Source organism: Colletotrichum godetiae (assembly GCF_030913485.1).
Source record: "Colletotrichum godetiae strain CBS 193.32 chromosome Unknown BDP55scaffold_83, whole genome shotgun sequence".
Taxonomy (NCBI): domain Eukaryota; kingdom Fungi; phylum Ascomycota; class Sordariomycetes; order Glomerellales; family Glomerellaceae; genus Colletotrichum; species Colletotrichum godetiae.
The window spans coordinates 1-65,235 of NW_026851331.1; the positions used below are offsets into that span (position 1 = coordinate 1).

At 53.7% G+C, this 65,235-nt stretch overlaps 19 protein-coding genes across 19 annotated transcripts; 8 read left to right on the forward strand and 11 right to left on the reverse strand.

Moving 5' to 3' along the window:
* Positions 1–23: 23 nt before the first annotated feature.
* On the reverse strand, positions 24–338 carry BDP55DRAFT_734570 (uncharacterized protein; the record flags this gene model as incomplete). Its single annotated transcript, XM_060580221.1, has 2 exons — positions 24–49; positions 106–338. Coding segments are annotated over 2 exons (259 nt in total), but the record flags the coding sequence as incomplete, so codon positions are not given.
* A 2,574-nt stretch (positions 339–2,912) lies between these two features.
* On the reverse strand, positions 2,913–4,660 carry BDP55DRAFT_734571 (uncharacterized protein; the record flags this gene model as incomplete). Its single annotated transcript, XM_060580222.1, has 5 exons — positions 2,913–3,774; positions 3,830–3,978; positions 4,029–4,124; positions 4,181–4,418; positions 4,476–4,660. 5 exons carry the CDS (start codon positions 4,658–4,660, stop codon positions 2,913–2,915), a joined length of 1,530 nt encoding a protein of 509 aa, XP_060422594.1.
* Positions 4,661–10,430: 5,770 nt separating this feature from the next.
* Positions 10,431–12,531, reverse strand: BDP55DRAFT_638353 (family 2 glycosyltransferase; the record flags this gene model as incomplete). Its single annotated transcript, XM_060573100.1, has 3 exons — positions 10,431–10,658; positions 10,746–12,323; positions 12,379–12,531. The coding sequence occupies 3 exons, from the start codon at positions 12,529–12,531 to the stop codon at positions 10,431–10,433; spliced, it is 1,959 nt and encodes a 652-aa protein (XP_060422595.1).
* Positions 12,532–18,372: 5,841 nt separating this feature from the next.
* On the reverse strand, positions 18,373–19,705 carry BDP55DRAFT_698725 (polysaccharide deacetylase; the record flags this gene model as incomplete). Its single annotated transcript, XM_060577806.1, has 3 exons — positions 18,373–19,316; positions 19,372–19,436; positions 19,497–19,705. 3 exons carry the CDS (start codon positions 19,703–19,705, stop codon positions 18,373–18,375), a joined length of 1,218 nt encoding a protein of 405 aa, XP_060422596.1.
* A 2,565-nt stretch (positions 19,706–22,270) lies between these two features.
* Positions 22,271–22,860, reverse strand: BDP55DRAFT_416324 (uncharacterized protein). Its single transcript, XM_060567410.1, has one exon. It carries the CDS (start codon positions 22,760–22,762, stop codon positions 22,352–22,354), a length of 411 nt encoding a protein of 136 aa, XP_060422597.1. The 5' UTR covers positions 22,763–22,860; the 3' UTR covers positions 22,271–22,351.
* A 396-nt stretch (positions 22,861–23,256) lies between these two features.
* BDP55DRAFT_416511 (uncharacterized protein) lies at positions 23,257–24,250 on the reverse strand. The gene has a single exon (XM_060567411.1). It carries the CDS (start codon positions 23,941–23,943, stop codon positions 23,290–23,292), a length of 654 nt encoding a protein of 217 aa, XP_060422598.1. The 5' UTR covers positions 23,944–24,250; the 3' UTR covers positions 23,257–23,289.
* A 502-nt stretch (positions 24,251–24,752) lies between these two features.
* BDP55DRAFT_566316 (nucleotide sugar dehydrogenase) lies at positions 24,753–26,114 on the forward strand (the record flags this gene model as incomplete). The annotated part of the gene is made up of 1 exon (XM_060570497.1): positions 24,753–26,114. One exon carries the CDS (start codon positions 24,753–24,755, stop codon positions 26,112–26,114), a length of 1,362 nt encoding a protein of 453 aa, XP_060422599.1.
* Positions 26,115–28,827: 2,713 nt separating this feature from the next.
* On the reverse strand, positions 28,828–29,817 carry BDP55DRAFT_721104 (uncharacterized protein; the record flags this gene model as incomplete). The annotated part of the gene is made up of 2 exons (XM_060578501.1): positions 29,809–29,817; positions 28,828–29,548 (listed from the first exon to the last, which is right to left on the reverse strand). A coding segment is annotated over exon 2 (699 nt), but the record flags the coding sequence as incomplete, so codon positions are not given.
* Positions 29,818–30,416: 599 nt separating this feature from the next.
* On the forward strand, positions 30,417–31,449 carry BDP55DRAFT_684233 (uncharacterized protein). Its single transcript, XM_060576392.1, has one exon. The coding sequence runs from the start codon at positions 30,651–30,653 to the stop codon at positions 31,428–31,430; it is 780 nt and encodes a 259-aa protein (XP_060422601.1). The 5' UTR covers positions 30,417–30,650; the 3' UTR covers positions 31,431–31,449.
* A 1,687-nt stretch (positions 31,450–33,136) lies between these two features.
* Positions 33,137–36,175, reverse strand: BDP55DRAFT_416571 (sorting nexin mvp-1). The gene is made up of 5 exons (XM_060567412.1): positions 35,441–36,175; positions 34,394–35,209; positions 34,188–34,327; positions 33,539–34,132; positions 33,137–33,485 (listed from the first exon to the last, which is right to left on the reverse strand). Exons 1-5 carry the CDS (start codon positions 35,931–35,933, stop codon positions 33,276–33,278), a joined length of 2,253 nt encoding a protein of 750 aa, XP_060422602.1. The 5' UTR covers positions 35,934–36,175; the 3' UTR covers positions 33,137–33,275.
* A 1,082-nt stretch (positions 36,176–37,257) lies between these two features.
* Positions 37,258–38,247, forward strand: BDP55DRAFT_566324 (ribosomal protein L15; the record flags this gene model as incomplete). Its single annotated transcript, XM_060570498.1, has 2 exons — positions 37,258–37,583; positions 37,659–38,247. The coding sequence occupies 2 exons, from the start codon at positions 37,258–37,260 to the stop codon at positions 38,245–38,247; spliced, it is 915 nt and encodes a 304-aa protein (XP_060422603.1).
* Positions 38,248–38,923: 676 nt separating this feature from the next.
* On the forward strand, positions 38,924–39,874 carry BDP55DRAFT_566432 (short chain dehydrogenase; the record flags this gene model as incomplete). The annotated part of the gene is made up of 1 exon (XM_060570506.1): positions 38,924–39,874. One exon carries the CDS (start codon positions 38,924–38,926, stop codon positions 39,872–39,874), a length of 951 nt encoding a protein of 316 aa, XP_060422604.1.
* A 627-nt stretch (positions 39,875–40,501) lies between these two features.
* Positions 40,502–40,881, reverse strand: BDP55DRAFT_684240 (uncharacterized protein). The gene has a single exon (XM_060576393.1). It carries the CDS (start codon positions 40,843–40,845, stop codon positions 40,558–40,560), a length of 288 nt encoding a protein of 95 aa, XP_060422605.1. The 5' UTR covers positions 40,846–40,881; the 3' UTR covers positions 40,502–40,557.
* Positions 40,882–42,340: 1,459 nt separating this feature from the next.
* On the forward strand, positions 42,341–44,527 carry BDP55DRAFT_416622 (glycolipid 2-alpha-mannosyltransferase). Its single transcript, XM_060567413.1, has 5 exons — positions 42,341–42,919; positions 42,976–43,374; positions 43,428–43,514; positions 43,567–43,969; positions 44,020–44,527. Exons 1-5 carry the CDS (start codon positions 42,633–42,635, stop codon positions 44,359–44,361), a joined length of 1,518 nt encoding a protein of 505 aa, XP_060422606.1. The 5' UTR covers positions 42,341–42,632; the 3' UTR covers positions 44,362–44,527.
* Positions 44,528–45,966: 1,439 nt separating this feature from the next.
* BDP55DRAFT_698731 (dihydroxy-acid dehydratase) lies at positions 45,967–48,134 on the reverse strand (the record flags this gene model as incomplete). The annotated part of the gene is made up of 4 exons (XM_060577807.1): positions 45,967–47,438; positions 47,499–47,626; positions 47,737–47,834; positions 47,976–48,134. 4 exons carry the CDS (start codon positions 48,132–48,134, stop codon positions 45,967–45,969), a joined length of 1,857 nt encoding a protein of 618 aa, XP_060422607.1.
* An 870-nt stretch (positions 48,135–49,004) lies between these two features.
* BDP55DRAFT_638364 (uncharacterized protein) lies at positions 49,005–49,851 on the forward strand (the record flags this gene model as incomplete). The annotated part of the gene is made up of 5 exons (XM_060573101.1): positions 49,005–49,034; positions 49,056–49,110; positions 49,206–49,350; positions 49,454–49,508; positions 49,633–49,851. 5 exons carry the CDS (start codon positions 49,005–49,007, stop codon positions 49,849–49,851), a joined length of 504 nt encoding a protein of 167 aa, XP_060422608.1.
* Positions 49,852–50,146: 295 nt separating this feature from the next.
* On the forward strand, positions 50,147–51,266 carry BDP55DRAFT_416677 (uncharacterized protein). The gene has a single exon (XM_060567414.1). It carries the CDS (start codon positions 50,442–50,444, stop codon positions 51,012–51,014), a length of 573 nt encoding a protein of 190 aa, XP_060422609.1. The 5' UTR covers positions 50,147–50,441; the 3' UTR covers positions 51,015–51,266.
* A 2,410-nt stretch (positions 51,267–53,676) lies between these two features.
* BDP55DRAFT_416714 (uncharacterized protein) lies at positions 53,677–54,956 on the reverse strand. Its single transcript, XM_060567415.1, has 2 exons — positions 54,622–54,956; positions 53,677–54,545 (listed from the first exon to the last, which is right to left on the reverse strand). The coding sequence occupies exons 1-2, from the start codon at positions 54,760–54,762 to the stop codon at positions 53,694–53,696; spliced, it is 993 nt and encodes a 330-aa protein (XP_060422610.1). The 5' UTR covers positions 54,763–54,956; the 3' UTR covers positions 53,677–53,693.
* A 2,783-nt stretch (positions 54,957–57,739) lies between these two features.
* Positions 57,740–58,496, forward strand: BDP55DRAFT_684254 (uncharacterized protein). Its single transcript, XM_060576394.1, has 4 exons — positions 57,740–57,933; positions 58,028–58,112; positions 58,177–58,371; positions 58,429–58,496. Exons 1-3 carry the CDS (start codon positions 57,905–57,907, stop codon positions 58,324–58,326), a joined length of 264 nt encoding a protein of 87 aa, XP_060422611.1. The 5' UTR covers positions 57,740–57,904; the 3' UTR covers positions 58,327–58,371; positions 58,429–58,496.
* The last annotated feature ends 6,739 nt before the right edge of the window (positions 58,497–65,235 follow it).

The following is a 65,235-nucleotide window of genomic DNA, read 5'->3' on the forward strand; positions in this document are numbered from 1 at the left end:
TTTGACAGGAGAACAGGGTTGACCGGCATTGCAGAAGCTGTCGAGACCGCTATCTTGGGTATTAGTGTCCACATTTTGCAGATAAAGTCATGGACTGAGACTCACCAGAAGAAGTTGGGTGCACCGAAAGAATTAGCAAAGTTTTGGACAGCGTTACTTTGAACCTTGCTGACGTTGAAGGTCGTCCAATCAGCAAGGAAGTTCTCGATGTCGAGCTTCTTCCATGTGTCTTGGTTGAGAGGCTCGGCCTTGCAGTCTGCAGAACCAGTGTCCTGTGGAAGGGGGGTAGCGATAGCGCCAGTGTAGGCCAAGGCCAGAAGGAGTTGATTTGCTCTCATTATGAAGCTTCTTCAAGAAGCACTCGTAATAACAACTAGAGAAGGTATAAATTTCAAGAAAAAGAATGTATTGGGCAAACAAATGAGCCCTGGCAAGCTAGAGGCAACAGAGAGCGTGTATGAATGAGTTTGATGAGAGTGGCGAACTTCTTCGTCTCACCACAGCCGACCCGGAGGTCTAATACATCGCGAAGAGGCATCTTTCCGATATCCGAGAACAAGGTCGAGCTGATCCTGAGCTGAAGAATGATCAGTCATCTTGCAGTCATGCATGAATTGGGTTGTAAGTCGGCGTGGTTCCCCACGAGCTACCCGACTCGTGCCTGGTGGGACCCTTAACCTGGAACTACCCACCGGCTTCTATATCAGTGCGCTTCTTAAGACGTCGAAGCATTAACGACAATGGGTGAAAGGTACGTTTTGAAACAAGGGCTGCCCGCCTTGTTTTCTTGTACACCGCTTAACAGCCTTACGGACTTTTTCTGCATCCCCGGAAAGCGAAGTAGTTTATTTGAGTCTCCTTGTAAGGCCAGTGCGGAGACAGTCTGGCCAAGTCTCCAGCCAGTTCGTTCCAACTTTCATGAACACAGCCCTGCAAGTGGCTTCGAATGGAGTCGTCCAGTCTAAAGATAGGATGGGTTTGGCTTTGATTGAAGGAGGATACTCTCACTCGCCTAGCTCGCTTATAGTCTAAGGGGCTTTGAGTTCTTACGATTGCAGATGTGACGTACTATATGGATTCGGATAAGAATGAACATCACTCAAAGAATTGTCACTGGTGTCCTCTACGGTGACTGGCACTGCAGCTCATCACTATTTCCGTCAATGATGAGACAGAATTGTGACGAGTTTTCCGCTACTTCTTAAAACTGGTGTTGTCTACTGCCTGATGCCTTAGCTAATAGAGACCGTGGGCAGTAGGTTCGGGCAGCATATTTCGAGACTGGCCGCTGACAGATCTGTTACCTCAGCTACGCTCCAGACAGACTTTGGTATCTCTCAGCCATGATCATGATCAGGCATAAACCTCTGGCAAGGACCCATACTTTGTCAACTCAAAGTTCAGGCTATAATCTTTCATCATGCCAAAACCAGACTTCACACGGAGCAAAGAGGGGCATTGTCGAATGCCAAGTGAGCACTCCTGACGGCTGTGCAGGCCCCTCTGACTGCCCAATTCTTAGGCTTAAGGGGCACTGTCAATAGAGATCGGAATAAATTGGCCTTGGCAGGCCAGCCTTTGGTGCACCTGGCGACGTCTAGTCCGTGGTCTCGGTTCACTTGGTCACTTGAAAGTCTTGGGTGCGAGCCGACCTGCCCTATTTTGTCAGCTCTGACAGGCGACTAACTATTGACTTGTGGAAAACAGTTCAGTTTGGATGAAGGGCCTGTTCGCAGCCGGCTGTTTCAACCGCTTGTCAACAGAATGCAAATGTGCCTGCCAAGGTACAGCACCCGCTGCTCGCGTGTTTATCTCCTAGTTAGATCGAAAGAGAGTTGAATAAGAGAATAACCAGCATCTTTTAGTTCCATCGAATGTGGGTGAACGAGTAGCATCCCGCCGGCTCGTGTAGCCGAGAGAGACGCCAAGCACTCACACGGAAGTCGCGGCTATAACATGAAACACGGCCACGATGCCGCAGGGCCTTCGAAGCTTTCTATTTTCTTCGACTACTAAATCAAGTCCAACCTCTGCAAACTATTTAAGTCAAAGGCTCCCTATAACTTCGTCAAGCCGGCGGGATGACCTGTAGGTATTTCTGGATGCTATCTTCTTCGCGGCGCTCCGATACGATCTCCAGACAACCGGGCAACACGGCAGCCCCGAAAGATCCGCGGTGGACCCACCTCGGCCCGGCCTCCATTTTTCGGAGGTTTTTGCTGCGGGCAGCAGAAGTTTGTGGACGGTCCAGACCCCAGGCTCCGAGTCACGATTCGTGCACTGGGCAGATGATCCTCATTCATGATGCTACGCTCGAGAATAGCGAACCTGCCAGCGCTGAGCGGTCAGAGCCCACGAATAGCTTTCGCGGCGACTCAATTGAGAGCGGGAGACAGTTGCGAGGCATGCTATAAGAAGGAGATGGAACCATTTGGCTTGAGGCATGGAACGTATTGAATTCCACGGGAAAGTGGAAGTCCGCGGCGTTACCTCGTAGCATGCTGTATGGTTTCAAGGCCTCAGCTTAGTGGTCATGACTGGGAGAAAAACTGCCTCGAACATGTAAGCCATCGTACTCCCGAGTAGATCATTAACACACAAGTCAGTGCTACCTGCAGGGCTTTTGAGTCAGAAATTGAATGTAGATTTCTTCCAGTTAATTTTCAAAAGATTATGGATACTATCTGCCCATTACGTTTATATCATCAAGCACCCATGATACCTTTTTCGTTTCCACCTAGGCCCGAACGCCAGTAACGACATGAGGAATTCCGCGGGTAGCTCATCGCCCCCATTATGAGATTACACACTAAAGATTCGTTCTCTGGGTCTTAACCAGAGATGACTCAAGAAGTTTAAAGTTCCAAATTGCAGAGAAAAATAAGGGGGCATGCACGCAAACTGAACCAACATCAGTTCGAAGTGCCGCAAGTACCGAACCCAGCCTGACAACCATTACCGCAGTGGTCCGTCGTGGCACCGCACCACCCATACTGAGAACAGCACGTCGCGCCGGGTTCGCTGATGCAAGTGGTGCCGCCCTGCGTGGTACCGCAGCGCCCGTTGGTGCTCAGTGGAGGAGACGCCGCCGTACCGGTGGACGCAGGTGCGGAGCTAGTGCCGGACGGCGTGGGGACGGGAACGTTTGCAGATGACGACGCGGAACTGACGGGGGCAGGGGGACTCGATGCCCCGGAGGTCTGGCAGTTTCCGTAGAGAGGCTGGCATGCGGCGCCGCAATGGTCAGCCGTGTTTCCACACCAGCCGGCGGATGAGCAGCAGGTTGCACCGGGCTCGGTGAAGCACGTCGTGCTCCCGAAGTTGGCTCCGCAGCGGCCGTCTGTGGAAGCAGGGAGAGTGCCGGTTGGGGCGGTAGCGCTTGAGGACGTGGCAGTTCCTGTTCCTGTGGCTACACGAGTAGTGGTGCCACTGGACGGCGGGGCATCACCAACGGAGCGGTACCAGTTCTCCTTGGGATCGTCGAGGCATTCACCGACGGTGACAGACTTGAATCCGTTGCGGAAAAGGGATTCGAGCATGTGGTCTGTCAGGTTATAGACACTCTGGTAGACGGGGTCGTGCTCAATTTGGAGCCACTTGGTGGTGGCGACGTCCTTGCCCTCGACGTTGTCATCCCAAATATCTTTGGAGTCTTGGATGAGGTCGGCGCTGTCATGAAGATAGCCCTCAGTATCAAGGTTGAAGTAGGTGATGTGGTAACCCAAGTCATTGAGATAGCCCTCGCATGTAGCATCACAGGCTGAATAAGGGGGTCTGGGGTGTGTTAGACAAAGACAATCAGACTTCGACATGGTCTCAGTGAGCATACCTCATGTAAGTAGGGAAGTAACCCAGCAGGTCGGCAAAGGCGATCTCATTGTAGACCATCTGGTTACGGAACTTTGCGGCGCTGATGGTGGTGAGCCTCTGATGAGACCAGGTGTGGCTGGCAATCTGGTGGCCCTCGGCAATCATGCGCTGTGGGAGGTCAGTCATTGCTCAAGGCTGCAGGATAGAGGTAGACAAACCCGGATAAGAGCAGGCCAGTTGGTGGTTGGGTCGTTTATCTTGCCCTTGCCCAGGTTGTTACCGGTAATGAAGAAGGTTGCCTTGGCATTGTATGCCTGCATGCAGGTCAGCACAGCTCATTGTTGGTCACGTGTTGAAGACATAGACATACCTTCAGCTTGTTCAGCAGATCCTCGGTATAGATGTAAGGACCATCGTCGAAAGTTAAAGCGATGTCACCATAGTGCTCGCAGTGGTAGATGGCCTGGCCATAAGGGACAGAGCCAAGCCTAGTACGGGGAACATTCGTCGTGTCTGGTCCATCGGGGCGGATATTGGCATCGCACGACGGACCATACTCGATCATGCAGGAGGGAGCCGAGCAGTAAAGGTAGCCCTGACCGCACCATCTATCGTATGGTTAGACCTCTCGGAGACTCAGTTGCCGTACGCACATAACAACTTACCCAGCACTAGAACAGCAGTCGCTCTCGTCGCAGACTTGGTTGTTGTAATCAGGACCGCAGCGGCCGTCAGAAGACTGGCGTTTACTCAACTCTGAGGCTTCGGGTAATGGCCCAACACGGGCAGCGCGGCGCTCAACTGTCCGGCGAGCTGCAGTGAAATCTTGCAAAGCCCGTCTCCCAGCCATGATGTTTGGGACGGGTAATTCATCGCCACTATGGGCCCCGTGGGCCGCAGCCAAGCCTATGCTGGCGGCAAAAGCGAGAGCGGTGAAATGCATACTGATTGAGGGGCAAAATGCCAGTCGACACAGCCAGAGAAGTTGTGTGGTAACGAATGGGCTTCCTCGAAGGTTAAGGCGAAAAGAAAGTAGCGCTTAGCGAATGGAATCGGCAGGGCAGAGTTCAATAAAGAAGAAGCCGGGCCAAATTGGGACGATGTACACGATGCAGCACTGCACTCGACAACTAAATTACACCGTGGTCCGGAAGAATAGCAAAGCGGACTAGACGGCTCGGGGCCGGCCATTATTATATAACACGGAAGCAGATGTGTCTTCGGGTAAGTAGACTAAGCAATAAGCAGCCTGACTATGGGCTGAAAATGCAACCTTGGCCTGGCGTGTGAGTGATCGGCTGCTGCAAGCTGGGCCAGTAGATGGCCGCCCAGCTCAAGGAGAGCAAATTAAACAGGGCAGATCAGACCGGGCAGTCGACAGCTCAGAGACATACTGGCCGGCTGATAATTCGCGCGTGGTGCTGGTATTGTCCAGACAGGCGCGTGTGGGATAGCTAACTAGGCGCAAGGGTGCCTTGCAGCGAGCCACTTCTTGGTTCATGGCACTCTCTACCGGCACACGGGGCTATTTTAGTCACCTGCTTGCTTGTACCGACTAATACGAGCTGGGAGAGGTCTATTCGTGAGGGAAAAGCAACGATGTTGCTGCGCCGAGAGCACATATGGAGACGGTTCAAGTGCAGATGGCTGAATCAGAATCCCGAGCCATGGGCATTCAACCCGACGGCGGCGAGGTGCTTTGCTATTCATCTTTGACATTGAAGGTCTACCAGAGCGCCACTTGGCTGTCCTCGCCTTCTTTTTTCGACCACGCTGGCAACCTGGTGTATGTTCTAACGACTTGGCATCTCGGGTTCATGAGGCTGTATGGAGCGTTGAGAGAGCCCGGCGCTGACAATATTGGAATGATACATGGTGCTATTGCGTGCCTGACTGGCGAAGTGGTGTACAAAGAAGAGTTGTTCGAGGTACAAGACGATGCCGGAGGTCAGCTGGTATGAACGCCGAGGCCGGTCAAGGTCAGCTATTGTGGGGTACTGAACAGCATGTACGAACCGTTGGGGAGCGAAAAGCAAATAAAGGATAGGACACTATGAGAAAACGAGATGTAAAGACTCCATCCTCGCTCTTACGAACACTGCAACGTGCCTTCGCTTGCCCAGCCTTGCCTTGCAGATCGGCCGAGTAACCAACGTTGCGATAGACAATGGCATGATGATTTCTCCATTTGCTGAATCCTTCGTTGGGTCCATCGTCTTATTGCCTGTGCAACTGACGCGTGAATTCGTTAGTTCATGGCTGTTTACTAGAGAAGGCTCCGTCACGAAGTCTGCCGCATGTTCTCATGTAGGTGAGATGGGCAGGATGAACTGTGGATGATGAGATGCAGTCACATTTCTGCAGCTGGTTAGTACCTTACTTGAGAGGTAATGAGGAACAAGTCAGCAACAGAGGACAGACTTCAGAGGGGTGAGGAGAAGCCATACGCGCGACGCGAGGGGGGAGAAAGGGGATGAGCGGATGAGAAGATAAAAGTGGATGAGAGGTGGATGAGAGATGCGGGAGAGAATGAGTGGATGAGTGTGAGAGTGCAGTGAACCGGGGGTGGAAGGCGGGGCAGAAAGAGGAAAAGTGGAACAAGACCGAGGGGGGCGTTCATTTCATCATTAAGAGAAAGTGAATATTCACAGGGGGCCTCATGCAATAATCGAGTGGAACACCCCAATACCCCTTTATGATGTTGAGCCTCGCTAGATGCAGATTACCCCGCGGTGAGCCAAGGTCTACCAAGATGTGCAAAGAAAGGTAAGCAGAAGTCAAAGCAACGTGCTCTCAGCGTCTGCCACGTTCCACAGGCGCCCCTGGCCTGCCGTATTATTGGCTTGGCAAGACTTCGGTGTGCGTCTGGCTACCCTCGGAAAGGGCTGTCATTGTCCGCTGTAGTGTAAGTTGCAACTTGTGAGTCCAAGTTGTGAGCCTGCGGTGACATTTCCCTCCTCTTCAGGACGCCCGGCAGCCCTGACCTTCGGAACCAAAGTGACCCTCGGTACTGGGGCTGGCAGCTATGGTGCTTTGAGAGCATCTCTGCCGGGCGACGGGCGATGACAGCAGCCAGGGGTCTGGTGAGGCAAGCATTCTGGTTTGAGCTCTTGACACCCTCTTCCCGTTCTTGAAGCTTTCTTGTCTTCTCTTGGCTTTGCTTGGCCGTCCGTCCACCATCACCATAAGCGTGGCCTTGGTCGTGACCATTGCCTCCTGTGCGTATCAGGTCTGATCTAGCTCTGATGTGACTCTTACGGTGGCAGGTAAACAAAGACTGGCAAACACCCACGACACCCTAGCCATGATGCTTCCCAAACTTCCCAACTCAGTGCCCTTCATGTCGGTAGAGGATCCGATGCCGGGTTGACAGCAACGCCGGCCGTCATTGAGGCGCTCTTTAGGCAGTTGGTTGCTCCAGTTTCGTGCAGACACGGGTTTGCCCAGACTTTAGAGACAACCAACCATGTTCCTGTTTCACCAACTCTTTTCCCACTTCTCCAGCCTCCGTCTTCCCCGTCACCATCGGGCACAGCAAAGGTCCCACGGTCTCAAGAAGGGAAAGGGAAAGGCCTGACATTTTGTCAAGTTTTCCACGATTCACAAATCCCATCATGTTACCGTTAGCAACGGATAATAATCAGCCTGGCTTCTGGGCTCGGAACCTGCCCGTTGGATTGGGTGTTGGGTAGGATGTTCCCCCCTCCACTTTCTCCCAACTCTCTCAGAAGGATTCCTCGCTTCGCCCAATTCTGCACACACACCACGCACGACGCAATGCTGCATCACGGCACAGCTGAAGCTTCGTGCAGCTCTGGCTCGCAACTCACCGCATCGGGTTGTACTAGCACAAAATTTGGTAAAACAAAAAGGTACCAGGATCGCACATGCTTACGTGAAGGAGGGGAAAAGGTTTGTGTCACCTTGCAAAGTCCGGTTGTTCCCAGCTATTACCTACTGCCGCTCACCCGGCAGTCTTCGGATTCGACCTTGAGGCTGATACCAAGAAGCTGAGGTGGATGCGATGCCACTGACGACGGTGGCATGGAAAGAGGTTGACCTGTTCAAGTGGCAAGTATTCAAGGGTTGTCCCATGCCTTCCCCTCTGCTCTGTCTAGCCCGTATTTTTGAAGCCATTTCGGGCCTTGACAGTTGTGATACGCCAACTACTTTGTCCAAGACATCCCTATGCCTTGCCAGGAACAACCAAGACATCCTACCGGTCATCGGGCGTCTGGTGGTTGGAATACGACGCGATTCAAATGAGATGAGGGGTAAAACGGGTGAGTCTCAGGCTTTTCCGCAGAACAAGTCATTGCCAGAAGCTCGCTGTCCTCTACAAATGAAGTAAGCTCGACTCTTTGTAAGAATTTGACGAAAACCCTCGGGATAATACGCAAATTAATATCTGCGGTTGAGTGGAAAATCTTGAAAATCTTCCCAAGGATTGATGTCAGTTGGTGGGGTCCGGGCACGAGGAAGGTTGGTTGGCCTACGTGCGTATGATGTTTACCCGGCCACTTCGTTCCAGGCTTCACCCAAATGGCCTGAGCCCAGGTTGCACCCTCTTTAATGGGGTCTTCTGTGGACAATAATAATGAGGGGAGTAAGATCGACATTTCGGGTCATTCTACGGGTATTGTGAGAGAGATAGGTTGTGGTCCGGGTCACTTCCCCAGGTGGACTGCCCATGGCCTTGTCAACTTGTGTCTAGGTATGCCTAGCAACCACGCAACCTAGCTTACCTAGGTCCACTGTGATCGGTGTGATGAAAGGGCAAGGTTTAGATGAGCGATTATCTAAGACAACGCCGTTGTCGTTCCATGTCTCGACCCAAATCAACGATCGCTCCCCGCGAAAGAAAAGCGTTGCTGACTCAGAGGCGACAATAGAGAGACTGTCTGAGAGGCGGACGAACACCGCCTCCGGCAACCTTCCGGACACGAGTCACTCTTGATTGATGTCGGGCTCGGATGGCGGAGTACCGCTCGGGCATAGTCCCAGAATTCTAGGGCCGGCGCTTCTAACAAGCTAGAATCGTGGGAACGAAGCCCTAACGATCTTCTATGATCTGCTACTACCTTACATCGGAACACAAATGCCCACGCCCCCCCTTGGCTGCCTAGGAGCATGTGTGCCGGGGATGTTTATGGCTACCTCGATACCAGGCCAAAACACTAGTTGCTGCTAGGTCCCGTACTTAACTCGACCTTGGGCGGCGCAAGCACTACTCCAAGAGGCCCCCACAGCGGCCCGGGCACACGGGGTTTGGTGCTAACAATACGGACATCGCAAGCCCCGGGGTTGGGCCTGAGGAGCACGGTCTAGACAGAATTGTGGTAGGGCAGAGCGACGGAAAGACGGAGGATGGAGGGGGTCATCCCCGTCTGATGTTGATGTCTCACCCCGGAACTCATGAGATGAACTATAGTGGCTTTCAGAGCTCAAGTAGTTCGTCTTATGGAGGTGGTTCCATCGTTGAGAATGTTTGAAATTGTTCAACGGCAGTGAATGTTTGCGGACACTAAACGCTCATTCGCGACGGCAAATGTTGATTCTCTCATAGGTCACCTCAATTACCTACACTCTTGACGCCGTCTAGCAGACATCAACGCCACATTACCCACTGCGGTCAATCTTAAACTCAATTCGCTGTAGTTGACGTGATTCTAGCCTAGATCCCTTAGCGCGCATTGTTGACCAGAATTTTGCCATCTGCCTCTTGACACAAGGCAAGCCACATGGGTCTGCGCTGGCCAAAGTTCGGTTTAGCTCATCATCGGAGAGATACACTATTGAACTCACTCAAGTGTCGATGAGTGGAGATGCACGCGATGAGCAAAGAGTCAAGCCATATTGCAGATATTCAATTGTTATTCTGGATACTCATGGGAAAGGTATCTATGCTTCATAATCCATTTCATGTAGCCACCAGACCTAAACATTACATTAAGAATAAAGAAATAAAAACTTGACCAAACACAATGGTCGCCCAGGAAACCTCCCCGGCGGTGAAAAGTATAGCGAAGCGAGTTGTGAAGAATCGAAACGATCAAGGTCCGGCCAGAGCTCAGCCCCTCATAATCATCATCCCCTCTCTTCTTCCACCCGTGCCATCTGTACAATAGGGTCCCTAGTATGTACGAACTTTCCAGCTCTTTTCGAGGTATGTGATGATGATGGTGGCGGTACCGTGTGTGTGCTGTGCATGTGTGCAAAGATGAAGTGAACCAATTCGCTCGCTTCCCCCAACCTTCAGCCCGCCTCAATCGTGTGTCCTTCTTTCCCCAAAAGAGCGAGATGCTATGTAGATATGATATGCGATATCAACTTTTTTCTCCGGTTTCCTTCCAATCATGTCCCCATGTTCTCACGCTTTCCCATTCGTCTGACTTGGACGAGTCTAATGTTCCCATATTTTTCAGCCTCAAGCAAGATTAAAACGCCACATGAATGATTCAACAGTAAGAAAATTGTGTGAAAGAGAAGAAAAAAGCACAAGTAGTCAGCTGAGAAACGCCCGATTCGGTCTTGGTGTGCGGGATGCCGCGACGCCAGGCAATAGTGACAACCTTAGTGCCAACGCGCATCCAACAACCTGGGTGAGTGAGGCAAGGCTCTTAAAGAGTGCCGCGACCGCCCTCAGCGTCCATCTTCTCGTCGTCGCCTCCCTTGATGACCTCGCGGGTCTTGCCCCATTTGAAGTCATCCGAGTACACGAGGGAGTATCCTAAAATGATCATGTTGAGGAAAGGCGACGTGCACAGATGGAAGAAGTAGCCGACGAAGTACTGCATGCGCTCGAGCCAGTTTCTCGGTAGCCAGAAACCGATGCAGAAGGAGTAAATCTGCGAAACCACTCAGTCAGAATATGTCTCAAAATTGAAGGGTGTCCTTCGGATAAGGTAAGCGAAAGAACTGATGGGGAAACTTACGTATCGGAACAAGAGCAGGGCGAACAGCGACATGAAGACCGGATCTCTCACCAACTCATCACCGCGACGGCAGAGAATGATGATTAAAGCAATGACGGCAGCCATGATGAAGGGAGTGATGAACCAGGTCATGACGGCAATGATGGACTGAAGACGCTCGATAGGGATGATACCAGGGCGGAAGATCATGACAAACTCGTTGGAGATTGAACCGAGAGCCCAACGCTTGCGCTGGGACAGGAAGACCTTCCAGTCTTGCGGCACAATGGTGAAAGCCTTGGCGCGCAGGGCCTGGGCAGTTTGACGATGAGGGAAGAGCGAGAAGATGATGCTGGCGTGGATTGAGTCCTCGGAGTAGTTGCCCATTATGTGCTGCGTCATGAGATCGTTGGGCTTGGGGCAGTATCCGAATCGCTGGCGGAGGACCTCGTCGCCGAAAGTGGCTTCGTCAATCTTGATCAGCTGACAGCAACCGGGAAGGCAGTTGACCTTGCCGGTGATGCGGGATTGGAACATGCGACGGAGACCTTGTGTCTGGGAGTACTCAACCGACTGGTACAATGACCAGAGACCCCAGTTCTTGCCATCGTAGTCGACACAGACGTGGCCGCAGACGCCGACGAGCTTGGGGTTCTTACGGATCTCCCTCAACATCTCCCAGATACACATTTCGTCAAACACAGTGTCGGCATCCATACCAACAAGGTATTCGACATTCTCGAGGCCTTGAGAGACAAAGGCGTTGCCGAGGTGCTCAAATAGTTCGTTGCTGAACATGGTCATGATGTTGGTGGAGCGCTTGTGGAAATGGTACAAGAATGAACGAGCGAAGCACAAGCTGTCACGCTTGCCCTGGTTGTAACGCTTTCCGACGAAGACGTACGGGATGCCCTTGTAGTAGCCGGTCTGGATTTTGGTCGGCATGAAAAGACCGTCTCGGGCGCGGTAGCCGTTCTCGAAGAAGCGCGTTGGGCCGGGCTCAAGGATATCCTCGAGGAGGTACTCCTGCGTGGTCTTCTCCATACCAGCGCCCTTGACGTTGCCATCGACAACGATGAAGATCATGCGTGGGTGCTCGTCAATGTTCTTCTGCGCAACCAAGGAGTCAAGAGATCGAGTAAGCTCCTGGAACGTCTCGTTGTAGCAGGGCAGAAGCATGACCATTCTTTCGGGGGTCTCTGGCACCTTCTCTTTGCGGCGGAAGCAGAAGAAAATGCCCTTGAAGATGAAGTGGCCGAGGATGAAGACGATCATGATGAACTGGAGGACGGTGTTGGAGCTGAGAAGCACCATGAAGAAATAATGGGCGACATGGTACGTGAAAGACACGTAGATGAGCGCGGCATTGATGCAGAGCAGACCGATGAGCAAGCACCATTTCTGGAACCGCAAGAGGGACTTGGACACAAGCTTCAGCTCCGAGTCCGAGTCCCATCTCAGCTTTGCCTCTTCAGTCTGTACGGAGGATACGAAGGAGGCAGCGGACTCGCCGCCGCGAGACTGCCATGAGCGATGACCGAAGGAACCGGGTGTGCGGACGCCGAAGGGGAGGTCTTCTGTGGTGAAGCCAACGACAGACTATCTAGTCAGCACCATGAAACCCTTTTCAGAACAGAGACATATCTCGACTTACAGAGCCTTGTGACTGGATTCGAGATCCAAGTGGCCTCGGGATGGAAAGACTTCGCTGGCTACGAGCCGGTGTTGTAGCTCCTGAGAGAGGAGACAGGGGAGGGCGGCTGCTCTCCGCCATGGGAGGAGGGGGCGGTGCGGGACGGTGAGCCATGGTTACTGGCTTGAGATTGTGAATTGGAAGTGAGGGTTGAAAGATTACAACCAAAGATCTCGACAACAACAAGAGAAGGAGTATCAAGCGCACACAATGAGGAGCGAGAGGCTGGATGTTTAAGAGTGGAGGTCAAGGATCTAATCAAGATCCTGGAGGGAGTCGGGCCAACAACAAAACGAATGTGATGACTGCCGGAGGCAACAGAGTAAGTTTCCTACCGATGGGAAGGAAAGAGAGTGAAAAGTGAGAAGTGGAGGATGAATCTTTATTGCTGCGAGAGAAGACGGCAAAAGGGAAAAAAGAGGGCCGGCATGGGGTAAAAGAGGGTAACATCAGCACGACGGACCTGGACTCGACATTCGGGGCTAGCCTCACGAGGCGGTTGATCCGACCAGCTGTCTGGGTTGGAATCAAAGGTCTCTCTCAGGCTCGGATAGAGTGGCGGCAGCTCGGCCGGGGTGAGGCATGGACCGCCATGCTGTCCGTCAACTGACTGGACTTGCTTTCTGGCGGGAACGACGTGCGATCATGTCTCGCAAATACGGACTATTGACTGGTTGCAGTTTCCTGGGCTTGGCCGAACGACATTCACACATACATCCAGCTGGCATGGCGACAGCAATATGACTTCTAGCGTCAGCTGAGCAAGCAAAGAATACTGTACTCGGACCAAGTTCGAAGATTGCCCACTCGACCGGCCACCGGGGGTACATCAAACGCCATTTTGGTGCCATCACGAAGGGAAATGTTGCAAGGGAAACAAGGCAGCAAGAGGAGCAAGCCAGTTCCGTTGCTGCCAAACGTGTGTGTGGTTGGTGGTGGAGATGAGACAACCATGCCCATGTTCTCGAAAAGGTTCAGCAGCACACGTCGGCGGCTGCAGGGTGGACGGACCGTGAACGAACAGACAGCGGTATGCCTGGTCGACGGTCGTTTACACGCCCCGAGTTGACGCCGGCCACTTGACACAGGGCTTTCCAGCTCCTCTGTGACTGCGTGCTGCTGGATATTGCCGCTCATTTCTTAATGTTCAGCAGGTATGCCTGAATCCGAGAACGCCATGATCGACAGAATACGGATTGGGGCACAAATCAGAAGGCCAACGATATGCATCAAGTGATGTTGTGTGAACCAATTCGCCCAAGCAGAGAATCCCAACACCCGAAATGGCATCGGCTTCGTCCGAGGAAAGCTGTGGCGTTCAACGACAACATGTGGCATGGCGTGGAAATGGCAGAAAACACCAACATCCACCTTCGGAACAAAAAGAAATACAGCCCGCAAGCACACACGAAAGGAGAGAGCCGCTCAGAGATGGCGCAGCAAAGTAGGCATGGTCAGTGCTACACCACAAGGCGGGAGCCGCTCGCTAAGCAAGACATGGGCAACGGCGACGTTGACCGGGGTTGATGGTCGATGGTGGTGATCGGTCCTCAACTTAGCGCGCTGATGCTCCGTTGACCCCTGTCCAATATACACGTCAGTTTCAACTTCAGGACACCGCTGCTTGAGAGTGCGAGTTGCAACGTGCAGCTGCGAGAGATATTTTGGGCTCGGGTTGAAAGAGGGGACCATAGAGACCGAACCAAACGAATCTCTTTCGGTAGTGTTCGCGGCTGATCCTCGCTCCGAGTAACCACTAGCACGGAGCGGCGAAAGGAGGGGAGGGAAGCAGAAGAGAAGAGCCGCAGATGCAGAACGCTGGCTGGGTTGAGCTGGACTTTGCTCGGCTTGCTGGGGGCCAGCATCGTCTCCATTCCGACGACATCCTTCTACCTATCGCACTCTTTCCCTTTGCAGAGACGAGCTGTAAGGAAGGATTTGAAGAGGCGAGAAGGCCAGGTCAACATCTCATGGTTGCTGCAGCAGTGAGCTGTAAACCGAATCAAGTCAGATCAACCCCGGCGTGCCAAGCCCGTGTTTATGGATTCGCGGGCTGCACGAGTGGGCAGAAGAGTTGCACAGTGCCTGTCCTTGCATATGGGTGCCTCCACACACAAGTAAGCTTGAATACTGGGCACCCAGTGAAGGACGCCGAACAGGGCTACCGCCTTCAGTCAGGCACACAAATCGTGAGTTTGCGTGAGGGCGTGGGCAAAAGTCTCATTTCCTCCATACGCGGACGCTGACCGACAACTCCTAGTGGAAAAAGTGGCCATGCACCCATTGGACGCAGAAGAGCAAAGCAGCCTAATGTCCGTGGGATCGAGCCAATGCTGCGCCTGTGGTTCCCTACGTCTGTCAGGAACTTCGGATGACTGGAAAGACGGGACGAATGGCTGGTGTTTGACTCAGCTCGACAACCTTGGCTCAACCTTCAAGCCTGCCTGACTGCCATCTGCAATATCTGGGTCATTAACGGTTTGTCTGAGAGTCGCACGGGCACAACCGGCCCAGCCCAGAGGAAAAAACAAAATCGAGGTCGAAGCAGACGAGAGTCAAACACGGCCAAGAGGACCCTTCTTTTCGTTCATGCCCTTTCTGTCCATCATCGTATCTGTTTTGGGAAAGACCAGCTGAGAACGCTTGCTTCTTTGCTTTGTTCAAGACCCTATGTAATAGAATCAGGACACTCGCTTTCGAGAACTCTGCTGCCAGCCGTCTGGGCATAGGTGTGACGGTACGAAGAGGCCCCAAAATCTCATGGGATTTGCGTGGTGCGTGCGTGCGTACGTGCGTGTGCGTGTAGTGGTGGCCAGGCACTATGGCAAATCTGGCGGCGAGCCAGCGGCGCAAGAAGAAAGCGTGGCGTTGATGCAACATCGCACCATCGTGTGGATGCGCCATGGTCCGTGGTTGAGGTTGCGAATGGCCGGTACGTGATTCCCAGCCCCAGCTCATCAGCCCCCCGGGTGTGACTGGACGGTGGGGTTGAGGCGGATCGTGAGAGTGTGGGAGATGGAAAGCGGGGCGTCTAGCGATGCGGAAGCGGCTTGCATGTCGTTACGATGAGGATTTCTATTCAGGTGGTGGGTGAGGGGAAGAACCCAAGGGAGACGGGGAGGCGGAGGGGTGTGTGTGGCCGTGTGTGGTTGTCGTTGTCGAGAAGGTTGCGAGAGGTTGAGATTGACGGCGGTGGAAACGGGGGGACGGGAAGGTGGGAAAGATGCACACCCCCCCTCCATTAACCGGAGTAATCACTGGTGGATAGAATATTCTAAAATATGCATCTAACCATCCACCCCGATATTGCGTGGTCGGCACCCCGGCAGGTCTGAGTGGATCCATCAGCGGCGGAAGCGGCCCCACTCCAGGCCCCCCCGGTGAGAGTTGAGCACGGCGCTAAGCACGCGGCATCCCAGGACCTGCAGTAGCTGCTTCCTTGTTTTCCAAGGTTACGCGCTCTTGGCACCTCGGGGAACTAGGGTAAAATTGCTAAAATCTGACCAGGGGAGAAATGTGCGGGAGAAATATGGGGAAGTTAGTTTCTGATGTAAAATAAGGTGAGAAACAGCGCTAGGGAGGGAGGGAGGTCGGCAGGGCAGGACGAAGAGAACAGGCGCAACACACACACACACACATACACATATGTATACACACATACACACCTACCAGGTAGTGATCAATGAGCACGAATGACATCGCAAAGGATAGGCATGATCATCACACCAGAACTAAGCCCTGAGAATGACACGAGGCAACACAAATGGCACAAATGGCTTTCGTGTATGCACCCATACATCACCCATACGGGACCTGGCGGCCATGCTCTTCTCCTTGGCTTCTCTACGAATAGAATCAAAAGTTTGCCTCAGTAATGCCCGACCTTGGATATCACTGGGTGAACACCTGCTGCAGGAGGGCACTATCGATTTCCCCCACGAAATGCTACGGTACCGTCTTCCCCCTCTCAGTCTTTCGCCCCCGGCCGCCCCTCGTCGTCTCCTTCGAGGCCTGTTTAGCTCCGGCCGCGCATCATCATCTTAGGCCCACTTCGTCCAAACATCGAATGACAGATTCGCGCGGATCACGCTGTTTTCTAGGTGACCCGAACACCAAATAAGTACATTGCGGCGGAGCTGAGATGAAGGACTCGCTTGGACTTGTCGACCCGTCAGGCTGGGCGATGAAGCACGCGTCGGAATGATGGCTAGGCCTCACTACGTTTTCCACGTATGTGGCTGGTGAGTCTTGGAAGACACACGCATCAGTCATTGAGTAGATGCTTCCAAACTGCTTCGATTCAGCAACTCAATCATAGACGGGTAAAGATTTAAGCCGGCAAGCTGTCAATGGCTTTCCCTACCCTCGCAGCTTACATCCCACACCAAGTCTTCCAGTCCTCTTCGAGCAATCATCTCGTCTACAAACGGGCTAGGCTTCATGGCACCTAGAACAGTTAAGTTCAAGTTATTTTCTTACCTGCGTCTTTTTCGCCTTCATCTCGTCTCCCCACGTAAGCTCGGGTAAAGTCTTGGTAGTTATTGCTCCCCTTGGCAGCTCGGAGACGGGTGCCGCGCGGGTGAGCTAGGGGGGTTTGACTGACATCTAATCAGCTTCTCAGTTCATTTCTCTAGTTGACCGTACCCTTGAAGAGCCGGTCCCACCGCATGGTATGCCCGAACCCACCGCCCGAGGGCTCGGCCAAGCTCGTCATACGTCGTAGTGCAGCAGACTTTTTCTTTGAAGGTTATGAATGGCCTTTTCTCCGGTATTCGGGACATGTTTTCCCGTTCCTTCTGTCATATGTCCAAGTGAAGTGTCGCCATGCCTGGTAGTTTCAGCTGACTTGACCACGATAATTGCGTGCGTTTCTTTGATGCTACACATGACATGGTGTCTCGTTCGGAGGCTTCTCGTATATGGAAGGTGAACACAAAGAAAACCGTTGTAGTAGCTCTTCAAGACATGCATCATCCGAAGAAACAATTCAAATTGCAAAAAACAAAGCACGACACTGGCCGTTGAGATGTCGCAAATGCACGATGTAGGTCGAGACATGCCCTCTCGCCTGCTCGATTAGGTGTTATCATTAAACTATTTGCCTCCCCCAACTTCCAAGCCCTCTCTGCGTCCACATGCCAATGCGTTCTAACTGTATTCCAACGCTTCTGCTGCAATGTATATGATTCAACATCCCCAGCTGTATCCCGGCTTCTCGGCCGTAGAGATCGTAAAGGTAGGTGGTAGCTGGTAGCCAGGTAGTAGTGCGTCCGCGCCGACAGTCTTGGCGTCTCTCGATAGACTGCGCGATGGTCGACTCTACCGGTTCCATAGCCCGACCGACCGAAAAAAACAAAAATATGTGAATCAAGGTTTGCAAAGTTTGCCCCTCATGTTCGCTGTCATCTTCTGCGCGATATATTGCAGAAAAATGATCTGTACGGGGACTCCCCCGGGCTGGAGGGGGAGGTCCCCGAGGATCGACCATGCTGTGCGAGTATGGTGGCCAGCCTCAAGGTTGAATGCAGGCTGGCAATATATGCTGCACTAAACAACACAGCCCGATCAATTGCATGTTCCGAAAAGCGACTGGCAACCTGTTCCGCAGTGCGTCGCAGAATTGCCACTGTAATATTCTCATCAGCATGTCGACTTATTGCGAATAATTGTTGCGGATGGACCAGGCCCGAAGGCAACCTCCAACGGAAAGAAGAAGTGTAAAAACATACCAGTAACCATATTGAGAACAGCACGTCTTCGTGCCGTAGTTCTTGCAAGAGGCATTCCATTGGGTCCCGCAGAGGCCATTGGAGGATTCGGCCACAGCCGAAGACTGGGGGGAGCAAGATCCAAAGCCTGATTGGCAGCCCGTTCCGCAATATGTAAGGCTTGAGCCGCTGTGTTAAGGGGAGCTTGTCAGCCGTGTCATTCATGGCGTCCAAGGCGTCCAGAGACTTACCAGAATCCATAGTAGGAGCAGCAGTTGCCAAACGCCGAGTTGAGGCACGTGTAACCACTGGTGCCACCGCAGGTCTGGTCCGGTGATACGTTTGTCGAGGCAGGGGCACTTGACGATGATGTGCGAGTTGCTATGCTAGTAGATGCTGTGCTAGACGTGGCTCTGGTCTGCGGCGTCGATACAGGCGTCGTGGCCACGGAAGTGGGCACCGAGGTTGTCGTTGTCGTTCTGGTCGTGCCAACTGCGACGCCGGAGCTAATAGCGCCACCCGCAGACCGGTACCAATTTTCTCTGGGATCATTGAGGCACTCTCCTACGGTCACAAGGCGATAACCACGGGCCTTGGCAGTGTCAATCATGAACTGGGTCAAGTTGACCACGGTCTGGTAGTGGACATCATGGGACAGCTCGATGTACTTGTTTGCTGCCGCGTTTGTTGAGACACCATTGGAGAAGCGGTCCTTGGCGGTCTGGATCTCTTCAGGCGAATCATACATGTAGTCTTTGGTGTCGATGTTGACGTTGATGATGTGGTAACCGAGCGTCTTGAGCAGGTTCTGGCATCCTGACCCGGCGTCGCATTCAAGGAACGGCGGGCGCATGTAAGTGGGAATCCAGCCGAACAGGTTTCGGAATGCCATCTCATTGTAGATGATTTCGGTTCTTTGGATGGTGCTATTGACCTCGTTCAAGTTGCGGTGGGTCCAGGTATGGCTTGCAATGTGGTGACCGGCGGCATACATTCTTTGCATTACGGCCGGCCAAGGGGTATCGGGGTTGTCCATGCGGTTCTTGCCAATGTTGTTGCCAGCGACAAAGAAGGTGGCGGTGACGTTCTGGGCCTCGAGGATGTCGAGTAGGTTGGAGGTGTAGATGTAAGGGCCATCATCATAGGTCAATGCCAAGGTTCCTGGGTTAGCACAAGTGGTGATAATTGAGCCTAGACGGATATGCAAGTTAGGTCCGTCTCACGATGCATAGGCAGATGAACACACCATAAGGCACGGAGCCCACGAGGGGCCGCGCGATACTCTCCGTGCTAGCACCTGGTGGCGGAAAACTGTCGAGGCTTAGTGAACAATGTGCGGCATAACGAGGACTCCGATGGCCGTTGACTTACAAGGTATCGCAAGAGTCGCTGTATTCAAGCTGGCATTGCGAGCCGCCGCAATAATCTGCCGTCGTTCCACACCAGCCGGCTTCTGAGCAACACTGTCCCGGATCGCAGGACCCGATTCCGGGCCCGCACTCGGCGCGCTTCCTCAGGGGAGCGTTTATAGTGGCGGCCATAGCCGCCCCTGAGAGGAGAATAGGCAGAAGCGCATGCATGGCTAGAGAATGTGAGGCAGTCTGCAAGGCAAAGAGGGTATGATTCCGACCGATCGACGCTGCGGGCAAGATGGAGAATAGGTTCCGGAATGATTCAAAGAAGGCGAAGGGCGGTATTTACGAGAGAAGCTCGACGATAATGACTGGTCTTCGGGTTTACACTACGAAGATGGATATTGCTCCTACAGACCTGCCAAGGACGCCCTTCAGGTTGTATTGACAGAGAAGGCAAGAGTAGGCTGGCTAAGAGCGTGTGACTTGGCAGCTGGATCAATGGCGCTGGCCAAGCGCATATAATGGCCTTTTTCGAGTCAAAGATGGATGGAGTCAGACGGGAGAAACGGCACTTGCAAATGTAGGCTGGCACTTCCAACCCTCTCGATACGAGGCGGCGCCCCGTTTGGATCATGGGCTAAGACTCCAATATTCAGCATGACATTGCGTCTCTCAGATGGTTGAATCCATGGCTTCACGAATTCAGACCCAACTATTCGTACGTGACCCCAGCATGACTACATGCCAGACATTGATGCATAGGCTGTCGACAGGTGGCATACGAATTGCAGAGCCGTGAGAGCCGGGTCAGGTACGGGAATCTCGCGGGGTTGAAGAGATGAACCATATGAGCTTTCACCCGATCACGGCCCCGTTGTGCCCGACTAAAGGCTGGGATCGGCAGATATTGCTCGTGTACGAGGCCAGCCGTCCAACAGCCGGACGGTAACTGGTAGACAAGGTGTGCGTTGGCAGGCTAACGGTGAAAAGGAAAATTTTTCTCCCCATTGAGTATGAGATGGGCTGAGTGAGACCAGACATATTGGGCCCTTGCAGACTTGGAGCTGCAGAAGCTGGGCAATAACGTACCCAGTCAGGCCAGCGTGCCAGCCTCCAGCCAGACAGACCGAAGATCCACTGCAGGTGCCCTTATGATAGATTGATGATGTGCTTTGTGAGAATAACAGGGGCATACCTAGAGGAAGATCAAAGACCATGAGCTGGGACGTGACCGGGGGGGGCTGACCGCGGGCGACGAGGTGCCCCCGAGAAGTCCAGAATCCCTGGCTGTGGGTGGATGCCCCCTGTCAATATTCACATTCGATTATCCGAGTAGCACCATACTCGAAGATGCGCATAGCGAAGCGGGAAACCGGGCAGGCGGGGTGAGTCGACATGGTCAAGTACGTACCCCCCTTCTTCTCAAAGGAATCTTCTCGTCCAAGTTCCATGCCCTGCGGCGTCAATGCCCAGACTCCGGTAGTATCCAGCTTGACCGCGAGAATAGCTTCACCGCATGACTTCGGAGACCGTATCAAGAACCAGGGTACGTTATCGTTTGCCTGGTCTTTCTCGCCGTGCTTAGTTGTCCCCGAACAGCTGGTGCAAAGATCGGAATCTTCTCGCAGACTAACCAAATGGACGGGTTTGTGTTTCCCCAAGACTGGTCAGGTTTGTCCTCCTGCGGATGCGCCGGTCCTTGGCTGACTCCGACGTTCTGGTAATGAACCCGAGAGGTGAAGTCGCCGATACCCGGCGACACACTGCAATGCGCAGTACCGTTTCCGTCAGCGAGGTTCCGGCCGGCCTCCTCCTCTACCCCCTAGATTCCTACAAACAGGCGGAGAACTTTTGTTTCTTAGCTATGAGAACATATCGATATGCTCCAGTCTTTTAGTGCCGTCAGCATCGTCCTCTCCGCAGACCAACCTTTTCGGCAACAAAGTAGACGCTAACTTGAAGGGTTTTCATCTCCACGATAGTCGGAACTGTCAGCCTAAGCCTGTCGGGTTCTTGATGTCATATGAAGTTGGACAAGGTCGTAAGGTGCGAATGATCGAGTAAAGACTGCAGCCTCATCGACTGGACCTCCTCGTATAATCAGAAGACTGAGGACGCACAAGTCACCAGACTGGAGCGGAGCGATCATGGCTGGGGCCAATGACATCCCCAACCTCACACAAAGAGTGAGATGCACCTCGTCTTCTTTGCATTGTTGGCAGAACTTGGCGCCAACCTGGCAGGGCTGTAGGCTGCGGCTCCAATATCCATCGCTAATCCGCCGGGGGTGCCTCTGCAGTTCTATAATTGTATTGCATCTTGCATTTGCAGTGCAGATGGCACCAGCACAGAGGCCTTCGCCATCCCATCTTTTGGTTCGTCAGCTTCAGGCGAAGGCACGAAGTCCCACCAATCATGCCAGTGTTGAGGGCACACACCGAGTACGATGGCAAATCCCATGGTCAGAACATTGAAAAACTCTTTCAGGCCGCACAGTACTAGTTTGATCAACGCATAGTGGCGGTGCGCCTTTGTCCGCGGACGCTGCGTTGGGCTTCTGGTAGTCGAGACAGGCCGGCAAGTGTTGCGAGATCGTGGTGAGGAGACGGCATCAGAGTCGAAGTCGTTGTCGTCTCGCTGTCGCGGACACATGGGGGAAGGGCAAAGACAAATTCCCGTCTTTGGACTCCTTTCGAGAAAAGCTGCCATCGTAACTTGAAACGAGCCGAATGCTTGATGATGCCGTCCCGGTCGACAGTGTACGACTTGGCCGCCGATCAAAACCTCTCAGTGCCCCGTTTCGGACAGAGGTTTTGCTTGTTTGAATGAAGCATCATGCTATAAGCCGTCGGCTCGAGCCATTTGTTGGCCCTAGGCGGCGGGACTGCAAATAATATCATTCAGCACACCAGAGACTGCTTGTTTGCTGTTTGACAGAAGGCCGCTGTGGCTTGAGGGGTCCCGAAATCCAGCTGGTAGGTGGGCCGCGTGTGCAACACAAATGCTTTCCCAAAAGCGCCGCGCCGGTCCCGAGCCGAGAATGACGAGATGAAGGGGAGCTCTTGGCATCAATGTTTTCTTCTTTTCTTCCTGAACGAGCTTCAGAGAGAAACGGATAGAGCAAAAAGAGGCGTCTCTGAGGGGGACAGTCCTCCATTGGCGTTGTTCTCCACCACGTGTATGCCGCTCAGTGCAAGGGGCCGTTTGTGGCTTGGAAGCTTGGATCGGTGTCGAACGGGCGGTTGATGGGATGGGGTCGTGGAGGACGGACCGGAAAGCCATGGATGGTCTCGCGCCCCACGGAACTAAGAGCCTAGCTGATGAAGGAGGGGCGGACAGGGGATGAGGGAGGGTGGTGATGGAGGGGGCGTGGAAAAATGATAAGATGGTGATGCAGTAACGGAGAAGATGTAGAAAGAAGAAAGTCGAGCGAGCGGGGATGAGAGACACCTCGCACTCATGCAATACCACCCAGCAAGTTTTCTGAGATGCAATAAAGCACTCAGCGGGGGTGGGTCTCTGGCTTCATGCCGCCCTGTTGCATATTGCATGGCATGTGCATATGCGTCACCCATTTGCATATGCATTGATATGCATATCCATGGGGAGCTGACCGAACGTTCCTTGTCTCGTTCCTCACACCAATCATCCTCTCCACAACGTATACTTCTCTGTTGTTGTGCTTCGACACATAACGTCGTCTCATTCGGCTCTGGACTCGATTCCAAGCTGCCAAGACAGTAGCTTCCGTCGACCTCGAAATGTGCATACGGAATACGGAGACCGAAGGAGCTTTCTGTGCGCCGCCTTCAGTCCGTACTCTGCAAGCAAGCCTCATCCTGGCTATTTCCCAGCTTGCTCATACACCCTTCTCGTCTTGAAGGACCCCTGTCGATACCCTCGCAAGTCTCCTGTCGAAGACGACCTCCAAGCCTTTTTTTAGGATATTGCCGGAGAAAATAGGTAGAGAAATCTCTTCCGCGAAAAGAGTTCAGCCAAACGTGATCGACGTGCCCAAGGCCGGTGGACAAGCAAGCGCCCCTTCGGTCTCGAGACGCGAAGGTAACCCCAGCGTAGCCTCCGACCTTTTTCGATTCATCTCGATCCAGCAGTATCCTGGACCGCCGCTTACGAACCCCGAATATGACCATGCAGTAAAGGTTGTCATGTTCAAATTCCGCGTCCAACTTCCGAGAAAGCACGCCTACTCCAGGCCAGCCGAACAGGCCGGAGCAACCTCCTCTCCAAAAATTGGTCCTCAGCAAGTGTTGACGGGGGGCGTTCTGCATGACATCAAGCGTCGGAGGAGACCTCGGCGAGAGTGAGATGGGCAGACAGGGGAGATCAGTGTCTTTGCCTGCCTCATGCATCCGGGCTTGCCAGCTTGGCGATTCCAACCTGGATGATATTGCTGGTGAGTGTTGAGAGTCTGGACACACCCGGCCTGAGCAGCATTTTGCCATTGTCGTTCTGCTGATGCCATATTGCGCTATTGTATCCTTCTCCGTGCAGCGTCGTCTTGCCGAAGCGCGCCTGTGCTTGTGGTCGCGCTCTGAGGGGGTGGAACCTTCAGCCACTTTCAGGCCGCTTTGCCATGGACTGCTTTTGGACAAACTATTGCTGATGGTCGCCTGTTCGACCCCAAGTTCTGGCCTGCTCGGGAGCTAGCCTCGACCTGAAACTAACATGTCGTTCTTCTTTCCGGCTTTGATCTGTCCACGGTCCCGTCGCTATTCCCCCAGCCGCGTGCCGCCGGGTTGGCTTGAGGGAGCCTCACCACTACCATGGCGTTTATGCCGTATGCTGCAAACCAGACGTGGATCCCGATTAGGGCTGGCAACACCCAGTTTGATGCCATGTCTCAATCATTGCTTTGCTTTGGTGCTTTGGTGCTGCCATGGAGAACGGCGGCCGCAACGGTTTGGTCTGGGCAACCTCGAGAAAGCTGACGCCAGGGGCAGGGTCAACGTGAGTGGGCAGTCTCCTCTTCCTCCTTCCTCCTTGTGCCTGACCATCATGTCAGTGCCTCAGTTGGCAAGTCTTTTTAACTCCCGTTTCCTTTCCTCTGACAAGGGCTTTCTTCCTTCCTTCCCGTGCGCCCCTCTCTTCCACTCTTACGCCCTTTCCAAGAGCTATAGCCACTTGGCAGTGTAGTTGACTTTTTCCCAAAGGCAGATATCAGAAAAGGTATTCTCCTTCATCTTCACAGGCCTACCCCACCACTCGTTTTCTAGAAGCCCTCATCGTTCGTTTACACCCTCGATCCATCGCAATGGATACCCAGATGCTCACTCCCGATACCCCGGAGCGGTCTCCGACCTGCCACAACGGATATCCTTTCAACTCCCCGGAGACCAAGCCTCAAGGATGGGACTTCCCTCATGATGGATATTATCCCATCACGCCTCCCACGGAGGAGTGCGAGTCGGATGAGGAGCTTGCAACAGTTGCAAGCTCCATTGACCTCGAGGCGGAACCTCTGGTGGCCGTCATCGGTGTCGGATATGTGGGAGAGCACCTCGTTGGCAACTTTGCCCGCAAGTTCAATGTTCTCGGTTTCGATGTCTCTGAGGCGCGCGTCCAGAGTCTCGGCGAGGAGTTTGGCCCAGACAGCAAGGCCAAGTTCACTTGCAAGCCCAGCGATATGGCGGCTGCCACACACTTCCTCATCTCAGTTCCAACACTTTTGCGCCCAGACCAGACCATTGACGCTTCCTTCTTGAAATCTGCTCTCAAGAACGTCGCCACATACGCTCGCCCCGGCTCGGTGGTTGTCGTCGAATCGTCTGTCGCAGTCGGTATGACCAGAGAGCTGCTTGGGCCTCTAGCACAGGAGCGTCATCTCTTCGCCGGCATGTCCCCCGAACGAGTTGATCCTGGCCGAGTTGAGCCGCCTGCATTCGCCATTCCCAAGATCGTTTCCGGATTGGATGATATGGTTCCAGGCTCTCTCAATGCCATTGTCCGCCTTTACTCGCAGGTGTTCGACAATGTCGTCCCTGTGTCTCGGCCCGAAGTCGCTGAGATGACCAAGTTGTACGAGAATTGCCAGCGTATGATGTGTATCGCATTCGCAAACGAGATGGCCGATGCTTGTTTGGGTCACGGTGTTGACCCATACGAGGTGTCCGGTGCGGCGGCGACCAAGCCCTTCGGATACATGCCATTTATGCCCAGTCTCGGTGTCGGCGGTCACTGCATTCCGGTCAACCCGTACTACCTTCTCTCAAACAGCCAGTTCCCTCTCCTGCAACACGCAACGGAGAAGATGCGGGCTCGCCCCATGACGATTGCTCAGCGCGCGGTTGACACCCTGTGCGCCGAGAAGCTGAGACCCAGTGTCCTTGTCGTGGGCATGGGTTTCAAGAAGGGCCAGTCGCACTTGGCCAACTCTCCCGGTCTCGAACTCGCAAAGAGCCTCGTGTTAACGGAAAAGGTCGATGTTTGCTGGGCCGATCCCCTCGTCAAGCAAGAGGCTGTACCGCGAATCTCGCGCCTGGACGTTGAGGACTGGAACGCGCGGTCGCTAGAGCAGCGCTTCGACATGATCATCGTCGCTTTCAGACAGACAGGGCTCGACTTTGACGTCCTGGACCAGCTCGACAAGACTCGTGTTGAGATGTGGTGCAACTAAGGCTTTCGGCCAAGGCTTGCGGCTGTCTTGGGCTGACGGTGGCGCTTTCTTCGGTCTTCACTCCCTCCCGTCCCTCATGCTTCTCACGACTTTGCTTTTTCCTCCAATCAGTGGAATTTTCATTACTCACTTTGACTTTTCTGGCGCATACATGTAGCGACCCTGTTGTTTGCGGTTGGTGTACATTGGAGCAAACGGCAGGTTGAAACACGCAGATGGTGTGCAGGACGGATGTAATACCTCGGATTTCCTTGTTCTGTTTTTCTTTGTCTCATTCTCATCCTCATCGAATGGTGTCCCGGGTATTTTTGTTCCTTTCCTGGTAGATAAAACGGTCGCCGCGTTTCGACGAGATAGGATTCGAGCGCATTAACGGCCGTCGAAGATAGAGACGAGATACATATTCCAGGAGTTTGTTCCTGTTCCATAATGTCGACTTATGTTTTCAGAACATAGCAGTGCCCTTTCGCTTGATCGTGACTGTCGTTTGCTGTGAATAAATCGTGCTGTGGCCCGTGAGAGTGACGGAGGATTGTCGATTGTTGGACATGCCCCTTCTTTTCATCCCTTGCGGCAATCGATCCCCGTAAGATCCGTCGGGAAACACGGCACAGAGTAATCCATCCGTCATCCAAGTGCGTGCTTTACGCAACTCTCGATTGGGATACGAACCCATCGTTGGCGGTGCCGAGCTGCCGAGAAAGTTCCCCATCCGCGATGATACGGTGAAGTCAGGAAAAGGTTGCCCCGCGATGGTGCGCGCGCGCCCTGCGAGACTAGTGATCCGGGGCGATTGATATATCTGATATCCAGCGCTTCGGTTCATCCCGCTGTGGTTCATCCTAGGGTTTACCAGTCTCAGCGATCTGCTCTACTGGCATTTCCCGCATCCCACATCCTACATGCCCATATCGCGGTGCATTATCTATTGATATGCGCGACGCCGGCAACTAGCCGGGGGTCTCGGCGTTCTGGTTGGCAGCCTCGCCCACATCCCAGCCGTCCACTATCTCTGTGATGAGATAAGAGGGTTGCGTTTTGGATCTCTTTCGGGATAGTACCGTCATTGATAGTCTGGCACTTTGAGAGCGAAAGATGCGGGACGGGCGTGAAATACGAGAATGATGCGAAAACAGAGCAGCGGGAGTTGAGCGAAGATGGTGTGAAGCAGCGGTGAGCCAAAAACGGATGGACGTCGAATGGTCATGGGAGAAGGAGGTTAGGCGAGGGTTGCTCATGTGCGATTTTGGGAAAGGTGCCGATGTTCACCCTCCCTTTTAGTACTCAACTTCTCTTCCGCAAGAAAGAGATCTAAGAAAGCACGCCAGGTAAATTGGGCAAGTTGATGTAGACAGGAATGCATCAGTCTCGCTGTTTCAGTACATGTTAAGCTTCCGCATTCCGTGTGCCGGCGGGAGTCGGCGCCCGGAAGGTGTCGGCCACGCGGCGTCGCGGACCGCGGGCTCCAGTATCTCGTATTATTTCCTGAAGATGACCGCCATGCCGCGCCAAGATCCGGCGAGCATCTGACAGCATGCAGAGTCTATGCAGTGGTGAATTCGATGCAGATCGACGTGGCCCAGCTTAAGCTCATTGATCACCACATGAACTCCAGCAATGGTCTCATCGCAATGCACCTAATAGCTCTGAGCGCTCTCTGACCAGCAACCATCAAGTTACGGTGAACTTATTGTTGTTGACTGTCTCAGGAGCTATGTTCATTGAGAGTTGCACATAGAAGATGTGACAGAAATCAGTATCACGAACTAGACATCATCGAGATTTCGTTCGTCGGGCCTCAGGAAAACACAGAGCACGTACCTCTCGGCTACCCTCTCTTTCGTAACTTGCTCGTATTTTCAATTGGTCTTGGCCAAGTTTCCGATATCATTCTTGTTGACTTCAGGCTCGATTTGACCTATCTTCGGACAGCTTCCCGAAGGAAGTACGCCAAATCCATGGATTCGCTTTCTTTCTCACATGCTCAGCCACAGGCAGGAGATTTCACGTTATAGGTATATAGGGCATTTTCAGGGATACGTATCTTTATTGAGTTGCTTCTGACGATGACCCCGTGGGCGACCTAAGCTACCTAGGCCCTGTGCTTCGTAACTTCTCCAGCTCCCATTCGGTCCTCTCGGCTTTGAGTGGATCGCTACTCACGACTTCTTCGAAGACCCCTCGTATGCACGCTAGAAGAAATATACTTGTGGTCTGAGCCGATGAAAGAATATGACTTACTGTGGAAGTGAGCAGGCATAAGTGGAGTGGAAACGCCCACAGTCCTCTCTTTCGAGACCTAAACTTCCCATATCCTCAGCTCCGATATCCGCGTTCCCGACCGCTAGCAGCTACAGCTTTTCGTCGGGCGTCCCCATGACCTCCTAAAGAAGAGTTAGCCGTAGCCAAGTCGTGTTGCAGAAAAAACAATTGTGCATACCCTATTGATGCAGAACCACTACTGTTCTTCCTCCCACTCCTCGTAAGCATAGAGAGACTATGTGCAGATCTAGAACCCTACTCTGGATATCCGAGCCCTAGACCTGCACAGTATCTCTCAAGCTCACGAGAAGTGTTAGGCAGAGGATCGCTTCTCACGATGAATCCGGGTTTGACTTATTCGGACATGCTCCATGAAGATGCCTTAGAGCAACTAGACCAGGACCATCAAGCTACTGGCCTTGCGCATCGCCAGGATCTTGGGTAGTAGTCTGCTCCGGATAGCCAGGTGGATGCTGAGCATAGACGGCAGGCTGCTAGCCATAACCGGCAAAATACTCCAGAGGTGGGCAAGTGCTCTGCTCAGAATAGCCAGTAGGAGCCTGGCTGAGGCCAATAGAATGCTGTGTAGACATGAAGCCGATGTTCGCCGGAAGGATAGGAGTTGATTGTGCATGGCCAGGAGTCTGTTGAGAGGGGCCAGTGGTAGGTTCGGGATGGGGAGTGGGAGGCGGAGGAAGGCCAAAGAGTTCCCGGTTGGACATGAAGCCAAGGCTCGACTGGACATGACTAAAAGACTGCTGATAGGGATTAGGAGCCTGAAGGCTCGAGAGTTGCTGCTGAGTCGGGGGAGGGATCGGCCGCACAAGCTGATCAGTCTGGATGGGAGCGGACTGGCTGAAATAAGCCTGGCTGGAAGAGACTTGCTCAGCGGGAGCTTTTCTCTTGGAAGCCTTCTTCCCCTTTCTTTTTCCGTTCTCCTTCGGTTTCTTCTCGATGCTGTTGCACTGAATGCAGCTACGGCTTGTGAAGTAGCCGGGAGGGTGCTGTTCGAAGTCGTCCGGAACACGGCACTTGCGGCATCTGCAGCAGTACACGAGGTTGTCGTACTGATCTCCCTGAGCCAGGCAAGGGCGGGGAGTGCCCGAAGGGTACTGGGCAATGGGATAGTTGATCGGCTTGCAGGGGGCATGGACGCTGTTCGGTCTGTCGTGCTGTGTGTCGACAAGAGATTAGCTATGTCGTTCTAGAAGTGCTGGATCAGACTGGGAGAGATGAAGTCCATATGTTTGAGAGAATCTGGAATTAGATGGAGGATAGGAAGAGATGAAATGAGGGCGCTGAAGTTGGGAGAAACGTCGCGAGAAGCCTCAGAGGCCTAGGTGGGCAAGAGACCGAAGGTCAAAACACCCCCTTTGGCCTTACAGGGAAATGAAGAGAAATCGAGATAGAACGAAATAGAGTACCAACTTACAGGCGCCATACTGGATATCTCGGCTCGAGACCTCTCGAGGCCTTTGTTCTGGAGTTTTGTTGTTGGTGGTGATCTTTTTCGATCTCGATCGAAGAAATCTTTGTGGTTGTCGAGTATGAAAAGAAGAAGAGTTTGAAAGGAAAAAGAAAGAGAAGAAGGAGACAGAGCAACCCTTGAAGAGATTTACAGGCAGACCACCCCGCTTGCCGGTCAGAGGTGGCTTTTCGTGTCTTTCTTGAATTGCCCGTGAAGCTCATGATAGCCCTGAGGCAGACCCTCAATGCGGTGGGAGCGGTTGGGTTTATTGCGGACCCAGGGCCGAACAGGAGGTTCACTGGGTCGTCTAATAGGAGATTCATTGAGCTGTTAATTAGGCAGTTCCCTCGGAGGGAGAAAGGGTGGTAGCCAGGTACGACGAGGCCTATCTATTAGGTGGCAGCCTTGGCCAGGTGAAAATGGGGTTTCTAATGCCAGGTCTTCAGGAAAACATATTACAGATGAAAGCTGAAGCCGAAGTATGCCCTGCCTTCAGATCTTGCTCAGTTCAGATTAATCGGTCAACAATATATCGATCTCGAAAGAGTCATTTGGGAAACTTTGGTATTCAGGGGCAAATGTTTTCGAGTCAGAAGTCATGAATCAAGAACGAGATAAGGTACTTCGTAGCGCGAGCCTCTTCAAAAACCAAGCAACAAACCATCCACGTGTCCCAACGCCCAACTTTCATACCACTCATCTCAAGTCCACTTCACTTCAAAACCGTGTCGTCTCTTGATGTGCGTTATGTCGGACTGCGCAGAGGATGCCGTTGATAGGTCGGGTGAAACGAGCCCCTGGTACAGATGGAGAGCCAAGTTGTGGATGAAGTTGGATGTCTGATCTCTGTAGCATTCGGGGAACGAGAGCAGGAGACCTCCTCAGCAAGCCGCAACAGGAAGTGCGCCGTTTCCTCCACCAAAGCCAGAAAAGCCGCCTTTGCCGTTGGCGCCGTACGTATCATCCTCGTCGGAGTCGGAGTCGCGGCGGCGTTTGTTGAAGCCGGGACGCTGGTCAGGCAGATCCATGCCCAGGGACTCCACGCCCGACTCGACCTCGGCCTCGGACTCGGTTTCCTCCATGATCGCGCAAGAACCCGCAGCAGCCTTGCGGCCGGAGTTGACCTTCTTGCCCAAGGTCTTGTTCTTGCCAAGACCCTTCTTCTTGCCCTTGGCGTTACGCTTCTTTCCAGCACCGCGTCTGAACGGAACGCCATCCATCTTGGCAACAAGCTCCTGGATCTTCTCCTCCCGTTTGGTCGTGTCCTTGATCTTCTTCGTCTTCACGACGGCGCGACAGTGGCTGCAATTCTTGTGATTGATGCGGCCCAGAGCATCCTTAAAGTGCCGCTTATTACGGCACTTACGCTCCCTGGAGCAGTAGGCCTGGTCCTTGCAAGAAGGATCCAAGTGATGGCCGGTGCAACGATTAACATTGCCGTACGGGGTCGGGTTGGCGTTGTAAAAGTCGGCGGTGCAGCTGGCGTGGAGCATCTCGCCGTTTGGTCCTCTCAGAGGGGCATCGTCCCCATCGAGGCTACACTGCTCCAGAAAGTCATCCTGGGCCGAGCCCAGCGGGCTCGCTGAGCTCGCTGAGCTCACCGAGATGACCGTTCTGGTCTTGCTGGCGAGGCCGTTGGTTGTGCGGGAGGCGGGCGCAGCACGAACGGCGAGAGGACCGGAAGATGCAGCGGGAGCAGCAGCCGCAGCAGCAGCGGGCCGGGGAGCAGGCCGAGGAGCAGGCCGCGAAGAGGCAGAGGGCCAGACAGGAGCAGCAGGCCGGTCTTCGAGGTCAGACAGGTCTTCGGCGCGGAGGCGGTCGAGGCGGGGGCAGACGGGCGACGGAGGAGAGGGAGCCTCTGCGCGGGTGGCGCGGAAGGGAGCGCCGGGAGGGGTGCTGGCAGCTGAGGGGCTGCCCTCCTCAGCTTCGACCTCGGCCTCGTCGAGAACGGACGACGCCTTCCTCTCCTCCTTCTTCTTGTCCTCCTGCTGGCAATCGATTATTAGCAGGCAACACTCGCAAGAAATAGGGGGCCAAGGGGGAGGAGACTTACGTCCATGGTTGAGTATCGCGAGCTGGCTGTTGTTTGGATATCGAAATAGGTCCAGAAAAGGCTGGAAGAAAGGGGTGATGTCTGAATGGGGAAAAGAAGAAAGAGAAAACTCCAAAAGGCTCATCAACTGAAAGGGTTTTCCCATTGTGAATTCCCATCACGAATTCCCATCGTGGGGAAGGGGGATCCGCTTGTTGACGGCATTCTAGGGCTTGAGTTCTAACGGAGCTTATGAGTTTTTGATGATGGCTTTGCTTCGTCCTGAGGCTGTCGAGCCACACTAAGGTTGAGGACGTAGATGGAGGCTGTCTTCATGAAGTGGTGATAGGGGGCCGTATGGGACATGTGCCACGTCTGATACAGGGACACGATCGGAGCATGACAACGTTCCTTTGAGGCACGAGATACAGAGGAGAAGAAACCAGAAGCTCCGAGGGTGGGCTGAAATCATTGGAGTTCATTCTTGATGACGTCTCCTCGATAGATCTGCTATAGCTTACTGAAGACGGAAAGCTTAGTTGGGTTGACATGAGTTGAACGGGAGCTTCAATCGAGAACTTCGACTAGTGGACCATATACTTTTTGGGGGTAGGCTTTTCTTGGTTTCAAAATGGTTTCTCGACGGACGAAGAGCTTCATACCGTGGGCACCATCTATCTAGTAGATGGCATATGTACTCTGATGAATAGAGAAGCCATCGCTTAGCTCAGAAGCTCAAGGTCTCATCTGACACTAGAGCGGTGATCAAAGTGAGATGGGAAAATCCATGGCCACTTACTTGGGCTGAAGGGATTACATATTTGCCATCAGTATTGTCGAAGGTTCGTTGCGAATGAAGAACTTAGAATGGCGGGCTTTTTTAATCTCGTTGAATATGCGGAACCGGATGAAGTAGTCGAGGCCTCATCCGCCAGCAGAACTTTAGCGTGAGATCAAATCAGAATGATAGGGTTGGGCTTGACCTGAAGCCATCGGACAATTTGAGTAATCTGATTACAACGGCGACGGCAACTTCGCTTCGTTGGTCTCGAAGAAATTGCCAGGAAAGTCACGGTATGCAAGAACAAAAGATGATGCTGAGATTAAGAACAATGTATTAAAAGCAACTTGCGTTACCAAAGGGTATTCAGCAACGGGTCCCTGCTCTAAGATGTACATTCTGACTTGAGAGATATCGCGCTCAGAGGGAGAAGACAAGGACCATCGGACACAAATTCGTACAAGACTTGGGGGAGACTGTTGCTGACACAGTCCAACGCAAGAGTCGGAATAATTCCGGCGGATGAAGAGGAAAGACCAGAACGCCAGTAGTGAATAGACGCTCATATGCAAAACCGATACGTTCATGTGAAAGGGGCAAAGTGCGGAGGAAAGGTAATTAGTCGCCAAGGGGCATGCCATCAAGCTCATCGAGGAGACGGCGCCAGTTATCGGCCAGCATCTCAGAGTACTTGACGCGTTCTTGGGCCCAGTCCTGGTTCCAGCGCGAGACGTGAAACTGGGTGGTCTGGAAGTAGATGAGCTCGTCACGGATGCACTCCTTGACAAAGATAGATCGGTTGTGCTGGTTGACGATAGACTCCTTGTCCTGTGAGATTGTTAGTACTATACCATTAAAACAGAAGAACGCGTGAAACATACCTTGAGAATCGACTCAACCACCTTCTCAATCTCACCAGGCTTGACCATGCCGTCAGGCTTGCTGCGAAGACTGGCCAACTTGGTCTCATTCGTCTGAATCCTCCGTTCGAGGTAGGGAATATTGTCCTTGTCCAGACGTTCTCTGCGATCGAACAAGTCACGGATGCTCACGAGGGCGTCTCGCTGGCGCTTCAGATCCTCCAACACACCCTCATCCCAGGCCTTGCTCTCATCTTCCAAAAGCGTCTGGCACGTTCTCAGATGTCTGCTCATGGATGTCAGGCCATCATTGAGCAGAGGAACATCGTTGGTGTCGCTGGCGTATGTGTCGGCGCTCGTTTCAGTGAGGGAAGTCAGAGACATGGCGATGCGAGCGTGGTCCGCGGCGACTCCCTCACTGCGCTTCACCAGGCGATCCATGACGTTACAGATGTTAATGTACAGCTCGGCTGACCGTCTGATGCCGGAGCGCGTCTTCTCAAACATGCCCTCGAGGGTGGGCGGCAACGAGTCTTCCAGGTTGGGCGGCAGGGCACGTCCTGAGAATTCGTCTTGGACGGAAATGGTGGCCTGCTTGCGCCATACAGCCAGTTCCTGATACTAACAATTAGCGAGATGCAGTAGACCGAGAAGACTAGACGTGGCTTACAGTCGGGACAGTGAGGAACATGATGATGAGCTGTTCCTGGCTCAGGATGGGATGCCGGACAAGGGCGTTGAGGAACCTCGCCAGGCCTCTGCGGCGCTTCTCGATGAACGCGCCGTCGTTCGAGAAGTGGTTGCCGTTGACTAACATGTTGATGTTAGTGGGAATCACGTAAACATGGGAAACAAAAAATTAGCATCCAGACTTACCAGCAACACGCTTAGGCGGCAGTAGAGGGAGGGCCCTGAACGGATACCGCTTGTGCAGGCAGTCCAAAAGCCACACAAAGTCGCTGTACCGCCTGATAACCTTGCTGCCCCGTCGGACGCTCGCAACCTCGTAGTTGTGATGTTGGAACATGAAGAGACCTTCCTTCTCCGGCATCAACGTGACGACGACGTTCTCCTCAACAGAGCTTCCCGAACGACCGCTCACGGCGGGCCGCAGAGATGGCACGGTCGCGGTGTTCAGATTCGCGTCGCGTCCACCGCTTGCACCACCAAAGGGACTTGTGACTTGGTTGTTGGGGGGCGGCTCGCTGAAGCCGCCTCCCGTGGTGTTGCCGTCAAAATAGCCACCCCATCCACCACCCGGGGATGTCCCAGTATTTACATCCTGGCGCCCGGAACTTCTCTCTGAGCCGATGGCCGCAGATGTGTAGGAAGACATGGTTCGACCGGCGATAGCGGTGTTCGGAGACGTGCTATAGTGGCCGTTGCCGTTGCCATTACCATTGCCATTTGCTGCCGGGCGCTGGGGGCTGGCGCCGTTGGTTCTACTGGGGGACTCGGCGATGGCGTGCGCGTGGCCCTTGTGTACATCGGGAGAGTTCCATGGGTCCTCTGGCTCTGGGAAGTCCATCGGAGGTCGGCGCAGAGTGGTGGGCTGCGGCGGCGGCGGTGAGGGCGGCGATGGGGTATCTTGGACGGGGGTTGCAGGGGCTTGAGGAGGTTTGGCAGCAAGCTCGGAGACGGGAGGCATCACGGGAGCAGCAGTCAAGCCGGCGAGCTTGGGGAGTGGGAGATCTGGATTAGTGTATTGGCAATTAGCAGAGAACCCCACACAGATTGCGCGCACTGATAAGTGGTAGCAAGGTACGAAGGAGGGATAGCTGCGAGGGTCGGATAGCTCAGCTCGGCGAACAGGGTGCCGAGGTCATGACATAACAAGGTGGGCAAGACAAAAGTGGATGTTTTGCTGGTAGTGGTGATGATGGTGATGGTGACGGAAAGAAAAGAGGTGGAAAATGGACTCACTTCTGCGTCGCTCGTCGACGGTGTCGAGGCTGATGTGGTCGCCCTCCTGTGACAGGGCAATAAGAGCCAGCAGGACGTTGAACTCGCCGCGTCCGACATCAATGTCGCCACCTGCAGCTGGCACAACCATGGACATGATCTGCGCCTGCTGGTCGGCTCCCAGGCGCGCAGCAGCGAATAGCTTGGCTATGCCACCGGCGTTGACGCGCCCTCCGCTGCCATCTTCGCGCACGACTGTGTCAAAGGTCTCAATGTAGGGCTCGGGCACGTCGGAGGCGGATAAGAGGTTACGGACGACATCGGCGCGCGACTGCTTCTTCCTCGGAGTGGGCATGTCCCAGGGCGAGCTCTCGGCTCCGGCGAGATCGTCGTCGGTGAAGAGGGAATTGGAGCCGGACTTTGACATGGAGCCTTCGTCGAACAGCGATCGCGAGGGTGCAGCAGAGGTGTTTGAGGGCGAATCCGCCGGTGGTGATGATCCGAAGAGGGACATTGTAGGCGATTATGTACTAGGCGGCCAATTGCGATTAGGAGGGGTGCAAGAGAATGGTGGTAACGAGCTCCAAGGTAGTCGAGGTAGTACTGGAATCTGGCTGGTGGTATCTGTACTCTGGAGGCCGATTGACCTGCCTTGGATGGATTGGAAGGGCTGCTGGTCGGAGGAGTGCGCTATCCAACGCAGGACGCAGAGCAGAGAGGCCTCGTAATTGATGCGTAACGGGGGACTTTGCAGAATACGGGCGGTTGCAGTGTGACGAGATAAGGTAAGAGAGCAGAGAGGTCCACGGGCGAGTCGTGGTGACCAAAGGTCCGGACGGAGTAAGCTTGCCGCGTGGGTACTGGCGCCAACGTCAAGGTATCGCAGTAACAGAGAGCCGAGAGAGCTTGAGTTCGGCTGGCAAAGGTGTGGGAGAGCTATGCTGCGTCTAGTCCAGTCGAGTATCCATACCTTGCAAACACCAACAGAGCGCAAGGAATCAAAAGACGATGATGAAAGGAAGACCGGGGGGGTCCAGTGGAAGGATGATGCGACAGGCCGCGACAATGGTAAGGTACCTATGTATGTATGTACACGCAGCACTGGTTGACGATGATGATGCGTATACGTACACACAACAAACTGTACAGAAACAAGAAAGCGATCTCACGATTTGGAGGTTTGAAAAGAAAAAGATTAATCAAGACGAAAAGCTTGAAACTTTTTTTTTTTTTACTCTTAAGAGTCCCAACCTAGAGGCAAAGCTGGGGCCAAGGATTGGAAGCTTGAGACAAGTCGAGACGGGCCGTGGGAAGGAACCTGGTACTTTCAATTGGGACTTGGACGAGGATACCTACGCTGTTTCTGGCGAACACTGACGGTGAGGTAAGCCCGAATTCATGGCCCGTCTGTGCCTAAACCAGGGACGGAGCTGGGACACCTAGTGGACTGAACCAGGACACCACGCTGTTGCGGAGCAAACAGTCCCTGTCGCAGGTCAGTGTTGGAGCCTTTGGAGGGGCGCTGGGCTGCGCGCCAGGGAAGCTTCAGGCGCCTAACGCAAGTCATGGCGCTCAAGTGGGCCTTAGGTAAGCATGCAAGGTACATACTCCGTTCATGGCAGTCACCAGCCACATGTCAACGAGCTTCAGCCACTTTTCACAAGTGTGGCTCGGTCGGCTCTTCTTCGCGTGAACCCCCCGAACCGCGACCGGGCCACCTGCAGCAGCTTCCCGAGAGTGAGGCTCCATTGGAAATTTTGGAGGACCGGACCTGGTATCTCGGCCGTGTCGCTGTTCATCGTCACCCAACGCCCACAACCACCATATCCACCCTCACAATGCCGCCACGGATACTATCGCCGTTGCATGCTGCGACATGCTGTAGCCGCGCCATCCTCCCCTCCACGAACCCTACGAGCCTCGTCTCCCTCTTCGCCGGCCTGTCCATCGGCACCCGCAATGCCTCCATCCTCGCCAGCCTGAGCGACAACAAGGGAGCTTACAACAAGCGCATCAGACTCGGTCGTGGTCCCTCTGCCGGCAAGGGCAAGACGTCTGGAAGAGGTCACAAGGGTCAGGGACAGCATGGTCACGTCAAGCCGTGGTTCCAGGGTGGTCAGACACCGTTGATCGTGCAAAGGGGAACCAAGGGTTTCGACAACAAGTAGGTTGCCTTGCTCTCCTCACACTCATACGCCAATGGCTCGTTGAACGAACAGTAACTAACCTCTGAGTGCAGGCGCGCCCCCGTCATGTCCAAACTGAACCTCGACAAGCTCCAACAATGGATCGACGCCGGCCGACTGGACCCTACGAAGCAAATCACCGTCAAGGAAATCATCGAGTCGGGCCTCATCGGCAGCGTCAAGGACGGCATCAAGCTCCTCGGCCGCGGCAAGACCGACCTCCGCCAGCCCATCGACATTATGGTCTCGCGCGCCTCCGCCTCGGCTATTGACGCCGTCGAGGGCAACGGTGGCAAGATCCTCACCAGATTCTACACCAAGCAGTCCATCAAGCGTCTCCTCAGCGGCGAGTCTCTGAACACGGACAAGCCTCTGCCCGTCGGCAAGGAGTACGTCGACAGCATCCTCTCCGAGTCCCGCAAGAAGACGTTCCACTACAGACTGCCCGACCCCACGAGTCGTGAGGATATCGAGTACTACCGCGACCCCGCCCACCGCGGTTACCTGAGCCACCTGCTCAAGGAGGGCGAGTCGCCTTCCTTGTACTTCAAGGTTCCGCTTGCGAGGAAGCGCATCGAGCACGCCGACAAGGAGTCGCGCAAGGAGACCAAGAAGGTTACCCGCGACAACGTCCTTTGGTAGACGCGGGAGAACGGTGGTTGGTGTGGAGGAAGGGCGAGAGAGAAAAAAAAAAGCAGGACGAAAAAATGTACCATTACTTCCCGGCGATTTGTATGTACAGACATTGTATCAATACTACTAACCCCCCAAGCACAAAAAAGCTGGGCCTTATTTTCCGCACTTCCCTATTCTCCGTCCGATGTTGAGCGGAAACGAACGGCCTAGGCTTCTGGTCTGGGGAAATAGGCTTGTCAGGGGCAAAAGGGGAAGCAGAGTTCGGCCCAACTCTTGCATTACTGACATGTTGAGGACTATCTTGCGTAGGCCGCGGGTAGATCCAGCTCGTCTAGGTAGCCGCTCATCGGGAAACGACTTGGCTCCGAGAGACGTATCCGTATCTCGGTTCGTGGTAGCCGGCTGCTGCTCGTACCCTCGGATGCACAACTCCCACGCGGAGAGCATGAAGAACTGGCGTTTGGTGTTGTTGAATCATCCCTGTTGGCCAGAGTCAATTCGACAGCCTCTTGGACTGAATGACGTCTGGTCCGACCATTCACATGCGTGTTTCGTTTCTTGCGAGCGTTTAAGTAGCTGACCATGGAACGGAGACAATGTAGGCACCATAGCTCGGGCTCTCTCATTCACATTCGTGCTATTTTTTTTTCAGCTAGGTATTTACTCCTTTAATCACGTTACTATGGACTCTCTCGGATTCCTTCAAACAATCGGGCTCATAGCTCTCGTTGGGGTGGCATACAACGTCGCATGGCCCTTCCTTCCCTTCCTCCGCAAATCCAAACTCAACCGGTACCTCGTCCCCGTCAACGGCAAGCCAGCCTGGGCCCTCGTCACCGGCGCAAGCGACGGCATAGGCAAAGGTCTCGCCAACGAGCTCGCCGCCCGGGGCTTTAACGTCGTTCTCCACGGCCGCAATGACGTCAAGCTCGAGGAGGTGCGGCATAACCTCGCCCTTGCGAACCCGGAGAGGGAATTCCGTATCATGGTTGGCGATGCAGGGGTTCTCGGGGCCGGGGATAAGCCATGGGATGTCATGCTTGCGCCGCTGGAGAACTTGAATCTACGTGTGCTCATTAACAATGTCGGCGGCGGGCCGGCGGAGCCGATTATGAGGAGATTGGATGAGTCGTCCATGGAGGAGGTCGCGGCCAATGTGCATATGAATGCACTGTTTCCAACGCTGCTTAACGCGATTTTGATCCCGCGGTTTACTGCGTCGTCGGAGCCCGCGCTGATTATCAATGTTGGGTCACTTTCGGATAACGGCTTGCCGCTGCTGTCGTTTTACAGTGGGAGCAAGGCGTATCTCGGCGCCATGTCGACGTCCATGGCAAGGGAGCTGTCGATGGACGGGTTTGATGTCGAGGTTATGGGCGTACGGATCGGGGCGGTGGCGACGAAGCCGGAGCTGATGACGCCCCGGGTGTTCTGGCCTTCGGTTGAGGTTATTGCGAGTGCTATCTTGGATCGAGTCGGGTGTGGGAGGGCGGTGCTGATTCCGTATTGGGGTCATGCGGTGCAGATGGCGTTTTTGGAACTTGTGCCTGCGGTTTTGCAGGATCCGTTGTATGAGAGGATTATGGTGAAGATGAGGTCTACGGAGAAGAAGGTGTTTAGCAAGGCGAAGTAAGGAACCTCAGCAATTGGATGAGGGATGGCTCTCGGCAGATATCAGCAGCCATTATGGAGAAAATCTTGTGATACACTCCTCCGCTGAGCATCGTCGGTTTTCACAAATGTCAGACATGACAAGGAGGAAATTATCGTTTACTATCCTGCAGTGTATAAGGATGTCTTATCGCTGGGGCGAGCACCTGGCTTCATTTGGAAAGGGGTCACGAACAGGAGAGGGCGTAACTGTCGTTTTACGGTGCAGAGGGATGTAAATAAGGCTCAACAGTCCATATGTGATTAAAGTTTAATATTTCAGACGTCAGTCGGGGCACGAGAGCTTTGTGTTGTCTCAGCCATTCTGGCATCTGACAGCTTGATAAGGACATCAAGAATGTAGGAGGATGATATAAGGTAATTATATGGCAAAATGAGACAGGGCGTTGAGATTTTGCTTCACCTCATACCATTGGCATCAAAACAAGTGTACCGTACTCCGTTTGTAAAGTGGTTGGTGAAGTGAGTATGGCATACACCAGTCATGCACATCATGTGAGTAACCCACACGAAGAATAGAGTTGAAGTCATGGTTATCTGGTGATCCACACAGATAGATGGGCTTCATCAATCTCATCAATGATCAACGGAGCTAGGCAAGCTGTATCTGTATTATTTCCGGCATGGGCTTTTTTACATCCAACCTCATTGCGTGCGCGGCTGGTGCCACTCGTGGGCAGTCGATAACGACAGAAGCATAGGAGATGACAGTGTCGCATGCGGTCGTCGCGCTAGAGGCACAGACTGGCTGTTATTGGGCGTCAAATGCCACCATCGGAGCAGGATCGGGTTGGGAACTTGCTTGGTGGTGTGCGATTTGTCTGCTCGGCGATTGGGCAGACGGGAGGTGGGAAGCGTGGCGCAGATGGCAGGCAGGAGCTGACAAGCTCCAGGGCAACAGCCAGATACCCAGATTACAGGAAATAATGGCATCTAATGCAACATCCTCTGCTGAGACAGGTAAAAAGAGAGACTGCTGGATGAAAACGGAAGAGTCCAGATTGCACGAGAGAACTGGTACAGTGGGCGGTACGTACCCCAGGTATCCAGACGAAAAGGAGGGGGATCCACCTTCTCCTTTCCGCGGTTCTTGGCGGGACGATCTATCCAATGACGCGAGGTTCCCTGAGCTGCTCGCATCCACCCAATGCCCCCCCTTGCCCCCACTCTGCTGTCCCTTGCTGACTTCTGGTTGGCTGTTCTGGAGTTGCGGTCGTTGCAGTTCCCGTCCAGATTCAGTCCAGTCCGGTCTGGTCTCTGCCATCCCCGTCAACTTTCAAGTCCTAGACCACGGCGAGCCCAGCATGAGGTGAGCAGAGAGCACACATGGCCATGGAGTGAAGAAAGATGGCATTGTTGTTAGGGGTCACCATCTGAGGCTGTGAGGGTGAGCCGGTGAGGTGCATGACAGGAGACGGCGTCCCTATCTCGCTATCGAATTGCGCGGTGCTGTCAAATGGATTCGGTACGGAGTATGGAAGGCGCCTATTACCTTACCTACCTAAGGTACCTTAATGTACCGTGTCTCCTTTCGTCCCCCGGCTCCCCTATCGCCATTGAAAAATGCCAACTGACACTTGACTGGGCTATCCGCAACTCTGCCACCTCTCTCCCACCCGTAGACGTCTCCTCATCCGTATCCGTGACATCTGTCAGCTTTTTTTTCCCCTTCCCACACCCCCGAAGGAAGAAAAAAAAAGTTGGTTCCATAAGGTACTCGTCCCCGACGGATTCCAACTCCCTTTCCTCTCTCCCACCCACGAACCCACCCCCTTCATCCCGCCGAACGACCTTTCCCTTTCTCCAACCCATCACCCTCCCTCCGACCTAACGAACGAAGACGACGAAGACAACCTACGATAGCGTTCGCAAGCGCCCGCGCCTTCTTTTTTTCGCGAACGCCACTGACCTATGTCGCCTGCCGAGACGAGACCCTTCGTTCGACGCAATTGACCACATCCCAACTCGGCTCAACCCGTCAGGCCCTTTGTGTGTGTGTGTGTGTGTGTGTGTGTGTGACCTTTGGTAGAGAAGAATCAACCTTCTTCTGCTTCCTTTGACCTTTGGGCTCAATCCCACGCACACACAATCGACCACATACCACGAGGGTAGCAGTCTCACCGTCGACTCGCCCATTGATTGCAACACCGAGGCCTAGCAAAGCAACCGCGCGCTCCGCTTCCGCTTCCGCTACCGCATCCACATCACACCCTCTCCATCAGCGAGTGCCGTGTCTTTCCTCTCTCCGCCTTGGACGCGAAGTCTGAAAACTGTTCAGTCTCAGCTTCGAACCCCCCGTCTGCGATCAGCACTCCACAACCACCACCAAACCCGACGCCTTGCTCGAGGGAAATCTCGTCCCTGCCGCTCGTTCACGTACCGCACCCCTTCCGCAATTCGCATCGCCCACACAACCCACGTGTCAATCAGCCTTTTTGTTTTTCGCCTGCGTATGCTGCTTCGATAACATACGGCTTTGCATTTGTTCGCGGTCCGCGTGTTCATCCAAAAAAAAAGACAACAGCTCCATTAATCGACGCATCGCACCGCAATCGCCTTGCGCACCCCTTATCCAACCCTACTAATCTTGACGACACATCCTTCAACGCCAACCTTGGAGCCATCCCATCTCTCATCCGACATCTCTCCGCCACGAGACCGCTAAACACAACCTCCCTCCTTCACACATCTGCTGGCCACGGTGCGCCGCAGCCACCGTCATGGATCTTTTTAGACGAGCCGCAAAGGCGACCTCGACGTCGCCGCAACTGCCTACCGCCGACGAGAAGCCTACCACAAAGGCCGCTCGCCAGAACAGATTGACCTCGCGACTTGCTTTCTTCAAAAGGCCCCTGCGACTCCGCGGAAACTCGAGCATCTCGGTACCCCTCGGCGTCGTCATCCTCTTTCCCTTGATCGTCGTCATCCTTATCCTCGTGCTCTTCGTTAGACACCCGAGCTCGCCTGGAAGGATATTGATGCCCGCAGGCGCTCCCCCTGCCATCAGGTATGCACTTAATCTCACAGTCCTCAATTGGCCAATCCTAACCACTTTGTGTACAGGAAAATCAGCGAAGAGCACGACAAGGTTTTCGTCACCGGATGCCTCGAGCCCGATACGAGCAGACCCAAGGCCAACGGTGCGTTTGTCGTTCTGGCCCGCAACCAGGAGTTGGAGGGCGTCATTCAATCGATCAAGTCCATTGAGCGTCACTTCAACCGCTGGTACCACTACCCCTACGTCTTCCTGAACGATGGCGACTTCAACGAGACCTTCAAGGAGGTTGTCACGAACTACACGTCTGCCCCCGTCGAGTTTGGCAAGGTCGGTCCTGAGATGTGGGGTTACCCCGACTGGATCGACCACAAGGTCGCAAAGGAGGGCATCGCGAAGCAGGGTGACGCTGCTGTCATGTACGGTGGCTTGGAGAGCTACCACGCCATGTGCCGCTTCTACTCTGGGTGCGTTGCAGAGACACAAACACCCCTCTCATTCCTATGCTAACGCGGCACAGTTTCTTCTACAAGCACGAGCTTCTCGCCAAGTACAACTGGTACTGGCGTCTCGAGCCCGAGATCAAGTACTTCTGCGACATCACCTAGTACGTCTGGACACTCTGATCGATCACAATTCACTTGCTAATCTCCACACAGTGATCCCTTCTGGGCCATGATCGATGCCAACAAGACCTACGGCTTCACCATCGCTGTCAAGGAACTTCGCGAGACTGTCCCCAACATCTTCAGATACGCTTCCGCCTACAAGCGTCTCAAGGGCATCAAGTCCAAGGGCTTGTGGGAGATGTTCGTCGACCCCGTCGAGAAGAAGGAAGAGCCGGTCACCGACCAGTCTCCCCTGCCCGAAGAAGTTCTGCGGGCCGACCCCAACCGCAACAACCTGCCTGATATCGACCCTGAAGCTATGGAAGGCGAGTCGTACAACATGTGTCATTTCTGGTCCAATTTCGAAATTGCCAGCCTTGACTGGTTCCGCAGCAAGGAGTACGAAGAGTTCTTCGAGATGATGGACCGCAGTGGAGGTTTCTGGATGGAACGCGTAAGTCCGGACGATGCACAACTATAACGAACTAAGCTAACACTTGACAGTGGGGTGATGCCCCCATTCACTCCTTGGCAGCCGGCGCCCTCCTGTCCCCTCGCGACATCCACTACTTCCGTGACTTTGGATACCGACACACCACTATCCAGCACTGCCCCGCCAATGCTCCAGCCCGCCAGCTGCCCAGACAGCCCTTCCTCGAAAAGACAACTCTCGACGACAAGAAGCGTGCCGAGGAAGACAAGTACTGGGACAACTGGGACTCTGAGAAGGAGAACGGAGTTGGATGTAGATGCCGATGCGATACGGATATTGTCGACGTCGAGGGTAAGGAAGGATCGTGCCTTGCTGAATGGGTTGATGTTGCCGGTGGATGGGCCAGCCCGTAATTTCAACGACAACGCATCGCATATGCATACGATGTCACGAGTCACAGCCAGTATACGAGCTCTGGCGCCAGTCACGGAGGAAACGACATAAAAAGGGATTGTATATTGACGAAGCGGAGACGTCAGACTCCTTGTCTTCAGAAGGTTGTCTCATTAATGTTGGCACGCATGGGTGTAACGGCATTGCCATTACATGTCTTTGCTCGAGTTCTTTGGGAGTTCAGGGTTTCAAAGTTTTCGGTCACTGTCCATAATCGTTTTCTTTTTCTTTTTCCTTTTCATCAATCACACACCACAAGGAATCGCGACGCATGAAATAGAGAGGTGGAAAGCTACAGAAATGGCTGGCTCGGGTTATCCCTTGGGCCGCGCAAGTCTTTTTTTTTTCCAAGTTGTCGAGAGCAAGGAAAGGTGGGGGAGATCGCATTCGCAATAGCGAGCGAGAGAGGGAGGGAGAAGACATGCTGCAGGAAGAACGAGGGTGCTGGATAAGCCCCTTTTACCGCGCGCGCAAGGATACCAAGCTGTATGAGACGCATAAACAACGAAACATCGACGTCTGTTCTCGGGAGAGCTTTCAAAGTTAGAGAAGTGCATGCTGGAAAGCTCCAGCCTTTCCAGCGCCAATGGTATACATGTGGTTTACCAACGACAAGTGCCCCGATGCCGTGACGCTTGCTCTGTGAGAGAGTAGTACGTAACCACATTCTGAAGTAAAGATCAACCCAAGGCCATACTTCAAACTTGCTCCTGGTGAAAGACATGTCATCTGGCAAGGTAGCCAAAGAGCTTCAGAACAGTAAAATTCATTCCCGCTCCTCCATAACTTATAGTCCAAAAACTTGCCTACTTAGAGTGAGGTTGACTTGTCATAAGAAGACGAGAAAGTACTTGGCTGTAGAGTATCATGACCACTCTACGCTGCGGTGGACTGCAGCGATATCCGGGTCCCCCTCAGACTCCCTTACTTTACCGTCGTATGTTCATCAGTACGGATGAGGATTGCTTGATCTGAAAGCCAGCCTACTACGCTGCTGTGTGTGGAGTCCTATATAGATGACTAGAACTTAAGCCAGAATCCCATTATTAAATGAACTACAAGATATCATTACCAGCTGATGAACGCAACCTTCCAGATTGACTTACCCACCCCTAACCGTAAGCTCTTGGGCCTCGAGATATCTTGCGACTAGTGCGTTCATCCTCTGAGGCAGTGGTACATACAGGAACAGCTCAGGACATAGTAGTCAAATTCATACATGTAGGGAAACGATCCTCTGCTGAACTTCTGAGCCTCTGTCGTTTGTGATACTTTACAATCCCTCATTCTGATATTCGAACCCGAAGCTGAACAGCGCATCCACGCTCATCTCATTTCGTTGATGCAAGGCATTGGCCAAGCTATCGCTCTCGAGAGATACAGCTAACCTTGCCAGCCTAGCAGACCCGTGTTTTATGCACAGCATCGGTCCCTTGAGGAGAAAGCCGGTATGTTGCGGGTGGTATCCTGGGACTTTAACATCCAAGCAAACGTATGACAGAGACTGAAGAAGTTGACTTCCAAATTATACTGAATTACAAGCCTATACCAAGACAAGTCTACTTCTACCACGACGGATCCGCCGCGTCCGTGACGGCTCCATGACTGGCATCACCCACCAGCCTCGCATACTTACCCAAAGCACCCCGCCTCACATGCGGCAAAGGCGCCTTCCACTCCTTCCTCCGCCTCTCCATCTCCGCCTCATCGACATCAACAGCGTCAATCCGATTCGTCTCGCCGTTGATGGTGACCGTGTCTCCGTTCTTCACCAGCGCAAGCGGCCCACCCACCGCCGCCTCGGGACAGACGTGGCCGATGATGAAGCCGTGGGACGCACCGCTGTATCTGCCGTCCGTCACAAGCGCCACGTTGTCTAGTCCGGCACCCATGATAGCCGCACTGGCGCGGAGCTGCTCCGGCATGCCCGGCCCACCCTTGGGGCCTTCGTACCGGACAATAAGAACGAGGTTACCATCCTCGCGGCGGATGGAGCCCGCCGACAGCGCGACGTCGAGCTCGTGCTCCTTGTCAAAGACACGGGCCTTGCCCGTGAAGGTGAGGCCCTCCTTGCCGGTGATCTTGGCGACGGCGCCTTGGGGAGCGAGGTTTCCGCGGAGAATCCGAATGTGGCCCGTCGCTTTGATCGGGTTCGAGAGTGGACGGATGATCTTCTGGTTCGGGTCGAGTGAGGGCCAGTCTGCGACGTTTTCGGCAAGTATGCGGCCCGTTACCGTCATGATGGAGCCGTCGATGAGGTTGGCTGCGACGAGCATCTTCAAGACCGAGGGCGTGCCGCCTACTTTGTAGAGATCTTCCATGTAGTACTTTCCTGACGGGGCGAGGTCGGCCAGGAAGGGGATACGGTTGCTGGTACGATCGATATCGTCGATGGTCAGGGGTACATCGGCCGTGTTGGCCATGGCGAGGAAGTGCAGGACACCGTTGGTGGAACCGCCGAGGATCATGGTAAGCACAAGAGCGTTCTCGAAGGCGGCTCGGGTCATGAGCTTGCGAGGGCGGAGATCCTTCTCCATGGTGATCTTGATAGCCGCGGCGGCGCGCTCGCATTCGCGGGCCTTTTCCGGGGACAGGGCAGGGTATGATGAAGATCCCGGGAGAGACAGACCCATTGCCTCGATCGCAGTCGCCATGGTGTTTGCCGTGTACATACCTCCGCAGGCACCAGCGCCGGGGCAGGCGTGCTGCTCAATGTCGTCGAGGACGTCGGAGGGGGTGCGGCCTTCTGTGCCGGGGTTGGTCTTTGCGTGAAGGCGGTCGTATGTGAAGGCACCGCGGGCTTCGTAGCAGGTGCTGATGTTGATGGGCTTCTCGAGAAGGTCAGAGTGGCCCTTCATGATGGTACCGCCGTAGATCATGATAAAAGGGCGGTTGTGACGCGCGGCGGCCATGATGGTTCCCGGCATGTTCTTGTCGCAACCCGGGATGGAGATGTTTGCGTCGTGGTGCTGTGCGCAGGTTACGGATTCGATACTATCGGCAATGATTTCGCGGGTCTGGAGGGAGAAGCGCATGCCTGGTAGTGTAAGTCAGTGTTTGCCGTATGAGAATTGCAAGAAAGGGTGTGATAGTTTACCTTCTCCTCCCATGGTGATGGCGTCGGACACACCCACGGTGTTGAACTGCCAGCCAAGCATGCCCTGCTTCTCAACTGCCTTCTTGACAATCTTTCCGAAGTCGAGCACTGTCCCCGCGTCAGTCTTGCTGGATCATCTCCAGAGGACCTCTCTCTTGAAAGGGATCTTCTTACGATGCGTGCTGTGCCGTGTTAGTTGAAGCCACTCTTGACACCCACTCCAGAAGGGAAGACATACTTGCAAGGGTTGCCCTCCCACCACACTGTTGCAATGCCAACATGCGGCGCCTTCTTCATCATCTCCTTGTTCGGCACGCCAGCACCATACAGCATAGCCTACAACATCGTGAGCTTCCATTTCCCGTGAACTTTTGACAACCCCGCGGTAACACCCCGCATCAGCCTCAACCCCGCATTCCCCAACTTTGCTGTGACACACGAGACGGCGGTTCTGTATTCAACGAGTGTTTTGCGTACCTGTGCGCCGGGAAAGTCATGTTCCCTTGTGATTGTGTGCGACCACCGGTTGAGTTGTCCTTCAATGGGGTGCTCCTTGAACTGAATGTAATCGTGGCTGTCCTTGTAGCTGGTTTCTTCGGCGTCACCTGGACCGTGGCCTGCTTGGTCTGCGCTCATCGTGAAGACGTCTGGGGGCGTACACGGTTATTCGATTCGGTGGAAGAAGACAATTATGTCAGTTCGCGTGGACTCGTAGGGGTTCGAGAATTGGGAGGGCCAAGCCTTTCCGATGTACTGAATTGAGCCCAGCTTAAGACGAGGGGCGAGGGAGAAGAGAAGTTTGTCCACGAAGATCATGGAAGGGAGAAAAAGATTCAACGAGCAGCAGTAGACGCGGGGAAGGGAAAAGGGCTACTGGGGGGCGGCAACATCTTTCTGAACTTTGTTTCACCCACCACACGCATCCGTTCTGAGTCCGTACCACTAGCATGTAGCTCAAGAGCGAGAGCACAGCTCCCGGCAGCGACAACGGCAGCCAAGATTCACAATGCGGGCAAAGTGGGAAAGGCGCGGGGAAAGTCAACAGAGCTCGTTGCGTTCTTCCTGTTCCTCAATAGGCTACCGGCAGGGACATCGTCAGGCGCTCCACCAGAGACCTCGGGGACGGATCCGCTCGCGACACCATTCAATCCATTGCTGCTTAATACGAGCGATCCTATTGGAAGGATTGCCGGCGGAGACGAAGCGGCTCGCAGCTTGCGGTCGGGTAATCCCAGCCGTGCCGGAGGGGAATCGGGGCATAGTCCGCGGTTGGGAGTGGAGCAACACTTAATTGACTTTTGCGGGTGAATAAGACGAAATGGAACGTGTTGAAGAGGGGTAAATGGGATGGAGAACGACCCATTGACGAATGACGGGTGTGACGGAAAATGAAATGCGACGGAGTTGAACGATGCCGGGCCATCTTCGAGAGGCCCAACTTAGAGGGGGACAACGAGTCCTCGAGAAGAGGCATCGTCAGTAACGGCATTCTCTCCGTTGACGAGTATGTCCCCCACGCATCACAGCTGGAGTAGAGTGAGTTGCGTACCGATACAGACCATCAACATTCGACAGATGAGAGGTCGGCCAATCGGACAATTGGATGACGCCAGTCTGTGTGATACGCAAGGGCCTCTCTCTGTTCGCGCATCCGTCCACGCTTTCTTGTCGCCATCCTGTCTCCGGAACTGACACTGGCGTTGTTAGGATTCCCAAAGCATTTCTTGTGGCTGGTGCCTGTGCTTGCCTACACTACCGAGGCCTCGCACCGCAACTCTTTCGGTCTGCAGGCTGAAAACGAAGAGGCGACTGGCGAGAATTCGCGGCCTAACTGTCTTTGGCGTCAGCTGAGGTACGGTTGGCATATGGTCGGCTGCCATTCCAGGTCAAAAGAAGGGGTCAGCAATCTTCATTCAAGTGAATAGACCGTCCTTTAAGTATGAACAAACAACCAGTCTGTACCTGACTTCTGAGCAGGCGCACAGTTTGAAATCATCAAACTCTTCGAAGGTAAGCGAAAATTCGTGGTTTTGCATTATGCGGGCGATTCTGTACAAGCCGTGTGACAATCCCGGATACCATGAAGAATATACCTGCTGGCTTTGATCTACCAACACTGACAAACTTATTATAGTATCTCAAACGAACAAACATAGAGCCCGAGTCTGTATCTCAGAGAATGGCAGAGAAGCAAGGTCAGCCTTCAGGGTCTGATGTTTCTAAGGTCGAAAGCGATATCTCTCAGACTCTCGGACTCGCCGGGGCTCTTACTACATTGGTCTCCAAGCCTGCCTCCTTTCTCTACAATAACTATACCAGAGAGCAGGCGCAGAATCGAAGCCTCGGATTCTGAAACAAGAAGCACTGGATGAGCATGGCCAGCACCGCTTTCCCGTCTTCGAATCGGAGACTTCGAGCCATATCTGATTCGTAATGATGGGTTGATACCAGCTTCTACCCCCCAGAAACACAAGAGAGAAGCATCCAAGAATGATCAAAGCTCCCGGCCATACTGGAAGGTGTGGTCAAAGCCCGACCAGTCCAGTAGCCCGAACTATGACTTCAAGTCAGCGGGAAAATCATCATGGGCTTACTTTCTATATTCCCTCGGGATACGCCCGAACATGAACGTAGTTAAGTGGAGGCCATAAGTCGAACAGTCTGCGGACACGACAAACGGCGGCATTCAGCTGGAGATCGACGGTTCGGTACTCTGCCACATCATTAATATCTACTCCACCGTTCTATATTCCCGCACTCTTGGGCGAGGCCAGTGGGAGCAACGCGTACTTGATCGACGGCAAGAAATGCATTGCGATTTCGACTTTGGACAACTAGACTGGCAATACTTTGATAAAGAGGTCCACGCTTGCTTTACGCCTGGTCCAGAGTCTGATCTCATGTCAGCGAAGCAAGCATTCGGGGCCGACGCAACGTTTGCGGATGAGGGTACATCCATGGCAATATATCTTGACAACGCTGGAAAATCAAGTATCGGACTCGCAGAACTTCCTAGCCCCTTCAACTGCACCGATATCCGAGCGAATAAAGCGGCTTTGCGCTTGTTTCAAATTGCTACGACTTAGAAGGGGTCAACATTACCAAAATACCCTATTTATCACGTACGACTGGTTTGAACAGGCGGCTCGCGTGAAAAGACGAGCACTGCTCGAAAACGGTGACAATCACTTGCTCCGCCACGATTGGGGGAGGGGTTTTGTAGCTGCGATGAAGGATTTCTTTCCTGACTGTGAAGAACAAGTGTGGTCCCGAGAGTCAGAGGGTCAGAAAGCCGTGGACCGGCACTTTCTTTTCAAGGGTCAGCAGTTCGAATTTGTCGTGCCAGACGAAGACAATGGGGTAAGCGAGGATATATCAGAATCAATGGTGTTGGAATCATTGGAAACCACACTGAGGGGCTATGAGCAAGAGCTAGAAGGAAGCTGGAAGCGAAAAATCTTCAATACAAGTGAAGATATCCATAGAGTCGTTGAGATACCTAACAAGGTGAGGTAGTGGCTTCTATGAATATTCGACTGGTGGAATTCACAAAGAGCAGTGCCTTGTGGAAAAAAACGGTGCTTCTCAGGAACTCAGTAGAGTAGAATGATTGTATGACCTACCTTACCTCAGTCATTATCGATAAAATTGGATGGTAACATTTTAGACCTATGGGCTTAAAAATGGACCTTTTCCCGAGCAAAAGACACGTTCCAAACAGAGCTAAAGCTAGTACAGACTACCTGACGAGGTGAAACCCAGTTGGCTGACGGCTCGGAGACCGAAGTTCTCTGGGCATTTTGGCACGAGAAAATCTGGAGATGATCGTGGTAGACGGAGTCTCCGCAACATGGGGGTCCTCCCGTAAAGCCTTCCCGCATCCCAGGCTTGAGCGGCCGACTTTCTGTCTGGGCGTGGAGAGCGTTGCAACGTCGTGAATCTTTCTCCCCCGCCCGTTGCTACACTTGCTGTGTGTAGTGTGCATGTAAGTCGTAAAGTGTGTGTGTGTGCGTGCGCTCATATGCACGCAATACCGGCCACTACACCACTACTAACTGCGCAATCTTGGAGTCAACCGAGAAGGGCGTGGTCATCCGCTCTAGTAGGGTTTCGATTAGAGAAACAGCAATCGTGCCAAGGCCTTGTCGTGTTGCGAAAGTTCGGAGACTGGACGGCGAGAGAGGGGCATTTCCCTGGCGTCTCTCACCAGTGGGATGGGATGGCACTCTGTTTGACTCTGCGTTTGGATCGGCGAAGGGGAGGGGGACGTTGGCGATGAAGTCATGCTTTTCCTTTCGCTCGTTTCATTGTGCCCCAGTGTTGGAAGGCAGAGAGAACAGCAATAGAAGGGCGTTCGTCGAGACTTGAAGGGGTGCCGGCGTCTCTCTCTCTTTCGTCCGAGCTATCCGCCCAACTCTACTCGTTTCGAAATCCAGACGGATGGCGCAGCTCATTACGAAGCCTCCTCCTTGGACCTTCACCCCCCTTTCACCATCCTTCTTCGTCCCTCCTCTCTCGAGCCAAGCCATGCCATATTCTGCCTGGCTCCTGCTCGGGGAGTAGAGAAACAAGTCCAGGGACCATGCTTGGCTGGCGTCTGTTCCAACAAGGCCAAAACCATTTATGCTTCAAGAGTTGGGAGGAAAGAAAGTTTTGGAGGGTGTCAAAAAAATAAAATAAAGCAGAGCTTTGCTGATCAAGGCGGACCGACGAAACCTTGGGATCTTTGGACGTTTGGGCTGAGTGAAGTAAGTGATTGAAGGTACTAGGGGAAAGGAGCAGGAAGAGGATGAAGGTTGGGAGGGTGTGAAGGAGGGAACTCTGACCGCGCCCCAGTACATACCTCAATCTCAACCTCAACTTCAGAAAAGATGGTCGCGGGTACGTACACATGGCTGGCCTTGCCTTCCGTACAATTCACGGCCCTGTTGCTATTTCCAACTTCAAGCGAAGAGAAGAAAGTACGTAGCTTTCGTCCTAGAAAGATAGGGTGCCGTGAGTGTCTACGGTCTACAACCTACGGGGACGGGACACTGCACTTTGCCGCGAGGGAACAATTGCCGATGGTGAACCCCTCTTCTGCATCTTGCATCGCTCCTACATTACGCTATTGACGGTTTGATCATGTATGTATGGACGTTTCCTTCGAAGCGCTTGTCTGGAATCGGGAACTAGAAACTGCAACTTGGATCGTCAAAGCACTTGTCAGACAAATGTCAACAAGCTTCACTCGACGACTTGTTACCCTAATCTGGACAGGGATTGAGAGATCGTATCGGTACCGAAGCGATTCACCAATGTCCAAACACACACACACACACACACACACACACACACGCTTGGACAGATGCATCGCATCCTTCTCTCTTCGTATTGCTTCTTTCTCTCAGCTGCAGCTGTCATAGGACACGAAAGTCAAGCGTTGATAACACGTAGGTGGATAGCATTTCACTGCAGGAGGAACAAGATTTTCTCAAAACTCTGATTTCTCGATTCGCCGTTTTGAAGAAGAAAAAAGCAAAAAAAAAGCCAACGCGATCGTCGTCTGCATGAATCCCGCCGGACCCCAGGGGCCGCTCTAATGTACAAAAAACTGCCGTAACAAGTTGTTTCGGAATAACCCCACGATTGCGAGGGTTTTTGTGGTTCGTGGTCATCACTTCATTTCTGCAAAGGGTGGAAAAAATGCCTTCCCGAGAAGATGAAAGAAATGTTGTAAATATCCTCCTCCGCACTGCCAGTCGTGCCCTACCATCCCGTTCCAGGAATGTAGCGTCCAATCCCCCTCACATGCCTCGGTGATGGCCTCGTCCCCCCCCCCCCCCCCCCCCCCCCCCCCAAAAGTCGATAGAAGATGAAATGAAGAAATGGAAGAAAGGGCTCCTTTCCCCTCCTGAGCAATCTCCCCTTCCTGCGCCGAGTATCGTCCCAACAGTTCGCAGCCACCCGGTCGTATGTGTTCGTGTACGATGAAGATGGAAAAAGAGGTTTGGCCAAAGACCGAAACCAAAGACAAAGAAAACGAATTTCTCATAAGAAACCAACAGAAGCGAATAACAAAACTGCGGCTTGATGCTGTAGTCTTCTCGTTCCACATCAGGAAGACGCAGAACCTCAAGCAAGAATCAGACACTCAAAGTTGTAAAGTAATACACTGGTAGAATCAAAGTGTTGGCTCAGACGGTGCCAAGTTGCTTAGGCGCCGACTCGTGATTCCTCCATGCGTCTCACCAGCTCGCGCTCACGGGGAGAACGCGGGTTGGCGTCAATGCCAAGAATAGCAGAGATGCGAGTCTTGTCTTGAGGTCTTTCGTAGCTATCGCGATCCAGGTTGTCGGGGCTGGACGTGGGTGTGATGGGTGTGCTCGCCTGCTGCTGGTTGCAGCATGCACCGTTTTGCCATGCCTGCTCCAACATAACGGGGCTTGCGCCCGGGCCGTAGTCGTTGGCAACAGCGGCCCAGAAAGAGGCGCGGTGTGCAGTGTAAACGGATTGGAGACGGTTCATGTCAACGTGTTGATGGCTGACAATGGACTGGGTAGAAGGAAGAGCGCACTCCAGACGCAGCGGTGGCGTCATGGGGAGGCTGCCAGACATGGACTGGAAGGTGGCGGAGGGGAGAGCCGCGCTGCGAGGTTCAGGGAGAGGTGTGGGGTACCCGCGGGTGGGGGAGGCGGTAGGAGGTGGCAGTGTCATGCAGACCGGCTTGGGGAGAATGGCGGGAAGTCTGGGAGAGGCTTCGTGGCCCATGATGCTGGGAAGTTGCATAGGGGCGGGCGAGTGAGGGGCGTAGCTGGTTGAGCTACCTGGGGGAGAAACCGAACGAGGAGTCGACTCTCGGAGGGAAGAAGGCATCGTCGGCTGCATGACAGGTGAGTGGGTGGTAGAAGAACCAGAAGAGACCGAAGTAGCACGCTGCTTGCGTCGGTTGCTGCCGTGGCTAAGCTGATGGTAGTGAAGGCGACATGCCAGCTCAGTCTTCTTCAGGTGAGCGGCGATGTGCTTGTAAGGCATCTTCTGAAGACGAGTCTGAAGCAGATAGACTTCCTGTGGTATGGTTAGACATTGGTATCACATGTGACTCTAAATGGCAGTAGTCCCCAAGACTGTGAGTGAAACATACCTCATCCTCGCTCCATGCTCTGCCTCCTCCGGTTGAAGCCGCCTTGCGGTTCTTGGTGATTCCATATTCATGACGATCCATGGCGTCGGAAGTGGGAGTGTAGGTGGCCGTGTGAGGCGCCAATTGCATCGTGGGAGACATATTTGCTCGTTAAATCGTTTCGGAACAGTCGATGTTGCGTCGTTGTACCTCTCAGAAGTAAGGTAAACTCTTGGGGTCTCTCGGTGGAGAATCTTCACGCGTTACGTTGTTCGCGGTGTCCTGGAAGCTGGGTTTGATAAGAAGAGACAGAAACTTGCTGCCAACGAATCGAAGGTTAAAAAGTTGATTGTTGTTGAAAAAGGTGGTGTCCCAGCCGGAAGCTCGCAACAACGAAGTCGGCTTTCTGCAGATCCGTCAAGGAGAGAGGAAACGGATAGGCAAGTTGAGGGAAGATCCCAAAGAAGTGAAGTGAAGTTCGTTTGTTTGAATAAACCGGATAGGTCAAGATATATTGACAAAAAAGGTGGTGTTCAAGAAGCGTAGTCAAATGAGTGTGTGCAGCCAAGCCAGTTGGACAATGAAGGAAAGTAAAACCCTAGCTGCGGGAGAAGAAAAGAAGGACACGCAACTGCGCTTCAAGAAGACGAAGAAAAGGGATGTTGATGATAAACCCAAGTTAGGTAGAGAAGGTAAACAGAAAGAAGAAAAGGCTCGAGATGGGGGGAGAGGGGGAGGATAAAGTAATATTGCAGCCACAGCCAAAGTTGGCCCTGGGTCCCAGTCTCTTCTCAGTTTCTGTCTGGCAACTGGCAGGACGAGACAAGACGGGACCAGCTCTACCAGCATTAGACCGTATCTGTCCCCGTACCTAGACAAGGCACCACTCACACACACGCCCAAAGAAGAAGAGCGGGTGGGCAGGCATAGCAAACATTGCCTCATCATGTTCGGGTGCTGGTACATGCAGGACAGGGGGGTAGCACACCGTCAAGTCTAGCCCTGTTGCAGATATTCAGCAGTGAAGCCAGCCAGACCCTGGAGAAGATGGGGTGGATGTGACAGAATTAGCAGAGCATAACGTTTGGTCTGATCCATCCGCCTGGCCTGCTGCCATCCCCATTTTCTGAAGGGGAAAAGGAAGAAAAAAAAAGTGTGTGTGAGAGAGACCCAGAAGAGAGAGTGAGGAAGAAACCAAGACCAGGCCCGGCAACACTTGTGCAAGCCACACCCTGTTTGATCACACCCCTGTACGTAACTTGTTCGAGGGCAGGGCCAGAAAGAGGAGACGGACGAGGAACAGGCATGGGTGCGAGATTATGGATCCGGTGAGAGACGAACGTGCGTCTCAACCGGCCGCCATGATGGATCGAGAAGAGAGCAGCCAGAGTCGAGTGGCGCCCGCCAATAGACAAGCCAAAGTAAAATGGAAGATTGCCCGCAACGAGCTGTAGCCTCGGAGGCTCGGATGCAGGTTGAGCATAGACCAAGCCTAGGGCCCCCAGAGATGGAGCTCTCATTGAAGACTCGAAGAGCAAACGAAAACAAGAGAAATTGGGAAGTTGGAATAAGAGGCTCTTGACACTTGTGACCCTGGAACATGGTAAAGGAAAGCCACCAAATCCGTGCAGCGTAGCGTCCTCGTTACCGAAAAGAGCGGTGTCGTGCCTCCGATTGTTTCTTCCCCTTCTTCGTCAACAAGGGGAGAGAGTGCCTGCCCCGAGGCCTGGGCTCCAATTCCATGCAGATTCAGTTCAGAGCCTCAACTTGGCTAGTTTGTTGCAAGCATCTTGATGACCCGCCAGCTGGTTTTGGTTTCGGCCACGGCACATGGTCGGTGGATCTTGTTCATGACCGATGAGGAGGGACTTTAGAAAATTCGGTCCCCTCTCTCTCTACTAAGATAAGGTAAGGTATAGACACTCGTGTTACGCGCGTGGCAGAGCGGCGCATAGTATGGGGCTTGGGATGGCGTGGCATGGCATCGCCGAAGGCTGTTTTGGAAAGTTAGGTAACTCGAGTCAAAAACAAACCATTGATCCCTCCCGAGCCCGAGACCTCGACAGAGTTGACACCGTCACGCTGGGTCGGGTGGCTCGCAACAAGGAAGAGGGTGTTACTATTTGCGGCCGACATCTGGTCTCAAGTCGCGATAAGCATACGTCTGCTCGCTGTCGATCTCGCGGAGGCATTGGCGAGGATGAGGGAGGGGGAGCAAAGCAAAGGAAGGGGAATGGCTGTAGCGTTTTTGGGCTCTGGGTAGGGTTGCAGTCTCGCACTCTTACAGAGGGGATTCTTGGAACAACGATAGCGAGGTATTCGTGGGAATAGTTGTTGAGGAGTACCCCGTGAGTCCGTATGGAGTACGGATAGGCTGAGCAAGGCAGAGAGAGGTAGGGGCTCTGCGGGTACGCGAGGCATACGGAGTACATTCGCGGCATATGCCCAATTAAGAGGGAAACGGGGTATTGAGCAGGTTGCTTTCCTCGTCTCGGTCTCGTATGGTGTAGCGCGCGTGTACGAAGTATTGCACGTGCGGTGTGGACGGTGCGGTGTGCAGTACAAGACGTTACTGCGTAATTCCATTGCGTAGGTTGCGATGTGCAGTAGGATGAGGAGAGGGACGCGCAGGCTGCATTGCAGCATGGTCGTCGCAACCGCCGGCCGTTCGTCGCATGGCCGGTGCTCAAGTGCCGCTTTTGGTGAGGAGCGGGAAATTGTCGTAAGGGCGGCAGGTTGTTGTTGATGCTGCCACTGGTGTTGTGCAGATTGTTGCGGGCAGTCGTCGTCCTGACGGGATCGTGACCCTGTGTCTGAAGGTTGTGTGAGGATGTCTGTCTGACGTTTGACGGCGGGGTCAAGCGATGGACGGTACGTGTTACAGAGGCGCGCCTGCGACTGCCATTGGCCTGTTTTCGCGGCAGCCCCTGAGCCTTCCTTGCGAGTTGCGCGCACAGAAGGGCAAGGCACGCTAAACGGATGCTAGTCCATATTAGGACAAGTCAGGAACAGAAACCGCCATTACCCCGGTCAGCCTCGCAGCCGCAATGGGTACGTAGATACGTACTCCGTAGTGTAGATACGTATCGGTTCCCGAGGCAAGAGAGCTCCACAGGGCAGTTTCCACCTCATTGCGAACCACCGGTGCGGCGGGGCCGAGAACCCCTGTCCACTGTGACCGTCTTTTTGTTCACAGTGAGTGATCTAGTGTATTGTGTTGTGTCTACGCAGTATGGATACACTACCACAATCAGCCCGTCAATCAGTTCTCGAGGCTCCTTGACTTCGTCCCACGTCGTCTTCTATGTCCTTGGCCCCGTTGCGGCTTGCCGTGTAAGAGCCTCCTAAATGGGAACAATTGCGCCAGAGCCGCCCTTACCATATCGACAGGCCCAGATGCTAACCCGGCTGTTTGGTTTGATGTTAGGGCTCTCCCCTTCAACAGTAGCGCCGTCCTGTCTGGGACACCGAGAATCCCTACGGATATTCACTACCAGCTAAGAAACTTTGAAGGAAGAGACAGATCCTTGGCTTCGTTACGCTGAACCATGACACGACTGACGACTGTATTCGTAGACTCTTCCCGTGGTCCAATCTGATCGACAGTTCTGGCATCCTCGCTCCGTACTTCGTACCCCGCGCGACCTTGTCGAAGCGAAGCGATGTGATGTGATGGCGTGTACAGTCCAGGCGTCTGGTGTCCTTGGGTTGTACGGTACGAAGTAGAAGCATAGGCGTTGGCATCTGCATCGAAACGTGAGGCTGTTTCTTGTTCGTCCCTCTCTTACGCCGCCTCGGCACCTGCGCTCTGAGACTAACAATTCTCAGGGCGTGGTGGTTCATGGTGCACTGCGTCCTTGGTGCAAAGTGCTCGCTCATTACCGATCAGAAACTGGGTAGAGAGACCAATTACTGCGTAGAGTGCCTGTCCATCTATTCTCCATATGTGGCATTGCTATGGCAGTCATTGGATCACCCGGCACAGCGGCATGTTTGTCTAAATTGACTGCCCTACACTACGATGCCATTCCAGGCTGGGATACAGTCGCCGCATTGCAACTTGAATTGCCCACATCCATCCGCAGCCAAACTTAGCACACCCCTCATTCGGGCGTCATTAAAAGTCTCCGTACCTTATATGAGGGAAACTTACGGATAAACACGGACGGACGCTATTCATAAGACTTTACATTGGATAACAATCCTTTTCAGACACGCACTTTATCATCGGCATCCCAACGTGGCCTCTCACACACACTCACTTTCCTCTCACAGTTGGTTCACGGACCACTCAGTCAGTCACTTTCTCTCCGGCAGTCACAAGTGACAAGTTGACGAAATAAATGAATTTGTTCTACCGCCATTCACCTGTAGGGCAGGCACTGGCAGGTTTGTCGAAGAAAGGGTCTCTCCGATCCTGATTCCTCGAAAGTATCCTCCCCCGCCTTCCGTGGGTACCGAGACGCACCAAAACATTGAAACTCACACCACTTTCCTGCCAAGATGTGGAGAGAGCAATAAAAGCGCTTCACCTGTTTTCGTAACGACAGCACAATTAAAGGGAGAGGGCAGGTTTTCTTCGTACAGAAAAATCTCTCCATACTCCAGAGGGCCAGGGGGGGTTGAGTGTAGAAGGGGGGGTCTAGTTTCCAGACGAGGAGGACTTTGCTCGTTTTTGCTCGTCTAGCCGTGATCATTTGGGAATCCCAGGCCGTGGTTGCCTCTTGGTCAACTTCCATGTCCTGGGCCCACGTCCCTTGAAACTCGCTAGCAAGCAGGCGCAATTTCACCCTCGTCTCAGCCCTTTCCCTCTTGGTCGCCCTTTCCCCCTGACGGCCTACGGTACGTATCGAACAGGCGCGGCCCCCACATCGAGTCCTGTACGTACCTATCCGTACCTAAGGTCCCACTACTCAGGGCTTGGGCCACTCATACATCACACACGCCGCCCGCAAACTGACCGCGGCCAATCAAAAGTGTGGCTGTCAGCTTCACCTTTGACCTCTTTTTTCGTCCTTCTTTCTGCCCACACCCGGGACTTCGTCACCCCTCTGTGCCCTCCCGAAATCCCCTTCTATTTTCCACCACTCACCTCTCTTCCCGACGACGTCTCCCAAAAACTCAGACAGACGTACGCTGCGAACAGACAGCCGACCATTCACACCCTCCCCTTCCCATCCTCTGACCGACGGGACGAACATGGATTGCAAGAAACAACAGAGGGGCCCTAATGCAGGAAACCTTATTTGTTTCCTAACAGATCTCTGCTGAAACTGAATCTGGCTTGCACCATGCCACCATGCCACCATGCCACCATGCCACCATGCCACCATGCCACCATGCCACCATCTCCAACGGGGCGTTTCCGCTTCCATGCACTCCCCTCCAAACGGGCTCTACTACCGGCGCTCTCTGTTAGTCTCTACCTTACGGAGTACAGAGTACGAATACCGATACACTACGGATACCATCTGGCGTGAACCCCGTCCACCACACGCTCTCTTTCAGGTCTGCAGCCCTTTAATCGTCGTCAATTAAGCCTCCCTCACCTCATTCTGCTGATGCCGCCCGCTGAAAGTTGCGGCCGAGAGTCTGGGCGGGCTGGGCCACACCACACAGAGTTCTACATGTCTGAGCCAAACCTCGGTCTCGGGCCTCCTCTCCAACGTCTACCCTCATCAGGAATAGGATTCGTCTGACCTTTTCGCCCTACCAGCCTGTCAAACCAAACTACTGGCACGCTGCCTAACCTGTCGGACGGGTCCACCGAGTCATACCGGTAGACCGTCCTCTGCCATCCATCACGATTCACAGATCACAATTTACATCCTACAGGAGCAGAAACATTCTCGCCCGCCGCAGCACTAACAGAAACAGGCCGTTCCTTGATTGGCTTCACTCAAAATGAGAAAGCCGAGCCACCATCGGCGCCATGGAGATCGAAACACAGCCCGTCGCCGCCGCGGGCTGCTCGTGGCCCCCAATTCTCCGTGGCAAAACCATGACTTGCGGCCGTCCGCTCCGGGACTTTTCCTTCTCTTTGCGCGTTGCGCACAATGGACATCCTCCGGCCGCCCGTTTGGCCCCCGTCCGGCAAGACTCAAGCTCTAGCAAAGCCACAATACTGAGCGGAGGTAAGCCATGATTGATTGTTCTCTCGAGCGTCACCCCCGGCACCAATTAGGTTCCGCCATCCAGGCTCCAACGTGTAACCTGGCGGCCCTACCAATCGAGGTCCCTGATCGCCCAAAATCCCCCCCAGCATGTGAGAGCCTCCATCCAGCCAAGGAGGTTCAGAAACAAAGGTCCTTACCCCCCATACGACCAAGACGAGGGGCAACATATCACGGGGCGGATGCTCACCATCCGGGCCATCAGCGGCCAGTAAACTTTTTGCCAGTAATATGGGATAAAAGCAGGCAGACTCAATTTCGGAATACCTGGGGTATTGGAGGGATCGCCCGCATCCCGCGAGCCCAGAAGCGCCCGCATTCAGACCTATCCGGTGGGAAATACAGACCAAGTATCCGTAGGTCTCCGTCTCCGATTCTCCCAGGAGAAATCGCCAAACGTCACGCCCCCTGTCTGCCGCTCTGCCATCTCATCTCCAATCTGGTGATGGCGGTGATGATCTTCGGGAAGCCCATCAACCGAGGATAATGGCCGACGGACGTGAGCGTGGTTGGTGGAGTTGAGATGTCATAGAGACACAAACGGCCGCATTAATCGAACCCATGGTTCGGATTCGCGTCAAGATCCGCCCACCTTACCTGGTGCTGGGACCGTACCGGACTCGACTAGATGAACAGTGACGCCCGGTTCCCTGACAGAAGCTTGGCGATACTCTTTTCGTCTGATCTCTCGACCGATGGATTGGGGCGGCCCCACACTCAACGGTCCTGCAACAGTACATGTGTATCCACAGAGGACGGAGACTAACAAGAGCGAGATTACAGGTCCGGCTTTGATACGTCCGCTGCACACACCGTTCAAGATCAATACCTACTACCTGATGGGTCAGGTGTACTACAACTGCTGAACGAATAGGTACGGAGGGCATACTAATCACCATCCGGAGAGTTACACAGACCCCGCATTGGCTCGACGAAATCACCCGACATGGTGTAGAAAAATGCCTAGACAGTGGAACATCGCCCGTACGGTGTACCCAGCTTGTTCCGCGTGTCTGGCATTACTCGGCCGAGTGAACACACTTACGTGAAGGTTGGCCGGCCCAGCCTTGTGGGTCAGTGCTCCTACTTTCCAACAGGGCGTCCCATGCGACTTTCTCTCCCCTTTGCTTCAACCCAGGGCCCCGGAATACATAGGGGGCTGAGCTTTTCAAGCAAAAGGGATTGCAACGGGGATATCCAGTGGCCGTCCCAATTGTTCATGTCGCCACGGATCGTCGTTGGATCGTCTGGTCGTCGGCCGTCTCAGCAAACTCGCATGAATCCTCTTCGTCCAATATCCTCAGAGCGGCACTTTGGGAGAAAACATTGACAGACTCGACAAACTTGCTCGCGACGGGCACTGGCCAGCGTTCCGATTCACGGCTTGGCCGAGCCCAGGGCCACCATGCGCGAAGACGTTGTGGTGGACGTGTCTTCAGTCATCTGTTGCCTAAGAGCCGCGAGTCTCAAACAATTGGTGCCGGAACCCTGCGACCAACATCGTTTCACAGCTGGGGTCTCTCATCGCGACCTGCCAAGGAGGCATAAAGTCTGTCCATGTTCGGAACGAACATACACGTTCTGGCAAGGAAAGGATGGCGTCACGGAGTCTGATTGCCCTACGCGCATGAAAGCGAGAGACCGGATGGCAGTAGACGTGACCGGGTCAGGGCTTGTGAGGCCGTTTTAGGTTACCTGTCGACGACGTGAAGCTAGACGACTGCATCCAACATGAGCTTGGCATGAACCTGGGGCTCATCTTTTTGGTGGTCATGGGGCTCACTCTCACGCCTGATGCGATCTGGGGTCGTTGCCAGGGTCGGGCGAGCCACCTTGTTTCGTCGCCTCTTTTTCGGTGTTTGAAACAATTCTTGTCTTGGGAGACTAGCAGGGTCGCTTTTGTTTTGGCGGTCAAGCTGCGTAGGGTACTGCTTACGTGGGTGAAGCGGAATACGCGGCCAATTGTTCAGAATGTGCCCGGCGGTCAGCCTCATCACTCTATCTATGTCTCTCTCTTTCGTTATCGTGACGAGCACACGGATTCATTCATGATACTACTCTCGTGGAGCAGCAAGTGGAGAGGGGCGATGCCGATGGACCGCGGCATCTCGGGCACCCTGGTCTCCCCGTCCCGATCTGGCCACGGCCTAGTGGAACCCCAAGCGCTCGGAACCGATTGCAACCGTGCACTTCTGAGGCAGCTCGGTCTCCAGGATCCCGGTATCCCGGCACCGACCCTCTCCCGATGTGACCTGGGAAAAGACGGGCCTTCGGTCCGCTGCCGTGAAGTTGCTGGCTCCCGTCCCGCATCCCGGATGATTACGAAAGCTGGCCAGGCCGCGGACTCCGCACCTCGGCATCACCGGAGGACCAGTACCGCACGGTAACTTCGGGGTGTTGGGCAAGGCATTTCCGCGGAGTCGTGCCTTGCATCCAACCCCCCTCAATTGACCAACTTGGTTTCTCGACCAAAAGTAAATAGTGCAAAGCATTCCCGAACCCAGCCAGACTACTAGACATCCATAGAGCAAATATTCAGAACTCAGTTGAACACCCAGGTGTCTTTCCAAACAGAGCCCCGAGCGCAATCTGACTCTTTCTTTCTGACATGAACGCTGGGACAGCGGCAAGAAGATGCAATGCCCACAATAGGCACGCTCCCAGGTCTAGCATCGCGCACTGTTGGACCACGACCACGTCTGTGAGCGGTCCAACGCACAGGGAGAGGCGTCATCACAAGTTGGAGATGACGAGTAACTCCTAGTCTGGATGAACTCACCATTGCAGAGCCGCGGCTGATGAGCAGCGGCATGAGGTTGGGGGTTGAAGATGATGTGGGCGAGACGTATTGAGGATTGGTTTTGGCTCATCCGAAAGGTAATCAGTCGCGCAAACTCATTCAGATGCATTCAACATTGCTGTAGCTATGTCGTCCGGTTTCCCAAAATGCCAACCTCACAACCTAATCGCATCGAGACGGGGCGATTAGGTACATGCAGTGACAATGGAAGAGGCAAGGTACTCGTCAACAGTCGAGGTACTGTACGTACCTCGCAGAGTCCGATGTTGTGGTCGGTGTCCACCAGCGGTACCGCTAACAAGAGGTACATGAAGCGAGGATCAAGTACTTGGACCATGCAGACAGTACATGGAGTACATGTAGTTCGAAAAGGCTGCCAAGAGGACAATTGCGACGAATACCTTCTTTTGATTTTTTCCCCTATACGGAGTACCTTGGACCTTGAAAGCAGCACGGGGCACATTTCACAACATTACAGACACGGGAAGCTCAATTGAAAAGGGAGATCCGTGGAGGGACGAGGCTGAGAGATTATGCGATAAACTTTTCACCCTTTCCTTCCCGTCCTCTCGCATTTCCCCTCCAAGCTCCCCGTCAATGGTCAACCACTCATTGGAGCATCTCAATTGCTGCCTCGCCCGTTGCCCGTTCAGTTAGGCAAACAGGAAGGGGGGGCGGGAGTGGCTCAGATGGATTGCTAGGTATTTGCTTGATTGGAGTTGAATGAGGAAAGTGGCTGAGCTGAGGTGCGGTGAGGTAAGGTGGGTTTCCCCGCAAGAAGAAACGCTTGTGACCTGTGACCTCAGTTATCAATTTCAAGCAAAGCGCAGTAGCGAGCGACACGACGCGACACACGGCAGGAGCGCATGGCCGAAGGGTCCGAGGTGAGGAAGGAGCTGTCAGATCTGACCGACTAACTCGGTGTGTCCAATACATAAGGTAGCTGTTTATCAGTGCCTTACGCAGTAGGTGCGATGGAATACGAGCAGCGGCAGCACACGGACAGAATTCGCAGTCGCATCGTACCACTAGCAAAGGAAAGTAGGAAGTACCTACCTGCCGCGTCTGCTTAAGGTAGAATCTGCCATTATTGATAAAGTGAAGGACTTGAGATGATGGACTGAGGTGAACAACTGGCAGCTGCGAAGGACGAGGAAAAGTGGAACAGGGACAAGGCACGGAGCAGCCACTGAGCATTGAGCCATGACGAGGTGTCGAGTGACCAGCAAAAAAGGACCGTGCGGATTGAGGGGAAGATGGTCCGTGCAAGACACTGGAAGTCGACGGCTGAGGCAACAAGATAGGCAATTCGCAGGTGCTCTTTTGCCAAACGTTGCCAAATTGGCTGCAAAAGCGGAAGCAGCGCAGCTTCCCGGTTAACAATCGGAATGTCATCGTCACTTCCTGCCTGACCGAGGCCCCACTCAAATCGCGTCGACTGGCCCCTCCTCTCCCCCGCCCGCCTCCCTCGTTCCTTTTCCATGTTCCCTCGTCCTCCCCCTCCCCCTTAGCATTTTTTCGCTCCTGACCCCTTCCACCACCCACTTTCTCCCAGCAGAAAAAAAAAGAGGGCAACCAAAAACATCACCGTGAACCAGGAAGTTACTTCCATCAGAGGTACATCCTTGGGTCATCGCGAGCCATAGCATCCCAACTCCCATT

Coding starts and splice junctions, on each gene's coding strand:
- BDP55DRAFT_416324 (XM_060567410.1), bottom strand. CDS start 22,762: ATGGCTTTCCGGTCCGTCCTCCACGACCCCATCCCATCAACCGCCCGT.
- BDP55DRAFT_416511 (XM_060567411.1), bottom strand. CDS start 23,943: ATGGCAAAATGCTGCTCAGGCCGGGTGTGTCCAGACTCTCAACACTCA.
- BDP55DRAFT_684233 (XM_060576392.1), top strand. CDS start 30,651: ATGGAGAGCCAAGTTGTGGATGAAGTTGGATGTCTGATCTCTGTAGCA.
- BDP55DRAFT_416571 (XM_060567412.1), bottom strand. CDS start 35,933: ATGTCCCTCTTCGGATCATCACCACCGGCGGATTCGCCCTCAAACACC. Junction 35,210..35,440: donor CGTCGACGAGCGACGCAGAA/GTGAGTCCATTT, acceptor ACACTAATCCAG/ATCTCCCACTCCCCAAGCTC. Junction 34,133..34,187: donor TGTTCCTCACTGTCCCGACT/GTAAGCCACGTC, acceptor TGTTAGTATCAG/GAACTGGCTGTATGGCGCAA.
- BDP55DRAFT_684240 (XM_060576393.1), bottom strand. CDS start 40,845: ATGCCATTATTTCCTGTAATCTGGGTATCTGGCTGTTGCCCTGGAGCT.
- BDP55DRAFT_416622 (XM_060567413.1), top strand. CDS start 42,633: ATGGATCTTTTTAGACGAGCCGCAAAGGCGACCTCGACGTCGCCGCAA. Junction 43,375..43,427: donor ATGTGCCGCTTCTACTCTGG/GTGCGTTGCAGA, acceptor AACGCGGCACAG/TTTCTTCTACAAGCACGAGC. Junction 43,970..44,019: donor GAGGTTTCTGGATGGAACGC/GTAAGTCCGGAC, acceptor AACACTTGACAG/TGGGGTGATGCCCCCATTCA.
- BDP55DRAFT_416677 (XM_060567414.1), top strand. CDS start 50,442: ATGAGGGTACATCCATGGCAATATATCTTGACAACGCTGGAAAATCAA.
- BDP55DRAFT_416714 (XM_060567415.1), bottom strand. CDS start 54,762: ATGTCTCCCACGATGCAATTGGCGCCTCACACGGCCACCTACACTCCC. Junction 54,546..54,621: donor GAGCATGGAGCGAGGATGAG/GTATGTTTCACT, acceptor ACCATACCACAG/GAAGTCTATCTGCTTCAGAC.
- BDP55DRAFT_684254 (XM_060576394.1), top strand. CDS start 57,905: ATGTCCTTGGCCCCGTTGCGGCTTGCCGT. Junction 57,934..58,027: donor GCCCCGTTGCGGCTTGCCGT/GTAAGAGCCTCC, acceptor GTTTGATGTTAG/GGCTCTCCCCTTCAACAGTA. Junction 58,113..58,176: donor ACCAGCTAAGAAACTTTGAA/GGAAGAGACAGA, acceptor CTGTATTCGTAG/ACTCTTCCCGTGGTCCAATC.